Consider the following 60,178-nt stretch of genomic DNA (forward strand, 5'->3'; position numbering starts at 1 on the left):
ATGACACTCATCAACACTACGAGATAGGAAATTAATAGCAAAATTAAGGGCCAGCCTGAGATTGAAAATCTTGTCAAGTCTTAAACCATGAAAAATTTAATAACACAAGTAATCCAAAATAGGACAAAAAACTAGAACAGTAGAAAATGTACCGTTATCAAAATATATCCTCCACAAGTTGTACAGTAAATAATGAGTCTGAGTATCTTGTACAAATAGTATCTTTTTATTAATCTTATGAAGAAAACACCAAACTGAAAATTAAATATATTTAATATCTTAAAAATATAAAAAAACAATAAATAGAAAATTAAATATTTGATGAAATAAACCTTTTGGAAATATAATCTCAATATCGAAACAGTCATTGCTGGAAGAATTAACACAATCTAGCGTGAATGTCCATGTCAACTAACCAATGATGCTACTACGTATTTTTTAGATGCAAGTGCAAAACATGATCAAATTCCACTCGAGCCAAATGCCGAGAAATTTGTCTAGTGCATTCATTACTAATATATTTGTTCATTTGTACTTGTATATTCTCTCGGGACTCCAAACGTACACAAACACTTTTGTACTTACAAGCTAATGAACAAGAATTTCCACACTTGAAGATGTGGACATAAATGCAGCTGCAGCAACTAATTCTAACAAAAATGCTGCAGACATTGTTTCCTAAACTTAACATCGATGATTGAAGTCTTTGAGCCATTTAAAAGAGGCAAAAATACGCGATTGAGGTAGATAATATCAATGTCTATAGACTAGTTATGTATACAGGTTGGAAGTGCCAAAATTCCTATGTTTACCATCAGCTATATTGCTCAGTTGGAAGCCTTGACCAGAAAGTTGGTTGATGAGCAGAGATTCAAATTGGCATGCCAAGCTTTTACCTGGGACAAGAAAATAAAGGAATGATGCATCATGCATTCCTTCCTTTAATCGATGTCTTCGGACCCGTCCCTCGAGATCATCAGTCTATCAACAATTCATCCCAACAAGAGATCAAGTAAATTGACAACCATTCATAAAAAAATAAAAAGTGTATGAAATCATGATAGCAAGCAAACTAAGCCAGTAATTTGCAACATTACATTTTTTTGATAAATAACAACTTCCTATTATTGTGCTAAAAGGGATGGAAAATAACAACATGAATCAAATTTCTCAATACTGGGATTGTGTTCCCAATTTTTGTTTGCTTCCTTTTGCCCGTAACAGAATGGGCCTCCTTGAATCTAGGTTTCGTTCCTTTTGACTAGGGTATTGGCCTAGCCCCCCCACCACATGGTCTTCGTTCTTTTGATCAGTTTTTGTTTATTAATAAATTTGGGTTTGGGATTGCAGGGGATCTATAGAGTTAGGGTGACGACCTAGTTGGGATGCTGGCTCTTTATTGATGCTGTCCTCTCCCTTTTTTTTAAAAAAAAAGGATATTTGTTCATCTGTCTTTTCATATGATCTTTCACGCGAGATACTCATGGAAGAGAATCATATCTCATCATATGAAGTACAAATATGAGCTAATTCGCACCGGAATTGCTAGGTTCAGCTATGAACAATATATTAAATACTGCTTTAGGCTAAAAATAGTTACTATTAACCATTAGTTATCCTAACTTGAATCAATTCTGTTATCCAACAAATAAATTGGCCAAGTATTCAGAACATTTTTTTAAGTTGTTCTTACTCCATAAGAAACAAGAAAGAAAAATGATAGATAGTCAGAATTAATGATAGAATTAGAATCAAAATAAGTTGGTGTTATTAATGATTCCCAGATGAATTAGGGATATCTACCCCTTTGTTTTATTCAAGAACCAACTTTAAATATAGCTCAATTTTGTCTATACGGACAGTGTCAAGTTTTTTTTCTCGCATTCTAGTATCACTCCTACATAGGAAGAAGTAAAATAAATTAGGAAAAAGATTGCTTCAGATTATGAAAACATACTATAAGTTGAGATTTACCTCTCCTACATAGAGTTTCTTATCTGGTCTGAACATCACATAGACGCTTGAAGAACCTACAACCGATGGAGGTGGTAGCTCCCTTGTACCAATTATGAGACATTTTATCTCAGTAAGCTCCAATGCAATCTTTTTGCATTTTAGGTCCTTTATATGATCCTGGCAAATCACAGTGACAGCTCTCTCAACTTCCTCGCGTAAAACTTCCATTTGATTAGCTCCTGATAGGAACCTTTTTGAATGAAGATGTGTTCCATTCAAATTATTAACATTGATGCAGGTAGAAAACTTTTCTTCATTTGGGAAATTTTCTGCAAAAAGCATTTCCTTAGCATAAACCAACTGATAAAGATATTCAGCTCTTCTAACAATATGCTCAGGAATTCCTTCCCTCTTAGCCGTTTCAAAAGCAAGACTTTCTTTACAAACTCCATCTGTCAACTTCCATGTAGGCATTATTTGTCCATCAATGGATGTTGTGCCCATTGCTTTGTGCACAGTGTTTTTTTTGTTTAGGGGCAAAGTAAATATTCCATGCAAGTGAGTGGATACAATACCCAGACACCCAATTCCATCAAGGGTTTCAATGATGCTACCAGCAATGCAAGTCCCTTTTGCAGTTTCTGTTCCTCGGCATATTTCATCAACAAGTACAAGGCTCCTGTTGGTTGTTCCGCCAATGATGGATCGAAGTTCTGACATTTCAACCTGAAACAGATACTAAGATGGATCAAATGTTCAAGATACTTATAAAAATTGTAATTCCATCAAGCAAAAGACAACTATTTAATTTTATGGATAATTTCATAAAGCCACAGGAAACTAGTCTAAACAGGTACCAGCCAAAAAAATGTGACAAGAAACAGAGAGAAGGAAAGAAAAACTAATTGTATTGCACTCCAAGTATTAAGCCACAATTCAAACAATATATGGGCATATAATCTCTATACAAAATGCACAAAACAAAATGTAAGGGTCCCTAGGATTATAATCTCCCCTTCCACAAGCTTTCATGCAACCCTCCCCTCAACATTGCCTACTAGGCAGTTAGTCATCATTTTCTTGCTCTCTCCGGACCATTATCAGGTACAAATTTTCCAAGTAGTAATAATAAAGGTGTTGAGACTTTCCCTCTTGTCCATTGCAGTGTGTGGGGACCTGCCTTTATTTATGGTTTAATTCTTACATTGATGATTGCTCTCATGTGACATGGATATTTCTTATCAAGGATAAAACTGAGGTAGTGCAACTTTTTCAATACTTCTACCATATGACTCAAATTTAGTTCGACAAATCAATAAAACAGTTGCAATTTAGCAACATAAGAGAATATGTAAGTCAGAATTTATCTGTTTCTCAAAATACATGGTGTCATTCATTACTAGCACGTGTGAATTCTCCACAATAAAATGCCATTGCATAAAGAAAGAAACCCCATCTCTTGGAAGTTACAGAACAATTCTCTTTCAAATGTCGGTTCCTAAATTCCATTGGGTAGAAGCTTTAGCTATTGCATACTTAACATTTAACTAGCAAGCAGATTACCTTACTCACTCGTGTACTTGATTGAGTTTGAGTTATTTTCGATGATCTCATTCTTTCCTTTAGTCCCAATTTTGAACAATCTCTAGTGCCATGTGTTAGGGTGTAATCAACATTATATAATATCTTACTATGGATGAACATAAGAGGAAAGCATGAGCCAATAGCAAACCTGAAAGGAACTCTTTTTATCAGCTGGACTATCATATGACTTCATATGAAGCGTGATGGAGTCAAAATAAGGAATTAGGGCTGATTCTGCAGGAACCATGAGTCCACATATCCCAAGTAGTGCAGCAGCACAAATTGACCTAAGAAAACTTGATTTCCCACCACCATTCGGTCCTGTCAACAGAAATAATGATTGCATATCAACATCATTACGCACAACACCTTCTGCTATGTGGAACCAATATGGCAATAAACCACTTATCTTCATCCCATGGGTTTTGTCCAATGACTTCACATCCTGAAACAAAAATTTAACATGTAGCCATCACATGATGAATCTAAACAAGTTATCGATAAAGAATAACCATATATTAGGTGATAAACTAAAACACATTACACATCTAAGCTCAAAACCAATGTTGCCATAAAAACTCAGTTTCAAAACTACCTCCTCATATATTCATATGTTTCAGACCCTTTAGTACAAATATACATCCCCAAAGAAATGTATATTGTTCAAATTAAAAATAAATTAATTAATTAAAGAGTAGAACAACCCAGCTAAAGGAATGATTTCCCCAAATCCCAAGCATAATGCCCATAGGCAAAAATAACAATACCTACCAGTCACAACTACCCATATAACCATTATCTTTCATCCATTCCAAGAAAATAACAAACTCTTTCAATTACATGGAATGTCATAGTAAATGACATTCCCCATGTATGCACATGCACCCCTTCCACCTACAAATGCTTGGATTTGGGCCTGCAAGTGTAAACTTTCTAAATTGTGGTCCTTGTGATTCTAGTTAATGTATTAGAGTTTAATGTTAAGGGTCTATCTCTATCAAAGATGCATTAAAGGATAAGAATTGAGTTCAAGTCAATAATGAGAACATGAGAGCATTTGAGAAGAATGGAACATGAGAGGTTACTGAAAGATTGGGCAACAAAAGGTCAATCATGTGTAGATGGCTATACACTATAAAATATTGGACTGATGGTACACTAATTTGCTATATTGAAATAATAAACAATATCCATCAATCAAAAATATGAACAACATTATCAAGTTGTTACATACTACCTCAAACCCATGGGATTCTACAAGCGTGGGAAAGACCCATCTCCTTCTTCTCCCTTCACTGCAAGACATCAGTGAACAAAATTAGTAGCAAGACTGCAAAAGAACATATATGATTTTGTCATTTCAGTAAGAAAACTTTTATATGACATTTTACAACCCTAAATTTCAAAACACAGTAGAATTCTGCAAAATTCTCTTTGAAGCATCGGAGAATGATTATTTTGTGGCATATTTCACTTATTCACATAAACAAATAATAGTTTCAATTAAATCTGACCGCCATTGTAGAGAAGATTTATCATTTGACAATTTGATATTTTAGTTTTTGTTGAGATATATTATTCAAATTAAATTCAGTTTTGAATTTGTAATCTTTGATTCTTTCCTAGTTTCATTAGATAGCTTATCCTAACACCTAAACTTTGGGGACTGATTTTGTTGTTGTACTGTCCAGAGTCCACAAAATACATGTGACACCCTACATGACACTCTATGACACATGTCAACCCTCCATATCATTCCTACAACAGGAGCGCGACACTCGGTCCTTAGCTGCTGGGCTCCCTAACTGACATGTTATCTCTAACTTATTAATATTTGAATATATTTGAAATCTTTATCTATTGGCAGGTAGTTAATTATTTACAAAACCACACATTATCTACAAGGTACAATTATCTTCTAGCTTTTATCTATAAGCTACAATTTATCTCTAACATTATTTACAAGCTACTGGCTATTATCTATAAACTGGAAATTATCTGGAAAGATTATAACAGTTCCTACAAACAAGGACTGTAACATCCCAATTTTTCGTAAATAAATTTAAAAAGCTTTTTAGTAAAAAAATAAATAAATAAATAAATATAGAGCAAATAATAGGCTGAGTACCCTAGGTATAAATAGTTATATTAAGTCAGCTGCCTCCTTTTGGCCTCATTTTCGTTTTTCCCCTTCTCCTCTCAAAACCCTTTCTTTTTCCCGCAGCCCACCAAACCAGTCTCAGAAAAATGACGATCTTGAACCCATTCACCGTTGGATCGTCGTGAAATTTGAGTATCATGTTCGCAACAGAATTCCGAGCATTCTCACCGTTGGGAATTTCGATATCATGTCTGAACTGAGAGAAACACCCTTCGCATTGTAGCCTTTTTCTTTCCCGCAGAAACCCAGAGCTGTCTTGGTAAAACTATGATCCCGGTTTCGTTAACCGTTGGATTATTGTGAAATTTGGATATGTTGTTCGAAATTCAATTCCGCACGCTTCCACCGTTGGGATTTGCGAGATAATATTCGTGGAGGGAGAAAAAGGAATCGCATGAAGACAGTATAAGTGGAGGTTTCAATCTCTTCTCCGTCTCTCTGACGTTTGGGAATTCTATCGGAGCAGTCGGAGGAATAACTGAAAGAATTTCAGGGAACCGCTAAAGATGTTTCTATCCCTGGCTGAAGACACGTGAGTCCGCTCAGAGGTAAGGGATGAGTTATTCACAGTTGGGGATTAGTGAGAACATGTGTAGGGATCCTTAGAGGATTAAATTGGGGTTTTATTTTGAGATGTTTATTAAATTGCAATTTTTTCCTTTATGATTATAAATAAAATATTGATGTCCTAATGAAAATTGCTTGATAAATTGTGTTCTTGATATTTGTATATTTCGACCTATGATTTTGATATAATTGTGTAATATTAGTTAAGGGGTTTTAGTCCTAATGTTGTAATAGTGTTTTATATAAATTGTTATATTGAGGATATGAAATGATGATTCAAATTGTGAGTATGTGATGAATTGTAGAAGAATATGTTGCTTTGAGATTATAATATTGTTATTGAGATTGAGTATAAGTGTAAAGTTGAACATGTGTTAATTTGTGAGATACGTGTAAACATGTGATGGTGGATTGTCACACTATGAGAAGTGAAATTGTGAATGAGTTCTAGTTGTGGATAAGTGTGTAGTTAACACTTGATGTGAAATTACTTGCGTTGTAAGCTATGAATTGTACAATAACCCGACCAGTGTTATCTTGAGAAAAGCGTTGATGCGCAGTGTTAAAGAGAAAATGTAGGTTTCCTATTTAGGAGCCAGTGTTAAATCATAGTGTGATTGTGTTGAACGTGTTTAAAACACGAGTGTAAGGTCGTGGGTATTGTATAATTCATGAGCAGTGTCTGCATGCAAAAAAAAAATTATTTTAGGGGTTGGACCTGAATCAGGAGGGAGAGGCCCTGACGGACTCTTCAGAGTGTAGGCCTTGGGGGTCACCGGGTTTGAGTGCTCCTTTAAGCCTATGCTGATCTCATATGGTTGGAGCATTCTCGCAAAACATCGTGACCCTGACTGGTCTCCCTATGATCTTACTTAGTGAGAGTGACCTGACAAACCCATTGTGTGGTGTGTCTTGTTATGTACTCCTAAGCGCCCCAGGGTGGTTTTTCACTGACATGGTACCACATTGCATATAAGATTGAGTCTTAGCATAACTATTGCATATGCTTGCTAATTGATGTGTTATTATATCTTGATCGAAGTGTGGGATTCTTGTGTAATGTGATTGATAATTGAAAAGTGAATTTTGAATGATGAAGTGGTGAAGTTACGTGAGCTATGTTTAAGCAAGTGGTATCTCATTTATATAATATGTATATTTAATTGTCTTGTTTCTCTATTAGCTAGGAATGTGATAACTCACTCCCTGTGTGTTGTTGTGTTTGGATCCTGTGATGATCTTGAACTTGTGTTCGGGGGAGCAGATGAATAGGTGGATGACTATGAAGAACCTCATGCTAGAGGACACGGGAACACCACGCTCTGATAAGATGTGACATTAGGATATAGGTTTTATATTAATTGTATGAGACTTATATGATTTTCTTTGAGTCGAGATGACTTTATTATTTATTTGGACAAATTTGAATATGATGTAGAAGAAAGTGAATGTGAGCCTTTTATCCATTTGAAAAGCTTGTATTTAAAAATGTTTTAAAAATACTTTTAATTAATATTTGAATTTTTATTCCTTTATTAATATATATGTGAGGGGTAGAGGGTGTCACATTTAGTGGTATCAGAGCAGGTCGAACCTTTCGGCCAGTGTGTTTTGTGCTTATCATATTCTGGTGTGCACTCTGTGTGGTTACTTATGAGTACTTTTGTTGAGCATGCTTGAATTTTTATTTGTATTTTCTCCTACATGATTAAATAAGACTTAATAATAATGCTTGTATGTGCCTTGCATCCTTAATGTTTGCTATACCATAAATTCACTGTTGAGTCATGAGTTATGAGACTGGCCATCTCTATAATTTGCGAAGTGCGGTTGGACATTATGGCAAGCCATTGGGTGATGCAAGTAGTCTTGATATTGATTGATAATGTGCTAACGAACCTCTATCATCCTGTGTGTATGTTGTTAGTTAGCTTATTTCTCCTTTGATGCGTGGATTAGTGTTGCAAGAACCTTTTGGACCATATATATATCTTGGATGAGTGTGTCTTTCTTGATGTGTAAACGCATGACTACTTAACTCCCTTATTTTGTGTGTAGTCGTGAATGTAGTTATTGAAGCTTGTGATTCCTCAATACATCCTTATTAATTGTTTAATTCTTACTTCTTAAATGTACGTTATATACTTGTTATAGGAACCTTATAATTCTAAGTATATATAGTTGTAGTATGGTGTTCTTCCTTAATTGCATAGGTAGTATGGTTGTTTGTGATTTCTTGTTTTTAGTGATGCTAATACTCTATAGTTGGATGACTCATATCAAGTTATATTTCATAAGGAATACTCTTTTGATCGTACCTTCTAATTTTAGTGCAACCTATTTTTTTTTTGTGTTGCGTGCTTAAGTCAAATAAATTGATTTCACTTGAAAGCCTAAGTATAATTAATTCTTTGTGTTATGAGACTACATCAAACAATTGGATTACTGATGTTTCTATCACAATCAAGTGATTGTTAATGTCTTCATATGAGTGTACATTGTGGTCATGTTTTTGTTGCTAGAATTCATTGAAATATTGTTGTTGATTCCGAATAAGTGATCATTTTTTTATTCAAAATTATTATCTCCTAATCAATCGAGTGTTCATCTTGTTATTAGTTGCTCATCTTCCAATCATGTCTAGATAAACTATTTGATAATCTTTCTTGTTGTTACTTCTATTACGAATAAAGAGAGACTTCGTCCTTGACAATCACGTTAAGATGTTTGAGAGGAAACACTTGAGTATGCATTATCCTTGTTACCCATAGACGAAAGTCAAACTTAGTAAGTCATGTATTTGTGTTCCTTGAGGATATGCTTAGTTACCACCTAAGTGCAAGATTGAGAATCTTATAAGTGTAGTACCCATAGAAACTTGTAATCGTAGTTCGTGAGAAATATCTAGTATAGAGTTGTTTGAGAACATAGGGTAGTTGGAAAAGTTATGAAGTATAGCTAAGAGGTTTAATGTGGAACCTTAAGAAGAGTGTAAGGTAGTTAGTAAGACATTAATTGTTAAGCATAGAAGGATTCAAGAGTGAGTGTTCTTGCGTAAGGTAGGTGACCTAAAAGATTATTGATGATAGTTGTATGATTAGCGAGATAAATCTTAATTCTTTTTACCTTAATTTGGAAAAGTTTGTGGATGCTTCAAGGAATACCTTAGTACCTATTGTGGCCTCTATGTGTACCTGGTCATGACCACTATGTGTTCGTGGAATGTGTGACAGGATCTCCTACCCTGAGTGTTGTGGTTTCAATGAATAGTGTTTAGTATGTTTCCAGTTAAGTTGAATTATGGGGTATACCTTAAGGTTGTTATAGACCCTTGGGAATCATGTTCGTACTAAGAATTTCGTATGCATTTTAGTTAGATGATGTTGACCCTTAGAGTATGTTATTTTTTAGGTGAGAGATAGCTTTAAATCCTTCTTGGGTAGAAGTTGTTTTGAGATTGAATGAAACCTAAGATTAAGATAAAATTTCCTTAACCAGTAGTCGAACCAAAAGTTATTTTAGCATTCCTTGAATTAACCTTAATTCTAGTTGGAGATGACTCAAGTAAGTTTAAGTTTTCGGATGAGATCCTTGTAAGGAGTAAGTCATAAGTCCATAGAAAAGTCGGTCACTGTAAACCGTTGAGTGATATCTTGGCCGCGTAGATCCTTATTGGAGTAGTAAAATAATTGAAATAATTTTAAGTTTAGAGGAGTGCTTGTAGAAGGACAAATAGTGATAAATGTTTCTTGACAACTTAAGACTTATGAAAAGATTTATCCTATATGTGATTTAGAATAGGTAACCATGGTGTTCACCATAATATTTGGGAGACATTACCGTTAGTTTAATACATTGTGAGGATCTTTGGAGTTGAATCCGGAATAAAAGAGATGGATAAAATTCTCAAGAATCTTGTTGTGAGTTTATTTTTAAACGTTAGAACTAGATTAGTAGTTAGAGCTTGAATAGGAAACCGATGATATGACTAGTGTCCTAGTTATAGAGTTAGATATTGTAAACAACAATCAAAACCTCAAGTTCAAGTGCAAAGTTATAGGGTGACATGAGTATATATGTGTGAAGATTACCTCAAGGTGAACAAACTTACAGAAGTAGGGAGTAATCTGTATTACTTATCTAATTAGCACCCAGTTAGTATCAAGTAGACAACCTTAGAGTTGAATCGTTACAATTCTTGAACCTAAGTGAGAGTTATGAGTCAAGTATACGAAAGTGAGAAAGATCATGTTGAAGGAAGAGGCTTAGACTCAAGGGTAGGCAAATCATGTATTCTCGATAGTCAATGTGAACTAGGATTGGTAGAGTGTGAGAGTCTCGAAACTCATTATCTTTCTTGAACCGTCCGATGTTCGAAAAAGAGTCGACCATGTGATCAGTCACGTCTCCTTGTGTTTGTTTGTTCTTTTCAATTTGTCATTAGTGTCTCCTATGATATTATTCTACTCCAAATAGTATGTCATTCACATTCTATTATAGTTGAGATGTCACTCTCGTGAGAAGACTTACTTATGTAATACTATCATTGAGTAAACGAGGATCATCGGATTTAATAGTTAAGTGCAGAGGAGTCTTGTGATCGGAGTAACAGAAAAAGAGTTTCAACTAGACACACAACTTGATATTGAAAATCATATGCGTGATATCTTTTTCTCGATCTTTCGGCAAGTTTCGGGGACGAAACTTCTTTTAAGAGGGGTGGAATTGTAACATCCCAATTTTTCGTAAATAAATTTAAAAAGCTTTTTAGTAAAAAAATAAATAAATAAATAAATATAGAGCAAATAATAGGCTGAGTACCCTAGGTATAAATAGTTATATTAAGTCAGCTGCCTCCTTTTGGCCTCATTTTCGTTTTTCCCCTTCTCCTCTCAAAACCCTTTCTTTTTCCCGCAGCCCACCAAACCAGTCTCAGAAAAATGACGATCTTGAACCCGTTCACCGTTGGATCGTCGTGAAATTTGAGTATCATGTTCGCAACAGAATTCCGAGCATTCTCACCGTTGGGAATTTCGATATCATGTCTGAACTGAGAGAAACACCCTTCGCATTGTAGCCTTTTTCTTTCCCGCAGAAACCCAGAGCTGTCTTGGTAAAACTATGATCCCGGTTTCGTTAACCGTTGGATTATTGTGAAATTTGGATATGTTGTTCGAAATTCAATTCCGCACGCTTCCACCGTTGGGATTTGCGAGATAATATTCGTGGAGGGAGAAAAAGGAATCGCATGAAGACAGTATAAGTGGAGGTTTCAATCTCTTCTCCGTCTCTCTGACGTTTGGGAATTCTATCGGAGCAGTCGGAGGAATAACTGAAAGAATTTCAGGGAACCGCTAAAGATGTTTCTATCCCTGGCTGAAGACACGTGAGTCCGCTCAGAGGTAAGGGATGAGTTATTCACAGTTGGGGATTAGTGAGAACATGTGTAGGGATCCTTAGAGGATTAAATTGGGGTTTTATTTTGAGATGTTTATTAAATTGCAATTTTTTCCTTTATGATTATAAATAAAATATTGATGTCCTAATGAAAATTGCTTGATAAATTGTGTTCTTGATATTTGTATATTTCGACCTATGATTTTGATATAATTGTGTAATATTAGTTAAGGGGTTTTAGTCCTAATGTTGTAATAGTGTTTTATATAAATTGTTATATTGAGGATATGAAATGATGATTCAAATTGTGAGTATGTGATGAATTGTAGAAGAATATGTTGCTTTGAGATTATAATATTGTTATTGAGATTGAGTATAAGTGTAAAGTTGAACATGTGTTAATTTGTGAGATACGTGTAAACATGTGATGGTGGATTGTCACACTATGAGAAGTGAAATTGTGAATGAGTTCTAGTTGTGGATAAGTGTGTAGTTAACACTTGATGTGAAATTACTTGCGTTGTAAGCTATGAATTGTACAATAACCCGACCAGTGTTATCTTGAGAAAAGCGTTGATGCGCAGTGTTAAAGAGAAAATGTAGGTTTCCTATTTAGGAGCCAGTGTTAAATCATAGTGTGATTGTGTTGAACGTGTTTAAAACACGAGTGTAAGGTCGTGGGTATTGTATAATTCATGAGCAGTGTCTGCATGCAAAAAAAAAATTATTTTAGGGGTTGGACCTGAATCAGGAGGGAGAGGCCCTGACGGACTCTTCGGAGTGTAGGCCTTGGGGGTCACCGGGTTTGAGTGCTCCTTTAAGCCTATGCTGATCTCATATGGTTGGAGCATTCTCGCAAAACATCGTGACCCTGACTGGTCTCCCTATGATCTTACTTAGTGAGAGTGACCTGACAAACCCATTGTGTGGTGTGTCTTGTTATGTACTCCTAAGCGCCCCAGGGTGGTTTTTCACTGACATGGTACCACATTGCATATAAGATTGAGTCTTAGCATAACTATTGCATATGCTTGCTAATTGATGTGTTATTATATCTTGATCGAAGTGTGGGATTCTTGTGTAATGTGATTGATAATTGAAAAGTGAATTTTGAATGATGAAGTGGTGAAGTTACGTGAGCTATGTTTAAGCAAGTGGTATCTCATTTATATAATATGTATATTTAATTGTCTTGTTTCTCTATTAGCTAGGAATGTGATAACTCACTCCCTGTGTGTTGTTGTGTTTGGATCCTGTGATGATCTTGAACTTGTGTTCGGGGGAGCAGATGAATAGGTGGATGACTATGAAGAACCTCATGCTAGAGGACACGGGAACACCACGCTCTGATAAGATGTGACATTAGGATATAGGTTCTATATTAATTGTATGAGACTTATATGATTTTCTTTGAGTCGAGATGACTTTATTATTTATTTGGACAAATTTGAATATGATGTAGAAGAAAGTGAATGTGAGCCTTTTATCCATTTGAAAAGCTTGTATTTAAAAATGTTTTAAAAATACTTTTAATTAATATTTGAATTTTTATTCCTTTATTAATATATATGTGAGGGGTAGAGGGTGTCACAAGGACCTGCAACTACGCTTCACTCCTATAAATACCAGGTTTCATCGAACCCTCAACACATTCCCACACACTAGCCACGAGCAACAAGCTTGTGCACATCTCTCTCTATACCATTCACTCGAGCATATATTTAAGCATATACTTCTTGTTGTGATACATTCCATAATTAGCACAGATTTTATTCTGTAATTAGTACAGATTTGATTTTTTTATTTGTATAGATTTTGTTCCATTTTATTTCTTTCCTTAATTAGGTCGTTGGCAACTTATAAATAAGTCTTGTATTCACTCTTTGAAAGACAGAATTACAATAATATTCAGATTATTATCTTTCAAGTTGGTATCAGCGCCTCCGATCCAAGGGGCTCTGCTTCTGCATTCTTCCAGGCAGCCTTCATTGCTGCAATTGATATTGTTTCAGTGCCCAATCACTACATATACCACTGGTCGCCGTTTGACGCCATCCTCCGCCGTCAACCACCTTCTGCCGTAGTCATTGGAATGTCTACGAGCATTTATGGACCCCTTCAGTGAGACATCTAGCTCTTGTTCCCTAATCATGGCTGGTAAGAATTCTAGCTTCCTATCCTTTAATGCTTCTGGTACTAAAAATATCTGACTCTGGTGCTACTGATCATATGACACCTCACTCTTCTTATTTTTCATCCTACACCTTTTTAACTGGTAACCAACACATCATTGTTGTTAATGGTTCTCATACTCCAATTACCGGTTGTGGTAACATTCAAATTCAATCTTCCCTTCATTTGAACAATGTGCCCCATGTTCCCAAACTATCTAATAACCTCTTGTCTATTCATAGAATCTCCCAAGACTTAAATTGTGTTGTGACATTTTCCCACTCCCATTGTGTTTTCCAGGATTTTGCAGCATGAGGACAATAAAGAGTGTACCCGACAAAAGGCTCTCACTTTCAATCATCAGACAAGTTCAAAACCTTGGTCATTTTCCCAAATATGGCTTCAACACAAGCATCTGGGTCATCCTTCGTTTAGTGTCCTTAAGTCTTTATTTCCTTTCTTGTTTACAAAAAGGTCACATGAGTCTTTTCATTGTGATGTTTGTGAGTTTGCTACACCATCGAACAACTTTTCGTCCCAGTACTAATAAAAGTTTTAAACCTTTTGATCTTGTTCATTCGAATTTGTGGGGACCTGCACCTATCAGTAATATTTCTGGTCCAAAGTGGTTTGTTTCTTTTATTGATGACTACACCCGGGTTACCTAGATATTTCTCATGAAAGACAAATCCGAAGTTTTCCAATTGTTTGTAAACTTTAACCGTATAATTCAAACACAATTTGGGAGCCCGATTAAAAGATTGTGTTCTGATAATGAGAGAGAGTATGTGAATCAAAACCTTTCCAATTTCCTCAAAGATAATGGTGTTGTTCATCAGTTAACTTGTGTGGACACCCCTCAACAAAATGGGATTGCAGAAAGGAAAAATTGACATGAACCAACATCATCACCAATTCAACATAAGGAGGACATACGCTTTGGGAACCAATACAAGCGAAGAAAAATACCCGACCTGGTCCAACAACAACTTCAATCATCCAAACTGGAGGTAAGAACCCATACTCTTGAGGACACCTTAGATGCCTCTTGTGAATCTAACCTAGATGATTTGTCAATTGCCTTAAGAAAAGGAAAAAGATCTTGTGCCAAATATCTGATATACCAATTTGTGTCAACTAAAAATCTTTCTCTACAGCACTAGAGTTTTATTTCAGCTATTGATTCTATCAGAATCCCTACATCAGTACAAGAAGCCTTAAAGGATGAGAACTGGGTTCAAGCCATGAATGAAGAATGGGTGCATTGGAAAGAAATGAGATTTTGGAGATTGTAGAGAGACCGAAAGACAAAAAGGCAGTGGGTTGTAGGTGGATATATACAATTAAATGTCAGGCTGATGGCACATTGAACTGGTATAAGGCGAGGTTGGTTGCAAAGGGATACACCCAAACCTATGGGATCGATTATGAGGAGACATTCGCTCCAATGGCAAAAATGAATACGGTTAGGATCATCATCTCCTTAGCAACGCACTTTGGTTGGGAGATGCATCAATTTGATGTTAAAAATGTCTTCTTACATGAAAGCTTGGAAGATGTGTACATGGAGATTCCACCTGGATATGGTGCCACTAATGGAGGAAATAAAGTTTGTAGACTAAAGAAGGCCCTATATGGTCTCAAGCAGTCTCCTCGTGCTTGGTTTGGTAGGTTCGCTCAAGCTATGGTATCTTTGGGGTACAAGCAAAGCCAAGGTGACCATACTCTCTTTATAAAACACTCCCAAGATGGTAAACTTACTTTGCTCTTGGTCTATGTCGATGATATAATTATTGCAGGCGATGATGAGCTTGAAAAACAAACCTTGAGGGAGAGGTTAGTTGCCCAATTTGAGATGAAGGATCTCAGGAAGTTAAAGTACTTCCTCGGTTGCATACTCTAGGCAGGGTATCTTCATTTCTTAGAGAAAATATATACTTGATCTCCTTAAAGAAGTTGGCAAGTTGGGTTGTAAAACCACTAGAGCATCCATAGAGCAAAATCACAGGATTGGAAATGATGAAGAAAGCCCAAAGGTGAAGAAGACACAGTACCAGAGACTTGTGGGAAAACTTATCTACTTATCCCACACCAGGCCTAATATAGCCTATGCAGTTAGTGTGATTAGTCAATTCATGCATGAACCAAGAGAGAGACATTTACAAGCAGTAAATAGGATCATTTAGTACTTACAGTCTTCTCTAGGAAAGAGGTTGTTTAAAAAGGAGAAAAATTTATCCATGAAATTATATACTGATGCTGACTATGCAGGATCAATTGTTGATAGGAGATCTACCACAGGATACTACATGTTCTTGGGTGGAAATTTAGTAACGTGGAGGAGTAAGAAGCAAAATGTGGTTGCAAGATCAAGTGCAAAAGCAGAATTCAGAGCTATGGCTCAAGGTGTTTGTGAGTTGTTATGGATGAAGATCATACTTGACGACCTCAAAATAAAATATGAAGCTCCTATGAGACTGGTTTGTGATAATAAGTCTGCCATCAGCATTGCACACAATCCAGTTCAACATGATCGAACAAAGCACAGAGATTGATCGACATTTCATTAAGGAGAAATTGGACAGTGGTCTTATAGCCACCGAATACATCCCTTCAAAGCTTCAGTTGGTAGATATGTTCACCAAGGGGCTTCCCACGGAGCAGCTTCAAGACCTTACTTGCAAGCTGGAGATGATAGATATACATTCACCAGCTTGAGGGGGAGTATTGTGATACATTCCATAATTAGAACAGATTTTATTTTGTAATTAGTACAAATTTGATTTTTTTGTATTTGTATAGATTTTGTTCCATTTTATTTCTTTCCTTAATTAGGTCACTGGCAGCTTATAAATAAGTCTTGTATTCACTCTTTGAAAGACAGAATTACAATAATATTCAGATTAATATCTTTCAAGTCTTGTTTTATCTCCTAACTCATATACTTGAGCGTCGGAGTCCTTTATATTGCAGGTTCCCTCTCCCGTCCTCTCGAAAAAGGTCACTCTCAAAGCCGACGTGTGAAGTCCAGGAGCTCACTTTCTTTTTTTGGTCAGCAAAAATAATATATATTGATATATGAAGAAGTACTAGAGGTACTATAGATACAAGAGTATGTAAGTAAGGCTAGTAAATCCTCATATCAGACTGAGTACAGACTGATAGGAGATTACTAGCCTACTAGAAAGCGACTGAAATTACAGAACCACAGCTGGTGTCACCCTAGTTTACTGAAAACCAGCTGGAAGATTGCTAGACCAAAAGTTGAAATGTATTGTAAAGTTTTCCTCCATTGCTCTGAACCATGTCCATGCCAAAAATAGTGCATCTTCCAGCAGCTTACTGCCATTGAATGGGGCATTCATAAAAATAACCTTATTCCTATGCTGCCAGATGGACCAATTTAGAGCAACCCACCAACACTTCCACCTATTGTATTTCTTCCCACCTTTCATCCCAATGTTGTGCTGCAAAAAATGGTGCCTAGGATTTATAGGGTAAGCCCCCGAAGTCCCTATCCATGATAGGGATTCCCACCAAAGATGCTGTATTTTGCTGCAGTCAAAAAAGAGATGAGATGCAGTTTCCTCCTTAATACTGCAGAAAGGACAGAGGCTGTCACTTATATCTATTTGCCTTCTCCGTAGATTAGACTTAGTCGGCAATCGATCTCGAATTAACCTCCACGCAAAGATTGAAGCTTTAGTCGGTATCTTCAGCTTCCATAAGTCCTTGAATATATCATCCATGCTTCCCACATCTGAATTCCCTTGCAGCAATCTATAGGCACTCCTAGAAGAATAATAACCATTGGACTCATGTTTCCATGTCCAGCTGTCTGCTTCGTGTTGCTGTAGTGTGATGTGAGATATGTCTTCTAAGAAACCAACAGCCGATGCTACCTCGTTGTCAAATAGGGGCCTTCTCCACGAAAGATTCCATTCCCAGGCTGAATGTGTGAAGGTCCCCATTTGCAGAATTAACTTTTGTTGCTGGCGGGATATCTGATATAACCTGAGATATTTCAGCATTAGTGGTTGCCCACTGCCAGTCCAGCAGTCCTCCCATAAACGGATTTTGTCCCCACACCCCACCCTCCATATTGTTCCCTCTTGAAGTATATTATTGAACTGTTGGTCATGGGTCACTGCCAACAAATCCTGTCACCACACTGACTCGTTGCTGACTCTTTTAGCATCCACCAATGATCTCCATCCACCATACTTAGAAGCAAGTATTCTGGCCCACAGCTCCTTGTGTTGATGAAACAAATCCCATCTCCACTTTCCAAGAAGAGCTTTGTTGAAGGTCCTTATGTCTTTTATGCCCAGGCCCCAATTTTGTTTTGGGAGGCAAACAGTTTCCCATTTAACCCAAGCTATTTTCTTTTGCTTCCAGGAGCTCACTTTGGCCACATTCACCCTGACATGTCCTAACTCCGGATTTTGGTAAATCCAGTTGTCCATGTGTATATTGTACTATTGGGAAAAATCCAAGTCTCACATTGGCTAGAGATAGTGCCAAGCTATAGTATATAAGTGGAAGACAACCCTCACCCAATGAGCTAGCTTTTGGAGTTAAGTTAGGCCCAAAGCCACATTCTAAGATGTATAAATCATGTAATGCAATATACAATTCTCATTATTCTGATTCAGGCTTTAAATCAATCATAAAAGCAATGTTCAACCAAAGTGCACTAGAAAAAAAATGCCCTTTAAAAGATATCTAATCAAATTAATATCCAATCAACAAATTGAAGTCAGAGATAATAACATGTAGCTTCAACAAATCCATAAAAGCTAGTAAAAAAATATCAATGCACCACAAGGTAATACCATTGCCTTTTATCCACAAAAATAAAGCAGGATCAACCACAGACAGAAGTTTACAAACCTTGCATGAGCAAATAAAGCTTTGGCAATAACAAGCAACATGGAAGAAAAGACAAGAATGTTTATACTGTATTGCAACTCAGCAGCGAGTCCCCTTAAAATTTCCAAAACTCTTTCTTTTGCCTTGGCATTTGCTTCATGGTACCTGAAACAAATAAATTTATCAACATATATGACTAAGAAAAGAGAAAGACAAAGTATTTGACAAATTAAAAAAAAAAAATTATAAGAACACATTAATAATAATAATAATAATAATAATAATAATAAAAAAAAACATAGGATTGCACAGGGTTTTTCTTAAAAGTAGAAAAAAAAAAAAAAAACACCTTGTTAATGCAGCCTCGACCTTTGGTGTGGTAAACCATTCCTCCCCTACCTTTCTACCTTTAGAATCTAAAGCATGCCTAAGCTGTTTAATTTGTTCCTCTCCAGGGCTACCAGCCCACAAATTCGGTGTAAAGCGTTTGCCTTTGAACCAAACTGCTTCTTGCTCCCGAGCATAAGATATTTCTCCCTTAGGACCTCCGAGAGGGGCTACAATAGCCTTTATTCTAGAAACAACAGGAACAAAATCTTCAGTGACCTGCAATAATGTTGGGACAACATTAATGAAGCATAAACAAGATTCTCTAAACATACTTTACTTGAAAACAACTGTAGGAAAGGTTGAGTTGCAGAGACCTACTGCTATATGTAAGGCCTCAGCTGCTTTTTCCACTGCAGTGAATACATCATCTATGTGGATTCTTTTTATTCGACCTTTCCATTTAGACTCCATATCCTCAAAAAATTCGTGAGGAATAAAAGAGAACGAGTTGATTTTCTGATCATTCTCATCATCCAGAGATACTATTTCACCAATCTTACTAGATGCGATCTCACATCCTGCAACCTAGAAACAAAATAACATTAGGCAAATCTACAATCCAATTAAATCAACAAAAAGAGAAATTATTGAAGCGTTATTATTTCAACAGTGCCTGGAATTTTAAGGGAACTCCAGAAAAATGTTTTTCAAAATAAATTAAATCGGAAGATTTAAAACTAACCATTAATGTAATTAAAAATCCAAGGAGAATAAAAATTCATTGTACAAAGTTAGAAAGCAACACATCATACATTTACATTTGTGTTAGAAATTTAGCATTTTGTTATAAGCAAAACTAATATATATTAATATAAAGGGAAAAGTACAAGTGGTACTGATATATGTTCAATGTGTCCATACTATCTGAAAACCTATGGAATCCTAATTCAAGCTTTATTGCAAGAATTAACTCTCCATAGGTGAGAATTAGTAAAGACACCTTCCATCAAAAACCTATAGGACAATCCCCCCCTGATTACAAAACCCAACTCTTATGTTGCTTGCCCATGAGTGAAATGGAATATCAAATCCTTTTTCCAAATTTTTGAGCCAACTGTATTTAGAAATAGCTGTAAATTAGCTAGTGTATATATAAGAAATGAGTACACAAGCCTAGACATTTTATTTCATTTGAACACTCTTTCATGATTTAACAGTCCCTAGAATGCATCAAGTATTATGTGTGCATGCAGAAGGACAATCCAAACTATTTGCAATTTACCATAACCAGGACAATAAGTGAAGCTTAGCACAATGAAGCAGTAGAGTTTTTAAGAACTCTGGCATGTAACATTTGCAATGAAAGGAACCGTAAAAGCAATGAAGAACAAAAAAAACCACAACTTCAGTACCTAACTGTGAAACATAAGAGGAAGTCTTCATAAATAGAAAGTTATGCAACAAGTAACGATAACATCTCAATTTATATCAAGAAGTTCCTTTCATTTCCTTACTAGCTCCCTCTAAATAAAAATGTATTCAATGTTCCAAATTCCAATGGAGATTCAATTCATTTACATTAAGAGCATTAGAAGTAGTTATAGAAATAAAGAATAAAAACATTTATTTAGGAAGGGATGGAGTAGTTTGGAGATTGGAAGAAAGGGAGTGTAGCTTAAGAAACATAGTGTCTAGCTTAACAATTACTTCGTAACTTGTCCTCAATACACATTTAGAAGGGAGTGAAACTATCCCTCCTTTTTATCTGAACAGAATGAAAAAAAAAAAAAAAATCCAACTTTTGGCACTCACCAAGGTTTCAAAGTCAATTTCTAACCCAGTTGCCACCCATGTGGGCTCGATTAAATGTTTCAATATTTCATTGAGCTCAGAGGTACTATACATCTGCAAAATTTCATCCAGTACATTCTTTATTCTACAAAATTCCATATGATTGACCTCCCTCCATTCAAGTAGCTTTACAAGCTGCACAAATACAGTGAATAATCAGACAGGAAAATACAAGTGCATAAGAAAACAACAAAATGGTTAATATAAAATAAGTGTAAAAAGCTAAATATAAAACATACTGGAAATAACTAATTTCCATTCTCTCTGTATGTTTTTTAAAAAAAATACTTAACAAGAAATAGGATAATATGCATAAGTTTCATTTAAAGCTCATTCACAATTCAAAAAAGTAATTTAATAATAACCTTTGCTGACGAAACACATGTAAATTCTGGAATTGAACACGTTACACTGCTCATAAGTTTGCATGTTGCTGTCAAACAAAAGCAGATTAAAATGAGTCCAAAATTAAGTATAAAATGTCATAATGATGGTAATATTATACTAATGTACAGTCCACAGGTGAGATAAAATTTGCATTGCAATGGAAAAAAATTAAGAGACACATCAAAATTATAACTAATGAAAATTACCTTGAATTTTGGATGCAATCTCATATGAAGGAGGATTCAAAAGAAGTTCCCTTATGTACCTGAGAAGCACAATGACATAAATTAAGTATCCAATTTAGAATCAATAACTACAACACTACTTTGAACTACATTTAATTCTTGAAACAAAAAGAAAAAGAAAAAAACAGAATGGGAGAAATAAAAAATTTAAATTGAAAATAGAAAATTGACAATTATAGTACAATTGAGACAATGAGTTATAGAACTACAAAATATAAATAAGTTAAAAGTTAAAACTCAATACAACAAGACAGTATACCCACATCCAACAAGGCCAACTTCCGGAGTCAAATGGAACACAAAAGCTTTTGGTTGCAAAATAAAAAGGAAAAGAAAAACAAATAAACCATGCGGCCCAAGAAAGTGTGAAATGCAAAATGCATCGATAGGGAAAAGAAAATTCTAAAGAGATAATAATTAAAAAGCATAGAGACGGGCTTTAACTAAAATATGCATGATGATATAAAATGAAAAGGATAAACATATAAATGTGAAATATTTAAAGGGTGAGTTGGTCAAATAATTATCAGTCGTTTCTAAACACAAGGCATAACCAAAAAAGAAAAAAGAGTTATAAGGTTGTTGGTTTGGTGATTGAAGGAAGAAGAAGGAAGAGAAAGGTCGTGAGTTTGAATCTCTTCTACTAACAAAAATTAACAAACTAACAACTAACATTGGCCAATAAAAAAAAAATCTATTACTCACAATACTGGTAATCCATTGCAATTTGATGGAAGTAAAACCTTCAACAAAGAAGGTATTCCTTCTGTTGGAATGGCACCTAAAAATGCAAAAGGAGCTGATTTAGGAAAAAGAAAATAATCGGTGGATCAGGCATTCATCAGTATTCAGTATTAATACACCAACCAATTTGAGTAGATGTTCCAAGAGTTAATGGTCGAGCCCTATGTCCTGAAGACACAGTTGTGTTCCGAAAGGTAACCTCATCATCAATACTATAAAGTTCCTTTACCTATGTTCCAAAGTGAAATAACAGTAACAATTTTAAATGAGTCATATGTTTATATACAGTATATTTAAAATGAAAAATGCAAAAGCTATATATAATTATTTTAAATCATACCTTGGCCAAAAGATCGGAGACAGGGTTGCCATCAAACCAATCAAAATGTCTAGAACTACATTCTCCCCATAATAGCCCTCCCTCACCAAATTCTCCCCAGTTGCAGGTTCCTAGAAAAACAATATTCAAATACATAATAAAGATGAAGAAAGCAAAAAATAAAGGCTAATAAATACCCGAATTTTCTGTTTGCTCATTGATAAATTTTTTATTTGTACTGAGTCCCTAATAAAACAACAATTTTGGTTTTAGTCCTTGATACTTTTTTTAGTCAATGATAATTAGCGAGTTTTGTGTTTATTCCTTGATAAATTTTTTTCATTTTTTATTCTTTTTTAAAGGGACTAATAACAAATGGAAAAAAAATTACCAGGGAACAAACACAAAATTCGCTAATTATCAAGGACTAAAAAAAGTGTCAAGGACCAAAAACAATTTTTTTGTTTTATCAGGGAGTAAAAACGAAGAAAAAAATTATTAGAGAACAAAAACAAAATTCAGGTATTTATTAGGAATCACAAACATATTTTAGCCAAAAATAAATATCTAACAATGATCTTTGTATATACTCTTTTACACAGACACAATTTTTCTTATAAACAACTATGTAAACAACATGGTGGGAATCCAAGACAGCACTTCCTGCAGCACTCACTCTACAGTACCTCTCTTGGTGTCAAATCACAGAGATGGCTCACTTGGTAGGTGTCCCTAACATGGTGTGTATGGAATCATAGAAACAGATGGTCTTTTCAAACGACAGCTTCAACGCCAACAAGCTGCTGGAGGACGCTATATTTTTCTGCTGGACTTGGCTGAAGAATCTTGAAAAAGGATTTGACACACCTTCACTTTTGGTCAAGCAATATCAGAGAAGGTTTTTTGTAATTAGGGGAAACTAGACTTACATGCTGGGATGATCTATGTAACCTATACAGTCAGAGTTTTGGTGCATTAACTCATGCTGAACAGTTTTGTATTAGGGAACCAAACTGTCAATAGAATTCATAGGCAGATTATTTGACATTATTTGTGCAGACTTGTTGGCCCTTTAAACCAGCATATCTTGCATGATTGTATAGTCGTACTATGTAATTATATCCTTAATTAGTTAGCCCAACTGTAAGTTACCTTTAATAGTTTCTTTAGCAAACTTCAAGGCTAGAAATCAAATTGTATCATATTATTTAAATGAGAATTCTCCAGAGGAGAAGCACAGTTTTCATCTCATTTTCTAGGAGTTTAACATGGTATCAATCTAGGTTTTGATCCCAACCTAGTTTTTTTTTTCGCTGTGCTCTTAGTTTCCGAGTTCCCAGTCCTAGTCTCTTGCGCGGTATTGTTCACGTCGCGATACTGTTCACGTCAAAGTATTGTTCGCGTGCAGTACTGTTCACATTGATCTTGGTTCTGTTCTTGATTTCTCCAATTTCTTGTTTTTTCTCCTCCTGTGATTTTTTCTCAGCATCATGTCTACTGAAAAATATGATGTCCTCTTTGTTCGTCTTAATGGAAAGAACTACTCCACCTGGGCAATCCAATTCCAGATCTTTGTCAAAGGCAAGGAGCTTGGGGATCATGTTGATGGAATTGATTCTGCTCCTGACAAAACTATGCACAAAGAGGCACACGCCAAATGGGAGGTCAAAGATGCACAGGACATGACTTGGATCATAGGCTCTGTTGAGCCTAATATCGTCCTCAATCTTAGACCTTTCACCACGGCAGCAAAGATGTGAGACTATCTGAAGAAAATTTATAACCAAAACAACAATACTCGCAGGTTCCAGCTTGAACATGAAATTGTCATTTTCAACAGGATAGTCTCTCAACTTTTGATTTTTATTCTCATTTCATGAATCTTTAGGCTAAATATATTGACATTGTCTATAAGGATTTGTCAACTGAAGGACAAACTGCAGTCTAAAACGTTCATGACACCACAAAACGAGATCAATTTCTTATGAAATTAAGATCTGATTTTGAGGGCATTCGAACCAACCTAATGAATAGAGCTAATGTCCCCACCCTGGATGAATGCCTAAATGAACTGCTTCGTGAAGAACAACGTCTCCTCACTTAAACAAACATGGAACAGCAAAAATCTGCCTCCCTTCTTGTGGCATATGCAGTACAAGGCAAACCTCAAGGACAAGACATGAGTACTATCCAATGCTTCTGCTGCAAAGGTCATGGATGCTTCCCACTATCCTAAAAAGTTCTGCAATTACTACAAAAGAGAAGGTCACATCATAAAAAAATGTCAAATCAGACCACCACGGAGAAATACAACAGCCTTCACTGCCATTGTTGGCTCTTCTACTACTCCTGTTTCTGGGGATCAAAATCTGCATGTTTTTGTGCCAACTCTAACCCCTGAAATGGTTCAACAAATGATCGTTTCAACATTTTCTGCTTTGGGTCTTTCAGGTAAAGCTTTTTTACTCAGCTCTCCTTGGTATTTTGACTCTGGCGCATCCAATCATATGACCAACAATGTTGTTGCCCTTACCAATGTTACAAATTACTCTGGTAATTTGCAAATACACATTGTAGATAGAAAACAATTTACCTATCACAGCAATTGGTAATATTTCCTCATCTCTTACCAATGTTTATGTTTCCCCTGATCTCACCAGTAACATTATTTCAGTTGGTCAATTACTTGACAATGATTGCAGAGTTGAATTTTTAAAATCTGGTTGTCTTGTGCAGGATCAACACTCAAGGAAGATGATCGCGAAGGGACCTAAAGTTGGACGTCTTTTTCCTCTTTATTCATCGTTGTCACCATGTTCTTTTCTGTCTTTTATTTCTTGTAATTCTGCAACTGTTAATTTCCAATAATGGCATAAGCGTCTTGGTCACCCAAATTCCAATGTAGTTCACAACTTGATGAAATTCAGAGTTCTTGGCAATAAACATTCCCCATCTTTTAATGTTGTTCAATTTGATTGCAATTCTTGTAAACTTGGTAAAAGTAAAATTTTACCATTTCCAATTCATCAATCAAATGTAAATCAGCCTTTTGACATAATTCACAGTAATTTATGGGGAATCGCACCTATAATATCTCATGCACATTACAAGTATTTTATCACTTTTATTGAGAACTATAGTCGTTTTACATGGGTCTATTTTTTGCGTTCTAGAGCTGAAGCATTCTCTGCATTCAAATTCTTTCATGCTTATGTTCAAACTCAGTTTTCATCAAAAATTAAAACTTTGCGTTCTAACAATGGACGGAATACACATCTCATTTGTTTCAAGAATTCTTGCAGGAAAATGGTATATTATCTGAAAGGCCGTGTCTTTCCACACCCCAACAAAACGGCGTAGTTGAAAGAAAAAATCGTCATCTTCTTTATGTTGTTTGTACCTTAATGTTGGACTCCTTTGTGCCCTCCCGTTTTTGGTGTGAAGCTCTTTCAACTGTTGTCCACCTTATTAATCGATTGTCTTCTCAAGTCTTAAACAATGATTCCCCTTTCTTAAGGTTATTAAGTGGTAAGCCATCCAATTATTCCACTCTCCGCACCTGGTTGTGTCTGATATGTTCATATTTAGCCATCAGAACACACCAAACTCACAGCTCAATCTGTTAAATGTGTTTTTCTTGGTTACTCAGCCCATCAAAAAGGTTTTATATGCTATGATCCTCATTTACATAGGATTCGGGTTTCTAGAAATGTCATCTTTCAAGAAGATACATATTTTTTTGCTACTAAGCTAGACACTCACTCTTTTACATCCAAATTTGTTTTGCCATTGTTTCCTATCAGTTTTGCAGAAGAACAAGCTCATCCTCCTTTCATGGTTTACCAAAGACGTCTAATTGTTCCACCAATTCAGCCTTCAATCCTTCCAAGGACCCTTCCCGATCATTCTCTAGCTACTGATCCAGCGCTTCAACTAGAACCATCCCGTTTACGTCGCAGTACTCACATTCGTCAACCACCGAAAAAGTATGATTTTTCTGAACCTTTATCTTTGACAGCAACTTTAGCATCTATTCCTATTCCTTCTTCATATAAACAAGCAATGGAGCATAAATGTTGGCAGGATGGTATAAAAACTGAACTTCTTGCACTAGAGGAAAATCAGACATGGGACATTGTTCCATCTCCTTTATCGGTTAAACCTGTTGGCAGTAAATCTGTATTCACTATAAAGTTGCGTTCAGATGGATCAATAGATCAATACAAGGCTAGATTGGTTGTTCTTGGAAATAAGCAACAATTTGGCCATTCAAAGATGACTACTGTGAGGACTATTATTGCCATTGTTGAAAATTTACCAGCTAGATGTCAAAAATGCCTTCCTTCATAGTAACCTCAACGAAGAAGTTTACATCAAACTTCCTACTGATATGCCCTCACCATTACCTAATATTGTTTGCAAGCTAAAAGGTTCTTTATATGGATTAAAACAGGCACCAAGAGTGTGGTTTGAAAAGTTTAGCACAACACTACTTGGCTGTTCTTTCATCCAAAGTAGTTATGATCCATCTCTCTTTCTACAAAGGACCTCAAAAGGAATTGTGATCCTCCTTGTTTATGTGGATGACATTATCGTCCCTGTCTCAGATCAAGAGGCTATCACTACAATCAAACAATTGATGCATACAACTTTTCACATGAAAAATCTTGGACAACTCACTTATTTTTTGGGATTAGAAATACAATTCCAACAAAAAGACATCTTTGTCAGTCAGCACAAATATACTCGGGATCTAATTCAGTAGCTGGTCTCACCACTGCAACTACAATTGACACTCCCATAGAAGTTAATGTAAGTTAAGACGGGATGAAGGTGAACTCCTACAAGACCCACCTTTATATAGAAAGTTGGTTGAAAGTCTCATCTACCTAACTATCACAAGACCTGAGATCTCTTTTGTTGTCCACATAGTCAGCAAATTCATGCAAAATCCTAGACACCTGCATCTTAAAGTAGTACAACGAATAATTAAACATTTGTTGGCCACTCTTAGTTGTGGTCTCTTCTTTCCTACAAGTGCAACAATACAACTTCAAGCATACAATGATGCTGATTGGGCTAGATGTCCCAACACAAGGAAGTCTACTACTGACTAGTGTATGTTCTTAGGAGATGCCCGTATCTCCTGGAAATGCAAGAAACAGGAATCGGTCTCTAAATCCTCTACTGAAGCAGAATATCGGTCCATATCAGCTGCATGCTCTGAGATTATTTTGTTATGGAGCATTCTTTCAAAACTAGGTTATTCACAAGCAACACCAACTCTGTTGTATGCTGATAATACAAGTGTCATACAGATTGTACCAATGTTGTTAATGGCGAATGGCGGTTCATAGCGGAAAGTCAAAAATCCGCCATAGTAGCGGAAAGTCAAAAATCCGCCATAGTAGCGGAAAATGGCGGACGTTATGACGGACAAAAAAATAATAAAAATATACGTATAAATATAAATAAAATTAAAAAAAATAATGGATTGCATTCAAATAACAGGAAAACAAAAAAAAAACAAAAAATGGGTGTCAAAAATAAAAAAGGGTGTCAAATAGAAAAAGGAAAAAAAAAGCTACCCTCATCAAAAAACGGGTGTCAAACGGAAAAAAGAAAAAGCCCTCAGCCCAAGGAAAAAAGGAAACAGACAATTCTCAAATGCCTAGACTTTCTTCCTTCTTTGTTTAAGAGGCCAGTTTGTCGTCGCCCTCGCGCACCAGAGCACTGTCGTCGACGTGCGTCATGTGACGGTCGCGTGCGTCGTGCGTTGGTCGTCGGTCGTAGGTCTCTCACGTGCGTCGTCTGCTGGTCTGCTGATCTGCTGCCGTCGTGCTCGAGAACGTCGTCTGCGGTTGTCGTGGGAGTCGCCCGCGCCCGCGCCACCGTTCGTCGCGCTAGAGACTGCTGCTGGTCACGCCGGAGGAGAAACTCGGGTATGGTTGGCTCGGGTCAGCCCAACCCCTGTCGCGAATGTTTTTTAAAATAAAAAATCCGTTATTCCGCCATTCACGCGATTCCGCCATGACCGCCATGGCTATGGCGGCCGCCATAGCGCCGCCATAAGCAACTCGCAACGCCACCACTATTTGGTGGCATTTTTCCAAAATTCCATGACGCCATTCCACCATGGCACCGCCATGGCAGCTTTTTAATAAGACTGGATTGCACCAAATCCTATATACCATGAAAGGACAAAGCACATAGAGGTCGATTGCCATTCAATCAGGGAAGCTTATGACCGCAGAATTATCACTTTGCCTCATGTCTCAACATTTGTTCAACTAGCCGATGTCCTCACCAAATCTTTGACACGTCAACGGCATAATTTCCTAGTCAGCAAATTGATGCTCGTAGATTCACCAGCATCAATTTGAAGGGAGATGTCAATAGAATTGATAGGCAGATTATTTGGCATTATTTGTGCAGACTTGTTGGTCCTTTAAACCAACATATCTTACATGATTGTATAGTTGTAACTATGTAATTATATCCTTAATTAGTTAGCCCAGCTGTAGCTTACCATTTATAGTTTTTTAGCAAACTTTAAGACTAGAAATCAGATTGTATCATATTATTTAAATGAGAATTCTCCAGAGGAGAAGTACAGTTTTCATCCCATTTTCTCTTAGTTTAACACAAACCTCCGCATGGGAGGCTGGTGCTTGTACATATAACAATACCCCTTATATTGCTTTCTGCTTTCATATTAATATATAATTCTATTTTTGCGGATAAAAAAAAACTATGTAAACAACACAAATCATAATCACAATGATCATAATTAAAAGTTTTTTTATATATACAAAATAAATATTATTACAAACAAGGGAGGAAATATTTTGTTACAATCTTGTTACAGCAAGGAACACAAAAATTTAATAGTGTGATCTTTGACATGTCTTCCATATAAAGTCAGTCACCTTTTGCACCAAGTTAGGCCCAAATTTTTTCATCAAAGAAATAGAAAAGAATGAGAAAGTACAAACCACAAGAATTCCGCCTCAAGGATGTATGCAAAAATAAGTAATGATATTGGCAAGTACGAAGCTTCGTAACAACTGCTTCTTCTGTCAAGCAATCTTCAGAAGAATATGTCTTCATGGTCTCTAGTACCATATTAATGCAATAACCCCTCGCAGAATGAGATATTCCTGCAATAAAAAGACATCGTTCAAACTTATAATTCCAATGCAATAAAAGATTTAATGTTACGAGAATTGCAAAGAAAATTCAAACAGTGTTATTACACTATAATACATGACAGCTCATGATAGTTATTATTGGCTCCCACCACCTTTCCATTGACATATTCAAATCAGAAATTTTTCCAGGTTGCAACATGGGTCTGTAATAGTTGTCCTACTTTAATAAACATTCCTCTATTACACCAACCCAAACTATGATTTGAACAAAGGTTTTAGAAAGAAATCCTCCTCGTCAGTTTTCTAAAATATACATAATTTACATAATATAGCCTTAAGCTATCCCAATCATAGAAGATAGAAAGAAAATGGTGGGGAAATTACTCCTAAACTACAGTAGCAGTAGCAATCATTTTATATTCTTTACAGTTAATCACATTAAATGCTAATTCCTAGGACCAAGATTCTCCCCAACATTCCCATCAATCTGCTAGATAGATAAAAAAATTCCCAGCTTGCCAGCTAAGAATTCAAAACCCAAGACTTGATAAGGAAATGGTGAGTATATGTGCTTCCTAGCGTCCTGTTTGAATCTTGAAAAGAGAATTTTATTGAATCAAATCAATTAAGAGAATTTACAATATACAACAACAACAACAACGCCTTATCCCACTAGGTGGGGTCGGCTACATGGATCAACTTCCGCCATAATGTTCTATCAAGTACCATACTTCTATCCAAATCATTAAGTTCGAGATCCTTTTTGATAACCTCTCTTATAGTCTTTTTGGGTCTTCCTCTGCCTCGAATTGTTTGTCTTCTCTCCATCTGGTCTACTCTCCTCACTACAGAGTCTACCGGTCTTCTCTCTACATGCCCAAACCACCTAAGTCTATTTTCCACCATCTTCTCTACAATAGGCGCTACTCCAACCCTCGCTCTAATAGCTTCGTTTCTAATTTTATCCTGTCGAGTCTTACCACACATCCACCGCAACATCCTCATCTCCGCTACACCTACTTTATTCTCATGTTGGCTCTTGACCGCCCAACATTCTGTTCCGTACAAAATCGCCGGTCTTACCGCAGTCCGATAAAACTTTCCCTTTAGCTTGATCGGTACCTTTGCATCACATAACACCCCCGATGCTTTTCTCCATTTCATCCATCCTGCTTGAATGCGATGATTCACATCCCCTTCAATTTCCCCATCATCCTGTATTACAGACCCAAGATATTTAAACCGTGTGACTTGAGGGATAATATGGTCTCCTATTTTCACCTCTGAGTTAGAAACCCTCCTTCTTTTGTTGAACTTACATTCCATATACTCCGATTTGCTTCTGCTTAGGCGAAAGTCATGTGTTTCTAGAGCTCGTCTCCAAGTTTCCAACCTCTCATTCAACTCCTCCCTCGACTCTCCAAGAGAATTTACAATATATATTAAATTATTAATATAGACTAATCCCTATCATTACTTACCTAGTCATAATAAAAGGTAATTAAGAAATGAAATTGTACACAGAAATAAAGAAATGACAACTCTCAACAAAGGTTACTGTTAGAATATTAAGATTCTGACGAATAGTATAACTATAAATAGGTAAGAAAAAAATAACATCAATACCTACTACAGGCATTGGTTCTGGAAAGTTAAGATCGTGATCAACTGCAGCAAGTCCATATACATAAGGATTTCCAGGATGAGCGTGCCTGAATGTTAAAACATGTAACCAATCACATTGAAAAAAAATATTGAGATAAAAATTATATTGAAAAGAAGAAATTTCATTTCCAGGAGCTCCATACCCTATAAAGGTGATGTAAACTGTAAATATGGTTATCATGAAATACACTCAAACTATTATGCACAAGCATGACAATAGTTGGTTCAACTGGTATGGATCAAAATAGAACAAATAAACCAAAATAAAAGTTTAAGTTCATTAAAATTTACAAGTGATAATTTCAAGAGAAATTTCAATAGCTGAAAACACTAAGAAACAAGAACATTATGCAAGGTAGATCAAAACAGTAAAAGAGGTCTAGAAAAGAAAAATTCTTCATCCACACATTTCCTTTTTCTTTTTCCTTTTTCTTGAATTTGGGGCTCGGCCAAACTCAACTCCAAAAGTTGAGGAATCACATCACAAGGATGATTCCCACAAGACATAAATTAATTTTTTATTTTCTTAATAAAGAAGACATAAAGTTAAAAAACAAGAACTCATTTTTCCATTAACAATCATGTAAATGTTGCAAATACATACATATTTTATTACTGAAATATATTAATAAACACCAACAGCAGAAACAGAGCAGTAAAATATTAAGACAACAGAAAATGAGAGCCTGAGCTCTTACAAGTGCGCCCACCAGAGCCTAAGCTCCTAAGAGAAAAAATTATTCTGTCAAATGACTAACCAAAAATGACTCTCCCAATAACTAAGCTGCCTCCTCTAAGAAAATTGCCAGCTCAGCACCCACACTAATTAAGTCTCCCCTCTTCCCTCCTCCTTTTCCTTACGAGTATAGACTTTCCAGACCTTGGGCTTCCCATTGTTTTAGCCCAATAACTGATCCATATACTGTTCCACCTCACTAATTAAATGAGGTTCATTATTCCATACTCTACCATCTATCTTAATATAATTGCCCACATAAACCAAATATATCAAAATATTAATAGAATTAGAAGTAGCAGAGAGAAAGTTGTAGAAAGTGTGAGGAAAATCAAAGAAAGTGAAAGAAGAATTCAGAATGAGAACTGAAACTATAGATCTGAAAATGTAATTTTGTTATTTCAGAAAATAGATCTCATCCGTAAAAAACCTAAATATATATAGTTATTACATAGATTAGCTAACTGGTTACAGCTAAGCAATAACTATAGACAGATCTAAATTCTAAAGTAACTGTACCTAACTGTAAAAACCTAAATATAATAGGTCAAGTTCCGCAAGCTTTGTTCTAGCATGAAGAATGGGATTATGAGCCAGTGACACAGTACTGAGATTGTCACATAGGATAGTAGTTGTAATGAATTCAACCCCAAGTTCTGTGAGAAGAGACTGCAGACATAATATTTTTTTCCGCTGTATGTGTCAAACTCAAATGCTCTCCCTCCTTGCTCCATTGGGTCACCAAAGTTTGCTTCTTAGACCACCGAGACCAAAAGAATTTGCAAAACAAATATGTGAAGATCCCAAAATCGGGGTCAAATGCCCAATCAACATCAGTAGGCCTGAAGAACAAGGGGCTTGAAACAGCAGACCATGATTAGGTGTACCCTTGAGTCAGCCAATATGTTATTATCGTAATTATAACAGCCAAGATCCACCAAAATAATAATAATAATAATAATAACAACAACCAAATTGAAAACGCAAGATCGAAAAAAAAATGAAAATGCAAGAAAAATCAGAGAAAGTGAAAGAAGAATTCTGAGAAAGAGAACCAAATGTAGAGATCTGAAAATATGATTTTGTTATTTCATAAAACTGATCCCATTCATACAAAACACGACTACATATAGTGAGGTAGATAAGCTGACTCAATCACAGCTAAGCAATTTTGCAGACATCTGAATTCTGACCCAAAAACGTATCCACAAATCATCAACTTTCAATTTGCAAATAAAACAAACTTTAGCAAAAAGGCAGGCATAGAGATAGGGTATAGAGATTGTTGTACTTACCCAGATATAAAGCGGCGTTTTCTTGATCGAACTTGAGTTGGGCCCTGAACTTCCTCCACAATGCACTGTTGAGACAACAAAATTAATTAGTGGCATGTATTCATAAACCTGTAAGATGTAAGATGGTAAGCCTCATAACATTCTTTTTTTTTGTATATAAAAAAAAAAAAAAAAGACATTCTACAAACAGATAGACCAACCAAAAGATGAGATAAGTTCAGTCACATGGTAATGAAAATTTAAATAAAATGAAAAAGTGGTAGAACAATATTTAATTGTTGCACTCACCACTGAAAAACCATTTTGTGTCAAATCATCTAAAGTCTGTCGAAGATTCTATAACCAAAGAAGAAAGACATTGTTAAATATGTAAGAAATTCATTCACAATTGTCAATATAAAATTAAATTTTACGAGAAAATAATGCAAAAGAGTAAATATCAATACCACAACAGGACAACCAGCTCTTGGAATGCTATCCGATCGCAGACCACCGAAGGGATTTAGACCAGCATATTCAACGAGCACACAAGCATCTATTCCCCAAGCTTCGTAGAAATCCCCAACCTAAGAAATAATTTGAAAATAAATAGATATATGATACGAAAGAAAGTTTAATTCATGGAGGGTAGAAATAGAATGTTAGTGAACCAGCAAAAGTGAAAACAGAAATTTTATCAAGAAAAATTCAAGCTCCCTTCAAACTAAATTTACAAGAGCATCAATTTTTGAATGAATGGCATAACTATTACTTACTCTGCAGAGCAATACTTGACGTGGAAATTTTGACTTGAACTGCAACATTTCGTAGTTGAGTGTTCCTTCCTTCAGACTACACAAATGAAAATTGACTCTTCCATCAACTTTCTCACAATAATATCATTGCTCAAAATAGAGAATAAGGGAGTTCAGGTATGTAAGAGCCAGTTTCTGGAACAATAGCCAGTGTAAATGGCTAGGAATAAAGGATTATCAATTTTTTTTTTTTAACTGCAAAGATAATATATATATATATATATATATATTAATCAAATAATAGTACCAGGGGTACTACATGATAAGAAGGAGATAATGTCTCCAGGAACATGAGTCCAAAAATACAGAACACAAATGCCCTACAAGAAACCCCCATAACCCTTAACCCAGCAGACCACAAACTAAGTAAAGGCCATATAGGCATGGCTGAGGACCATTGATGAAAAGGGGCATTGAAGTCCTTTTCCCACCCCCTCAGCCAGGACCAAGTGAGGAAGTTAGTGTTATCCACCAACTTAGAAATGTGGAAAGGCTGATTATGAAAGATCACATCATTTCTGAGCTTCCATATGGACCTTGTAGCTGCTATCCACCAAATTCTCCTTCTTGTATTCGAAGCCTTTGAACCTGCTATGGAAGAGTGCTGAAGGAAATGATCCATGGGCCTGCAGTGAAGAGCTCTAGCCTCCTTAACCCAGGTGTTAAATTCCCACCACAAAGACAGAACTTTTTGACAAGTGAAAAACAGATGAGAAGCAGATTCATAATTGCTTTGACAGAAGGGACATAAATCATTGGCAAGATCAACTTGTCTCCTAGATAAGTTCTCCTTAGTAGGAAGCCTGTCCCAAAGCAATCTCCACGCGAAGGTTAAGGCTCTAGGAGGAATTTTGGTATCCCACAGCTGGCAGAAACCAAGCTGATGATCTTCAGAAGACTGCTCAGCTTTAATGCAAAGATAAGCAGATTTAGAAGAAAATATCCCATTAGAAGCAGCTCCCCACACCCAGCTATCCTTAACCAAAACATTTAAATTGATGCCAGCAGTCTGGTCAATAAAATCTGAGGCCATCCCCATTTCATTGTCAAACAGATTGCGCCTCCAAGAGAATTTCCATTCCCACCCCGATTCACAGGAAGAGCCCATCTCTGCTACTGTATGCTGTTTTTGCAAGGAAATACGATATAGCTCTGGATATTTATCTTTAAGAGCTATCCCCCCATCCATCCAATAATCCTCCCAGAACAGAATTTGATCACCTCTTCTCAGCCTCCAAATAAACTGCTTAGAAACCTCAGCCATACACCCATGCTGGTTAATGGATCTCAAGTCAGACCACCAATGAGAGAAGTTAGGCTTTGGTGGCCCCCCTTCCAAGCCTCTCCAGCCTCTGTATTTAGAATTCAGAATACGGCTCCATAGCTGATCACTTTGCTGGAACATCAGCCATTTCCATTTAATTAAAAGAGCATTGTTGAGAGCCTTGATATCTTTAATACCCAAACCCCCCCTTTCTCTAGATGAACATACATGATTCCAAGCTAACCAAGCAATCTTCTTTCCTTCAGAATTGCCACCCCAAAGAAAGTGTTTTTGGGTAGCATTTAATCTATTGATCACTGCTGAGGGAGCCCTGTAAAAGGACAAGTAAAACAAGGGTAATGCTGTTAAAACAGCATTGATAAGGGTGATTCTTCCAGCCATAGAGATGCTCCTTTGATTCCACTTGTTCAACCTAGCCTCAAACTTTTTTATGATAGGCTTCCATACCATCTTTCTTCTCGGATTAATGCCTATAGGCAACCCAAGGTAGCAAAAGGGGAATTGGAGCATGGCACAATTAAGATAGTCAGCAGCAGAACAACACCATTCTTCAGATTGTCCAATTGCTTCAAAGTGGCTCTTGGCAAAGTTAATTCTCAAGCCTGAAACCATCTCGTAGCTTCTAAGAATGGCCTTCACAGCTTTGACATTATCCATAGAAGCTTCTCCAAAAAAGATAGTATCATCAGCAAATTGGAGGATGTTCACTGGGATCTTATGCTTCCCCACCAAGAAGTTTTGAAAGCAGTTTTTGATTGAAGCTTCCCTCATCATTCCTGTCAAGCCTTCAGCCACCAAGACAAACAATAAGGGGGCCAAAGGGTCCCCTTGTCTCAAGCCTCTTTGAGGCTTAAATTCAGAAGTAGGGCTTCCATTGACTAGGATAGATATAGAGGCTGATGTGAGGCACCCCTTAATCCAACCAATCCATCTATCATGGAACCCCATTCTTCCCATCATATAAAACAGAAATTCCAGGACACTGAGTCGTAAGCTTTTTCGAAGTCCACTTTAAACACCATGCAAGGCCTCTTAGACCTCCTAGCCTCCTCAACCACCTCATTGGCAATTAAAACACCATGGAGCAGCTATCTACCCTTCACAAATGCTGTTTGCCTTTCATCAATGAGGTGGATAGTTTAGCAATGATTTTATAGACACATCCAATGAGAGAGATGGGTCTGAAATCATTGAAGGATTGAGGGTCCTTAATCTTAGGGATAAGAGCAATGAAAGATGAGTTGAGCCCCTTGGGGAAAGAAGCATTCACATGGAATTCTGCTATAAATCTTAGGAATTCAGGCTTCAATTCCTTCCAAAAGTGCTTAATAAATCTGAAGTTAAAGCCATCTGACCCTGGGCTTTTGTCATTGCCACAGGCCCACACAGCACACCTTATCTCTTTCTCTTTAAAAGGTTCAATCATAATTTCTCTCTGAGTAGAAGTCAGACTTTTAAATGCAACCCCATCCAGGTTAGGTCTGCTCAAGTGAGGCTCATTGAACCTGTTCTGAAAATGGTGGAGGATTTCAGCCTTGATAATGTTAGGATTTTCCACCCAGGTGTCACCAATCTGCATCCCCCTCAAAGCATTTCTCCTCCTCCTCAAATTAATAACTCTATGAAAATAGGCTGTGTTGCTGTCCCCCTCTTTGATCCATCTGCATCTTGATTTTTGCCTCACAATAGACTCATGCATAGTAGCTTTTTCCCAAAGGTCAGCTTGGGTTTTCTTGAGCTCCTTGACTTGTTGTTCAGAAGGTTGAGCTGGCATAGAATTCTCCAAGGCATTTAGTTTCTGTTGAAGCTGTTTGACTTTGCTGCACAGGTCTCCTATGTTGTCTTTACTCCAGATTTTCAGCCTCTGTTTAAGATGCTGAAGCTTGCATTTTAAAGCATAACCACCCCACCCCATAGGCTGATAATCTAACCAACATTCCCTCACTACCTTCTGAAATTGCTTGTTCATTAGCCATCCATCATAAACCTTAAAAGGTTTAGGGCCCCAATCACTGCATTTAGAATGCATGATAATAGGACAGTGATCAGAATAATTCCTCTCAAGGTTAAATTGGGAGCTATCAGGCCATTTGGACAACCATCCATCAGAGACACACACTCTGTCCAGTTTGCTTTTGCAGGAACCATTAGGCCTAACCCAAGTAAAGGGTTTACCCACACAAGGAATATCATCAACCTCCATTGCAGCAAGCCAATCATTGAAATCAGATATTAGGCCATTATCTGAATTGTTGCGATTGCTTCCCAATCTTTCAGGGGATTCCTAACACAATTGAAATCCCCTACCAGACACCAACATTCATCCTGAATTTGAGATTTCCTTCTACTCAAGCTCTGCCACAACTGTATTTTACCTTCACTATCACAAGGAGCATAGATATTGACCACAATCACTCTCTGCATCTCAGCCAACCAAGTCCCACCCAGCATGATAAATCCCTTTTCAGAGATTTTGAAATCAACCTGAAAGTTGTTATTATCCCAAATACACAGCAGCCCCCCTGCAGTATTCTCAGCAGGTTGCCATTCCCATGCAACATCTGGATGGCCCCACAAAACCTGACAATCTGCCTTAGAAAGAGAATCCCTTTTTGTTTCTTGCAAACACAGAACATCCACTTTATGCTTCCCAACCAATTTCCTGATAGAGGCCCATTTAATGCCTCTACCCAGCCCTCTAATATTGTAGGAGAGGATATTCATCTACGAGTTTTCCTCTCTCCCAACTCCATAGCTTCATTTTTGTCCCTGGCCTCCATATCTGCAAAGCTTTGGATAAAATCAGAGTGACATTTGTCTACTTCCAGGCCCATATGTGTCCCCAAGTCCCATAATTGTTGGGCCTCTTCCAACACCTGATTGTTGCAAACAATTATACTTTTTAATTTCCCATCTGCTTCCAATTGTTCATGGGTCTTACTCTGGTTCTAAGTATCAGTGGTGATGGGCATGTCTTTGACTCCTTCTAGCACTTGAGATTCTTCTGCCACGGGTTCAAGCTGGGGGGCTTTGGGATGAGAAACTCTATGTCTTCTGTAGACTTTAGAGTATTTTTCAGGCTTGTCAATGGGGGTTTGGGCTACAAAAGTGTGGCCTTCCTTGTTACTCCCTTCATTTTTCCACGATGGGCCCGAGCTATCACTTGGCCCAATACCTGATTGGGTCTGCAGGGGGTGCAAGTGTGTGTGGGGTTTCATTAGCATTGTATCTTGCACGTATACCCCGTAAGGGGGCTGATCTCCAAACACCTTTACTCCACCATTCAAAATTTTTGCCTTTAGAATGATTCCCCTTCTTTCGAGAGTCAGCTTGAGACCTGTGCTCAATTGACTCTTTAGGTAAGGCAATCCCTACTTTCGTTTCTGCTTCTCTGATTCCAGGGTCAACGTTTGCCGTAAAAGGGCCCTGGGTTCCTTCCTTTCTGATCACTGTCTCATCTCTGTGATCTTCATCAAAATGGGTTTTACCCATCAGTCTGTGTTCATCGCAGTGACCATTGGATTCGCCTTCTACCTGGTGGTTTCGAGGGGATTCCGGGTTCGGCGGTGGGAGCTCCAGCGAGTATGAGGAAGCACCGTCGATGTCATCGTCGTCTTCTCTGGCGATACCTCCGTCCTCCGACGTGACCTCATCTGACCAGACGTCGGACAGAGAGTTGGTCTTCTGGTTCACCGCTTCACCACTCCATGTCTCCTCCACAAACCAGACCTGGTAGTCAAGCTCACCTGCGCGAACGGTGATCTCCTTTAATATCGACGGCGGGAGAGGAGTTCGGACGAGTAGACGGGCTCGGTCCAGTCTGCGTCGATCCTCAGTATCGTCATCTAGTTCGATAACGTCGCCGATGAAGGAAGCGACTTTCCTGAAGTGGTCCGCGCACCACACCTCTATCGGGAATCCCCATACTTGCAGCCAAACGACCCTGTTATGTGGCCTACATCCCGGCCTCCACCTCTCCAGAGAATAGAACAATGAACTACCATTGTTCTTCTCCGTTTGGATGATGTGATGCGCCTTTTCCTCCGACAACCCCATAAAGAGGATCATATCATCACCGAGGAATTTGGTGCAGATATTATATCCTAAATCCCATGCTACTCGATCCTCTATACTCTCCACCGCCATAACCTTCTTCAACCTCCATCCTTACACCAGTAGCCCCTGTCTTTAATAGGTGTGATCGAAATGGTGTGTGTTGTCGCCTCACCTCTCATGTTGACACCTGGAGCAGCTCCCTTGGCCGTCGCTTCAGCGTATGTTCTCCGGGGTGGTGTAGTGGTTTCTACTCGAGGTTTGTATAACTCCTCATTTGGCTTCCCCCTGAGGCTACCTTTTTGTTTCAGCTGTTGAGTCCTTGTTGTTCTTGCAAACCGAGGCAAGTTAACAAACAGCTTATAATCATTAATGAATATGTTGTCCAGCTTCACCTCCAGTTCTCTAGCGTCCGAGACTCCCTTAAACCGCACAAATCCATACCTTCTACCCTCTTTATTACAGCGTTTGGCGATGAAGACTTCCCGCACGTCACCCCAACGTTTGAAATGTTTCCAGAGCAGCTCTTCATTTGCTTCTTCCGGGAAGTGGGTGAAGTAATAAGAAGTAATATCTCCCTTATTCCTCCAGTCGAAGTGATGATGAGTTGAGTTATCCCATGCCTCGCGAATGGGTGTTTGTCTCTCCTCTACTGATGCCTTCTTGTTTTCCTTAACTACCTTTCTTCTGACCACCGTAGACCATTCCCCTTCATCTTTACGTAGACTATTCCCACCAACCTCCTTGTAGTGTTTACGAACCTCGGTTAAGGTTCTGTCACTCCCCCTCGTTTTTTCAGTGTCACTCCATCTCCCTCTCCATCTCACTCTACCATTCTGTCTGTCTCTCTCTGTGTCTCTCCCTCTCTCTCTCACTCTCCCTCTCTCCCTGTCTCTCTCTGTATCTCTCCCTCTCTCATTTTTTCATTTTTTACACCATAAAGGATTATCAATTATGTATGTCATAAATTGCATTCTTGTTGACATTGGTCCATTAGTTGTGAGTAGTGAGCTTGTATCTGAACAGAAAATAACTTATCTGTGTTGCAACTTATGCAAGGGGAAATAAAACCTTTTTATGAGAATAGAATAAAAGTGCAGAGTAAAACATGCCAACAGTTTGAATGTAAACATGTGCCCTGTGAAGTCCAAATAAATTTGTAGGCAAATGTTTTAAACAGGAAACCACAATTAATGTTTTTATATTTTTTGGTTACAAGAATTAAAAAAAACACAAAGTAATAATCTCAAATTCTTTAGAGCTCACCTTCCATTTTTCAAATTGGAATCCAGGCCAAGCAAATTAGAAAAATCAAGCCTTTCAATTAACTGGACAGTTGAAAACTTTCTGCACATTTGCAACCTCTGCCATTATTTGGAAAGGAAACAAGAATGAGAATGAAAAGTTCTCTAGAGATCCCATGGTTTATACTTTATAATCAAAACAAAAAATTCAAGAATAGTTAATTTTGCAATTTAACTAGATGCAAAAAAGTAGATGAACCTACCTCCTTCCACCACAGTATGTGAGGAAGGTCTTTATCATCTAAAACGTTATTTGGTATTTTGGGCTTCTTGGTGGCCCTACTACTCCCCCTTGAAACCTTCTTATCCGTATAACTCGACACATTCTTTACACATCCATTTATTCTGTTCATCAACAAGTTTCACATTTTAGATGTCATACCACAAGAATAGTTGCTTGCATCATTAGCATTTCACGTGTCAAGAAAATATTACATCAAACAACTAAGAGCATTTTTTTTAATTTAGAATGGCAATTTCACATTCAAACTATTTCAACACACATGTGACAGTCATATCTTCACTCCATAATCATTATTCTTTAATATTGAATGAGTTAGTAAGTTTCTAAGCAGATGCAATAATACAACTGCTTGAATTTTGTCACAATAACAGACAAGGACTTTATGATTCTTACAGTGTCTTTGTTGCAGATTAGTTAGTTGAAAATTGGTTAGTTAGTTAGGTTGTTAGGAATGCTTGTTAGTCATTAAATACCTCTCTAATAAGCTCTTTAATCAGTATCATGAATTACTTCTATGGAACTCCCCTTTTGTTATTTGATCTTTATGATGTGAGGCCACATCAAATGGGCGTCACTTGCATCACCCATCAAGATTCTAATATGGTATCAGACCTTCTCTCATGTAGAGAGCATTGATTTCATTGTTGCCAAAGAGGAAGACATCGAAGCTGTAGTTGAGGATCCAACTACTATGAAGGCACATTTTGAAGAAACAAAGATCCTGATTGGTAGTCATGAGGTAAAGCTTCAGTTATACAAGGATGCAACAGATGTGCTGCAGCAATAAATTGAAGAAAAAGAAAGCAAGGGACAAACAGATGTGCTTGCAGCAACAAATTAAAGAAGACAGAAGCAAGGGTCAAGACAGTGAAGAAACGCAAGCTATAATTGTCCCTAGAACCATTATCTTTGGGAATATTGACTGGATCCAGATTAAAGCATTAACAGATTAGAGCCATGAGTTGTGAGGTGAGAGAAAAACAAGATGATCTGAAAGCAGCTCTGCAGAGAAAGGGTCCTGATCCCAATGAGTTGGATCATTGGTGCCAAGAAAGTTTTTTTGCAATTAACAGCAAACCGAATCTCTTCCTTCACAGAACACAATGAAGTAGCGGGTAGGCTCCTTAATGTCTGCATTCAAGAAGCAAAAGTAGACTGAACCATATGGGTAACAAAAAATACTAAGAAGCTATGTTTTTTTCAAATTGAAGTTCAACTTTTGGCATGCTTAGTTCCACAACACTTGCTATCAGATCTCAAGTTTAACCAAGCCATGATTCAACCTCATACCATCATCACATTTGATAGATACATGTATGAAAAATTAGTAGTGCACTCCATAGGTATTTGCCACGATTTTCCATCACATGCATTTGCATGTGCACTGGGAGAATAAGGTGTTCGATAAAAGTCCTGTGATATTGTTGCCTATGAATTTAGTTAAACAGTGTGGTTTCTGGATGGGTTGTCCAACTGGGGAAGTGATTTTAGACCCAAAAGTTGCAATGCAAATGGGCAATGAAGGACAGGCAGGAACTTGCTGAAGGCCAACCCGATGATACAGATTTTGACAGATTGTGCATGGTACTTTTTGTTGGCATTGCAGCTGAAGCTCTTGATTGCCATGGAACATTGGCTGATCACAAACCAAGAAGAGTTGTTTTACTCTTCTTTTTTTGCCTGCCAATGCTACTGCATAGACCATCTGTTACCAGGATAATTGACAAAACTCTGAAAACAGCAAAGCCTTCACTTTTCTCACAGCGTAAGTTCCTTGTTCAACCTGGTTATGGTCCACTGGGATGGGGTTACAGGATATTAGTTAGTTGAAAATTGGTTAGTTAGTTAGGTTGTTACGAATGCTTGTTAGAGGTTAAATACCTCTCTAATAAGCTCTTTAAACAGAGCTCAAAGTCTCTCTTATTTATATGTTTTCATACAAATCAATATCATGAATTACTTCTATGGAACTCCTCTCCTGTTCTTTGAACTTTATGATGAGTGGCCTCATCAAATGGGTGTCACTTGCATCACCCATCAAGATTTTGATGGTCACTAAACTAAAATTTATAAAAGACTATTTGCCTCAGTTTTTAACATTCAAATGAAGCTGTGGCCTCATCAAATGGGTGTCACTCCTGAGGTTTTGCGAAATTACACAAACACCCCCGAGAAAGAAAAAAAAACAATAGGCTGTGCTTTAACCGAATGCTAGATAGATTTGCAAAAGATTCATAACTAATGCCAGATATATCAGAATAAAAGGTTATTAGCATCACCTCTCTCAATAAAGCCAGAGACCATCATTTTTACAAATTTCCAAGTCCAAAGTATAGCACAAAAAGATTGCTTTATGAAATAAACAATGAAAAAAAAAAGCATTAAAGATGAATGATATTCATTACTCGTAAAATGTTTCTACTTTCTACAGGTACTGTTACTAAATAATATAGTATAATACTAAATACAATGTTTCTACTTATGAAACAAAGAGAGAGGGAGAGAGGGAGAGTTACCTAAGGAAACGAGAGGGAGCGAATGAAGTGAAAATGGGAAATAGAGAAGGAGTGTAGTGCGCGAGGGAACAGCAACGAGGGAAGAAAACGGCGACGTTTCTTGTGGCTACCCTGTACATTGCGTTGAATGGGAACGAGAGAGAGAGAGGAAGCAAACTAGCAAAATGAGTTCCCGCCACAGTCCACACACGAGGAGGGAAGGACTCTGTATCTGACACGCTGAGAGTGAAAGTCCGAAACGATATTTAGAACACGATCGTGTCCGAGTCTGTCTCGTTCTCTTGTCTTCCGTCTCTCGTGTCTTCTAACCTCTAAGTACATTGATTGATTTTTTGAAATTATTATTATTATTATTTAAAATAGTCTAATTTTAAAATTCTATTTCTAGTTCTTGAATAAAATTTGGGAATATTTATTGGCACTATCACATGTTTATTAATATTTTTTAAAATGGAATTTTCATCAAAACATGATTATTTTAGTAAAATACACAACGGAATCATGTTTATGTTGTGTAAAAGAAGTATGCAAATCAATTATATAATGAAAATATAATTTTCTTATGTACTTTTATAATGAAATTGTGTTTTTTGTTAAATAATTTTTTTCGTCCTTTTATGTAATTAAATTGTATTTTTGTTAGTCAATTTTTTCACTCCTATAGTAAGCAACGAAAATGAGATTATGTTGAATTATTAAACAATAGAATTGTATTTTTGTTGTTTTTTTATCGTTTTCTATTAAAAAGAAACACAACTTTGTTGCCTTTCACATGAACTTGCGTCGTCCCTCCCCACCACAATGTCATTCCCATTCCCTTTCCTAGTTGAATCTTATCCATTTCCATTCAATCACCATTGTCATTCCTAGTTGTGTCGCCCCTCCCACAACAATGTCACAAAGCCTCATGTTCCTCACACCCAAAATACCCAAAAATGCAAAATCCAATTTCACCTTCCTTAATCTGTGATATCCAAATCCACACCTCTACCTTGCCTACAATGGTGACTCCAACTGCACTAGAATGGTTAAAGCTCTTGCAAAATTGGCCTCCAAGGTGAGGATTTCAGGAGAGTGGCAATAATGGCAGCAAAGGAATGGTGAAGGACACGGTGGAAGGGTTTAGGGAAAGTGGAGACATGAAGGGGAAGGGTTTCCAGAGAGGGGCAACACGATCGTGCCAAAATGGTTGAGGAGGGGTCGTTGCTTGGTTAGGGAAATGCTTGTAAAAGGGCAAATCATTACAAGTATTTTGATGAGTTCATAATATGCTTAGAAAGGATGTCTCTAAACTACATTGAAAGATAAGTCTCAAAAGATTAAATGAAGTCTCATGAGATGATGATTTAAAACTTCCCTTGAAGAGCACAATCTAAAGAAGTTGGAAATGACATCAAGAAAGCCTCGCTCTGAAGAAATAGCATAGGCAATAATGAAGATAATATTAGAATAATGCATTAAAGTTTAACCAAATTCTAGACCTTGAATGACTCTGAGAATAAAACATCAGAATGATGTATAGAAATGAACCATAGTTAAGATTTTGAAGGACTATAAGAACAAACCATCAAAATGATGAATGAAGCAACATCACATAGAATGAGGTTTCATCAAAAGATTTGTTGACAACAATAAAAGATGCAAAAAATTGAAGCTAAGGCAAGTCCTTGAAAGATTTTGATAATAAAACGCCAAAACAGTGTCATGAAGACTATTCAAAAGCCTTTAACCAAAGAAAGATTAAACAAGACATCAAAAACAACCTACATAAGCTATCAATGTTGACACTGTGATGTGGAAGTCGTTTCAACAACAACGCTTCAATTTGGGAGCGAACTTGAGTGTGCGACGATGACTCTCCAATTTGGGATCGAACAAAAGCGCACGACACCAATGCACGAATATGACACGACAAGCGAAACTTCTTTCGATCTCTGTCAATGAAGAAGGAGACTCTGTTGATGGAGGCAATAGGGTTGAGCATAAAACCTTGCCGGAAGTGTGACTAGAGTGTGTCGCCGTCAACAAGGAGGTGTGTGATGGTGTCGACAAGGAACAGACGAATCAAATTCAAGGGATCTCTTATTTAGAATATATATATATATATATAGTAGTCCCACACTTATCCCATGGAAACAAATATTCTATGGCTACAAAAGCTTTTGCACCATGGGAGACATTTGAGCTCTCCCACATAGACAAATCCTACTTTATATATAGTACATTTGTCCCTATTTATAAGACATAGTTAATAAAAAAATTTGTCCCCTATTAGAAGATTTCATTTTTGGCTAAATTCATGATTTTGGCCCTCCTAGATCTTGATTGTAACATTTGGTTCCTCTAGTTTTATAAATTAGTAATTTTGATTCTCCTAATAGATTATTAACAAATATTTTTTTATTATTTGAGTTATTAAGTTAACTATAAATTAATCAAAATTATTCATTATTAAAAGATTGAATAAAAATATTTAAATCTTAATTTTCCACAACATTATGTTTCTTCTCTTCTACGCAAATACCTTTTCTATCCTCATTGTTGCACGCAACTCCATAGACAATAATACCACATTAGGGTTAATAGTCTTTTATTAAAGTTTTTTAATGATTAATAATTTTATTCTATTTATAATTAATTTAATATCTTTACTAATCATAATTATTAGTTAGTAATCTATCCGGGGACCAAAATCCCAAATTTTTAAAACTAGGGACCAAAACATTGGATTTGAAAAACTAGGAAAACCAAAATTGCAATTAAGCCTTCATTTTATCTCTCTTGTATATTAATTAATCTGTGACTAAAATACTTTGAATTGTCTCTTTTTGTGACACCTCGTCTTTCGTAATATAAATTAAAAATGTTTTATTTAAAAATAAATAGAGTTTTAGAAAAATAATGAGGTTTTTGTAATTAAATAAATAAGAATAAATAGTTTTATTAATTAAAATAATTATTTTATGATAAATAAAATAAATAGGTGTTTTTATAAAATAAAAATGATATTTTATTAATTCATTTGATAGAAAGTAAAATAGAGTTCATTTTTATAAAATAAAAAAAATAATAGACTCAGAGTACCATACTTATAAATAGAGACATATTAAGTTAGTTTTTACATTTATGATATGTTTCTATGCTCTATCTTCCTCCCAAATTCGTTTTCCATTCTTTCTCTCCTAAAACCCTCTATTTTCTCTTATACTCTCAAATATGTCTCAGTAAAATTATGATTTCAAACTCGTTAATCGTTGGATCATCCTGAAATTTGAAGAGCACCTTTGGAACTCATTTTCTCACATTCCCGCCGTTGGGGTTTTCTAAATAATGTCTTTTGAGGGAAAAATGCCCCCCACACGGAGAGAGTAAAATTGAGACTCTAATTCATTATTCTTCTCTCTAACGCTTGGAAATCCTAGTAGATCAACCATAGGAAAAGCTTGAGGAATCTTAGGGAACCACTAGAGGCACCTCTATCACTGTCGAACTACACACGTGAGCCTACTTAGAGATAAGGAATGAGTTTATTGCAATTGGAGTTAGAATGAACATGTGTAGGGATCCTTAGAGGATTAAATTAGGGTTTATTTTGGGATGTTTAGTGTATTGTAATTCTGTCTTTATGATTATAATCATGAGATTGTTATGTTTGATGGGCCAATTGATGTCATAATCCAAATTGGTTGATAAAATTGAGTGTTCTTATTTTTTTGAACCTATGATTTTGATATGATTATGTAAAATTGTTTGAGGGGTTTTACTCCCCATGTTGTGAGAAGTATTTTTTGTATAATTCGTTTGTGTTTTGGACAAGATTTATGAGATTACCATGAGAATTAAATTGTTGAAAATGTTTTTTGTCATGTTTTGGTCTCATAAGCTTATTACGTGTTGATGATTATATGTATATCAATTGTTAAAATAAATTAGAAATTAATAGTTCAAATAAGAAAATTAAATTGAAGGAAATTAATATATTAAGATTCAACGATAAATACTTTCAATGCATTTTTAGTTTAATTATTTATTAACTCTTTTTAATTGAAAATAATATAGTTCGATTTAATATGTACATGTTTTGTGCCATGTAAATATTAATATTGTGTGATGTTTATATGATTCATGAGATGTGATAACATGTTTCATTGAGATTATAACATTGTGATTGAAAATAAATATAAATGTTTGATTAATACTTGATGTGATATTACTTGTGTTGTGACTTATGAATTGTGAATTATACAATAATTCGACTGGTGTTTACTTTGAGAAAAATGTTTATGTGCGATGTGTTAAAAGGAAAGTGTAGGATTCCAAGTTAAGAACCTGAGGTGTTAAATTATAGTGCAATGTGTTAAACATGTGTGAGGTCATGGGTATTGTATAATTCTAAGCATGTGTTAATTTGTGAGATACACGTGAACATGTGTGATGGTGGATTATGATGTTGTGAAATGTTAAATTGTGGACATCGAATATGGTTGTGAATAAGTATTTGGTTAATACTTGATTTGATATTACTTATGTTATGAATTGTGAATTATACAATAACTCGACTGATGCTTACCTTAAGAAAAATGTTTGTGTGAGGTGTTAAAAAGAAAGTGTATGGTTCCAAGCTAGAAATCTGAGGTGTTAAATTGTAGCGCAATATGTTAGACGTGTTTGAAAAGAGGTGTGAGGTCTTGGGTATTATATAATTCATGAGCAGTGTCTGCATGCAAAAATTGTTTTAGGGATTGGACTTGAATCAGGAAGGTGAAGTCCTAATAGATTCTTCAGAGTCTAGGTCTTTGGGGTAAATACACTCGATTTGAGTGTTCCTTTAAGCCTATATAGATCCCATATGGTTGTAACATTCTTGCAAAATAGAGTAACCCTGTGATGCAAGCTCCATTGGAGCTTGTAGGCCTAGGATCTTCTTCATCAATGGATTCCTTTGCTTCTTGGAAGATGAATGGCAGCGGAATGGATAAAGGGAGAGAGAGAGGAGACGCCACTTCAAGGAGAAGATGAGTCTAGAAGAAGCTCACCACCATAGGAGGCCATGGATAAGAGCTTGGAGGAAGAAGGAGATGAATGAAGGGAGAGGGAGAGAAGAGCACGAAATTTTGTGCTCTAAATGAGCTTTGAAATCTGAAGTTTAATATTCAAATCATCAAAGTTGAAAAAAATGCACACACATGACCTCTATTTATAGCCTAAGTGTCACACAAAATTGGAGGGAAATTCAAATTTCACTTGAATTTGAAATTGAATTTGTGGAGCCAAACTTTGGAGCCAAAATTTCACTAATTATGATTAGTGAATTTTAGTTATGGTTCAGCCCACTAATACAAGATCAATTCCAAGATACTCCACTAAGTGTGCTTAGGTGTCATGAGGCATGAAAAGCATGAAGGACATGCACAAAGTGTGACTATATGATGTGGCAATGGGGTGTAGTAAGCAAATGCTCACCTCCCCCTCTAAAATTTAATTGGATTGGGCTTCTACCAATTCAATTAAATTTATTTCCAACCACACACATCAATATCCACTTAGTGCATGTGAAATTACAAAACTACCCCTAATACAAAAACTAGTCTAGGTGCCCTAAAATACAAGGGCTGAAAAATCCTATATTTCTAGGGTACCCTACCTACATTATGGAGCCCTAAATACAAGGCCCAAAAATAATGAAACCTTAATCTAATATTTACAAAGATAAGTGGGCTCGTACTTAGCCCATGGGCCCGAAATCTACCCTAAGGCTCATAAGAACCCTAGGGCCTTCTCTTGCATATCTGGCCCAATCTACTTGCAGTTTTCTATCCAATGCCCTTGCGGGGTAGGATTGCATCATTCCCTCCCCCTTGAAAAGGATTTGACCTCAAATCCTGAGGTTCTTGAAACTCTGGGCTTTTTCCCTCAACACCAGTAAAAAGAACAAAAACATATGTATTAGTGGTGTTTAGTATGTTGAAGTAAGGTAAGGTCTGAAAACTCATTTCCTGGGCATCTTCACATGAAGGAACATGGTTCCTCACCAACTCAATGAGTGGTGCTACAAGTATAGAAAAATATGGGGCAAACCTTTTGTAAAAGTTTGTTAAGTCTTGGAAGCCCCAAATTTTTCTTACACTTGGTGGAGCGGGCCACTCAGGAATGACCTTTATTCTCTTTGGGTTCATGGGAACCCCTTGATCACAATTTAAAAAATTAAGAAAAGTAAAGCAATAGAACATACCTTTTTCTATATTTTCATGTTGATTATTCCTACCAAAAAGTATGACAAACCTAAGGTGTCCCATATGAGTGCCAAAGTTTGTATTGAAACAAAAAATAAGAACAAACCTACCTAATGAGTCCCTATGTACACAAATCATGAAGATGTTGGGTGCACGAGTGATTTTACAAAAGAGTGTTGCACCACCCAAAGCATTCATCACACCACCTATTTTAGGGATTTGGTGCCTAATAATACCTATTTTGCGCACCAACAAAGCACAAGGATTTAATCTCTTGCGAACCAAACCCTCATCCAACAACTCCTTTACTTGAGGAATAAACTCAAGCCTAAGAGATGTGGCAATGCTAACAAGTGTCTTTTTACAAAGGAGAAAATGTGGAGGTTGCCTAAGAAGGGAAATTTCTTTAATATTTGTCTTTATTTCAAAATGTCTTTCCTTCTTAGCTAACCTCTTGGAGGAGACACTTACCTCCTTACACTCCTCCTTAACCATTAAAGGTTGTCCTTCTTCTTGGGGATAGATTTCTTCACTAGATTCTCCCCCCTTTGCTTCTTCACTTTCCCTAGAGGAAGGTGAAGTAGTAGCCTCATCTTGGCTACTATAAATGTCTTGGCCCCTCATAATCATGGTTTTCTTGGTGGGGCATTGAGAAGTAATGTGTCCTCTTCCAAGACATTTAAAGCACTTCATGGAGCTAGTCTTCTCTTGCATACTAGCCTTAAGGGGTTGTTTTTCTATTGTCTTCCCCTTATCATCTTTGGGCTTAGAAGGTCTCACCCCTAAGATTCCTTGACCTTGGTCTTTCTTTGGATAAGAGTGAGAGCCATAAGATTTTGAAGTAGACTTCCTTTTAAGTTGTTGCTCTACACTTATTTCCCAATCTAAATTAGCCTCTACATTGTCCTTCCCATCGAAGTATGGGAGTTTAATGTTAACCTCTTGAGGCTTTCTTTCATTTTCTCTCCTATGGGAGTGAGGTCTAAGATGTGACCTATGCCTTCCTTCATAATAGTCACGAAGTTCTTCACTTAGGCTCTTGCAAGAGTTATGACTATTATAGGAGACATGTTTTTCTCTTTCCATTTCTTTCATTATTTTTCTTCTTTCTTCCTCTCTTATTTTCTTTCTTTCATATTGACTTATTTCTTCCACTCTTTTTTTACCTTTTTCTTTTCTTTCTTGTTTTTCTTTCCACAACTTAAGGGATCTCAACTCATCTAATATCTTATACAAGGGGTCCTTAGGAGTAGAACCCTCACCATTAACACTAGATGAAGAATGAAGACTCATGTTGATTCCTAAGTTATGGTTCTTTCTTGTTGAGGGTTTGAAAACAAAAGGTAAAATAAACTATGGTTGAAACTAGCCAAAATAAACACTAAAAGAGGTGTGAAAGATAAGGTAAAAACTAATTGGTAAAAGGCAAGCTATCTAGACGGTTCGACAATGGAGGGTAAAGGAAATAAGCTATGAAAATAAGCAAGAAATTAAAGTGCAAGAAATGCAAACTAGGAGGATCCTAGGAGTGTTTGGATGACCTCATTTAAGGTTCCCAACAAAACACTCACTATCCTAAGGGGAAATTGCCTAAAATTATTACACACAAATGGAAGTAGGGTGACCTAGCGGAGGCTCCCAACTTACTTCCAATGAAAGGCCTTTTTGTTACAAAATTTGAAAGCAAAGCAAATTGCCAATTACAAACTTACAAAGAAAAAAAAAGTCCTCAATTGTGGTGGCTATTCTCTCTTTAGTGTTTCACTCAATTTGAAGTGCTTCTTAGTCCAATAGCTCTTAAGGTGGTTGGCCCCTTTCTTCTTGACTCAAATTCTTCAAGATATGGCACCAATCCTCCTTTCCAATTCCCTATATGGCAACTCACAAACAAGGAAACAAAGAGACAAGCAATAACCAAAGACCAAAAAAAAAATGAAATGAAAGCTAAACCAATAGAGTTTTAACAAGACAAATTTCCATGGATTATTCAACAGTTAAAGCAATGAAAAGCACAAAAAAGCAAGCTAGGACTCAAAGAGAAACCTAGAATGGCTCTAGAGTAGAGTAGAAAAACTCTAAAAAACAAAGACTCAAGAAACCTCTAATTTTGGCACTTGCTTTCACAATAATTTTCAATTGAAATTTCAGAACTAGGATTGGTATAAAATAGGCACCAATTATAGAACAAATTTTGAACCAAAACAACAAGCACACTTTCCTTTCACTTTTTTTTTTTCCTGGACACTGATTTTTCTGCCAACTTGTGAGATTTTTCTTATTTTTTACTTTAATCCAAATCGCTTGGTTCTTTTTTTATAATTTTGGTCCAGATGTCTAGAAAATTCAGTAAAAGTTTCAGCTCAAAAAAAGTAGTGACCAATTCCCAGTAATTTATACAAGTTCGTATGTTCAAGCTGCCAGCACCAGCGATTTCAACCTAGAAATCAAGAGTAGTGTTTATGTTGCTTAAGGCTTGGATAGTTACAATTTGTGTTTGCATATGCTCAATTATCTTGAATAACACAATTCAAGAGAGCTTAAGACTTATTTGATTCACAAATCCAGCCACAACTCAGCACCACAACTCAACTTCATCATAGGCATCATGTAGGAATCTTAGAAAACAAAAAAGAGTTCAACAACAAGACTACTTCTAGGAATTGATTTAGAACATGTTATGAACTAAATAACATGCATGAATTAGACTCAAAATTCAAAAGATAGGCTAAGAATGACAAGAATACATGAACAAATGTATCTAGAATTCAATCAACAAAATAAAAATTCAACACAAACTTAGAACATAATGTGACAATTACTATGACTAAACATGACTCTAAGACAACATGGATTAAGTGATTTACACTTAGATTTTTGTGTTTTTTTTTCTAATCAATATTTTGGAAGAAAATTTAGATCTAAGGTTCAGCACATGAATATTATGAATGAAAAATGATAGAACCTAAAATCAACACAAAAACAAGATTCAAGTGTAGATCTACAAAATTTGAACCATAGAAATGCAAGAACAAGTGTAGATCTAAGATTTAATCGGTTTATTTTTTTTGAATCTACTCTAAACAGCACCAAACCACAAGACAATGGAGGATATACATGGAGAATAAGATGAAGAACAATGAATTAAAGAGAATTCACCGAACAAAAAGATAGAGGAAGCAAAAGAACATCACCTAGATGAAGATGCTCTTGATACCACATGATGCAAGCTCCATTGGAGCTTGTAGGCCTAGGATCTTCTTCATCAATGGATTCCTTTGCTTCTTGGAAGATGAATGGCAGCGGAATGGATAAAGGGAGAGAGAGAGGAGACGCCACTTCAAGGAGAAGATGAGTCTAGAAGAAGCTCACCACCATAGGAGGCCATGGATAAGAGCTTGGAGGAAGAAGGAGATGAATGAAGGGAGAGGGAGAGAAGAGCACGAAATTTTGTGCTCTAAATGAGCTTTGAAATCTGAAGTTTAATATTCAAATCATCAAAGTTGAAAAAAATGCACACACATGACCTCTATTTATAGCCTAAGTGTCACACAAAATTGGAGGGAAATTCAAATTTCACTTGAATTTGAAATTGAATTTGTGGAGCCAAACTTTGGAGCCAAAATTTCACTAATTATGATTAGTGAATTTTAGTTATGGTTCAGCCCACTAATACAAGATCAATTCCAAGATACTCCACTAAGTGTGCTTAGGTGTCATGAGGCATGAAAAGCATGAAGGACATGCACAAAGTGTGACTATATGATGTGGCAATGGGGTGTAGTAAGCAAATGCTCACCTCCCCCTCTAAAATTTAATTGGATTGGGCTTCTACCAATTCAATTAAATTTATTTCCAACCACACACATCAATATCCACTTAGTGCATGTGAAATTACAAAACTACCCCTAATACAAAAACTAGTCTAGGTGCCCTAAAATACAAGGGCTGAAAAATCCTATATTTCTAGGGTACCCTACCTACATTATGGAGCCCTAAATACAAGGCCCAAAAATAATGAAACCTTAATCTAATATTTACAAAGATAAGTGGGCTCGTACTTAGCCCATGGGCCCGAAATCTACCCTAAGGCTCATAAGAACCCTAGGGCCTTCTCTTGCATCTCTGGCCCAATCTACTTGGAGTTTTCTATCCAATGCCCTTGCGGGGTAGGATTGCATCACCCTGACTAGTTATCTTATGATTTCACTTAGTGAGAGTGACTTGACATACCCATTGTGCGATGTGTCTTGTTATGTACTCCTAAGCGCCCTGGTGTTATTTTTCACTGACATGATACCACATTGAATATAGGATTGAGTTTTAGTGTATCTGTTGCATAATACTTGTGTAATGATCGTTGTGACTTATTACGTGATGATGGGTAATGAATTGTGTTGTGAGTGTGAGATGTTGTATTGTACTTGAGATGTATTGTTCTAAACATGTGATTAATATGAATGTGTGTAATGTAATTTTGTGATTAAATCTTTGGGGACAAGTGATGTTACACAATGAGTGGTAAAATGATGTGAATTATGCTAAGTTGAGCTTGTTATACTTATATTATATGTGTGCGTGTGTGTGGACGCGCGAGCACTTTCATTTATCTCTACCTGTTTAGGAATGTGATAACCCACTTTCTGTGTGATGTTTATGTTTGAATCCTATGATGATCTCAAACCTTGTGTTTGTGAGAGTAGATGATTAGGTGGATGACTTTAAAAAACCTCGTGCTTAAGGATGTTGGAACATAATACTCTGATAGGATGTGACATTAGGGCATGTATTTCTATATTAATTGCATGAAGTTTTGGACATATAGTTTTTATCATTTTTGTTTTACATGTTGAGTCTTTAGTTCATTATCTAGAGTTTTGGACGAATTTGTTTTGAGCGAAAAATATTTTCACCCTTAATTGATAAGTTTTTAATTTGGTGATTAACACGAATATGAATATTTTACAACTGTGAACTCCTTTATGTTTATTGAATAAAATCATTTTATATAATTTCGCATTTTATGTATTTTATTATATAAATATGTATATTGGGGTAGAGAGTGTGACACTTTCCCTCTTCTATTGGGATTGCAAAAGATGAATAGGTTCTCATTAATAAAGTTAATGACAAATTTGAAAAAAATATTATAATTATAAACATATATAATAAGAATAACTAAATTAACTAATTTTCTTAATAAGCATAAATTAGTCAACTATATCTTATAATTAGGGACAAATGGAGTACAAAGCTTTTGAACTAGTAAACTGAACACACAGTTTTGTATCAACTACTTTAAGGCCAAGACTACGCTGAAGAAGTTTGTAAAATGGCTCATGGTGAACAATTTTTATTAACCATTGGTCCATACATTTGCAATCTACATTATCCACATTGGCTTTATTCCTCCCCAATCGTTTCCTAGCAATTGATCATCATTCGCTGTTGTCGGAGACCATTTCCAATGACGATTGTTTTTTCTTAATAATCTTTCATCACCATCATTGCCTTTTCCTCTACGCAACAGTCCTTTGTCATTGACTGCCATAGTCTCTTTCATAAATTACTGAAAGGTGAAAGCAACATAAACATCAAAATTGATACATATGACTGAAGGCAATTGTACATGAGTTGAAGGTTTGTGTTAACAACAATAAATATGAGTTGCTTCCAACCTTTAACACTCATTGAAGGTTTCATTTTTTTAACAACTATGTATATGATCAGTCATATCCCTAAGAAAATCACAAAAAAAAAAATCAATTTTTTTTTATCACAAATCCGTCAAATTGCTCAAACTGAAACTTTTCCTTCTAATGGAATTGTGAATGTGCAAGGCCTCTATAGTATTTGAAAGAGGAACACGATTGGGTGGAGGAGAGCAATCTCATGAGTAGCCTATAATTGCATATGTTATATAAAGGTTTTAATGATGCCAAAGATTGAAGCAATTCAAAGTTTACAACAAGTTCAAGTCAAGATCAAGAGATCAAGAGAAAAGATTCATGTTAGTCCATTATTTATTAAAAGAATCTCTTAATGGTTGAAAAGGTTTGGCCTTAAATGTGGAAGCAAAGCTTCATAATGAATCAACATTGATTCAAAGGTGTTTTGATGATAACAATGATGACAACAAAAGATGATGACAAAAAGCTCAAGAGAATCAAAGAACATCCATCTCAAGAAAATCTAGAACAAGTCAAAGAGTTCAATAATCAAGAAGAATTCAAGACTCAAGAAGAAAGCCTACAAACAAGAATCAAGATTCAAGATCTCAAGAATCAAGATCAAGATTCAAGACTCAAGATTCAAGAATAAAGAAAAGACTCAATCAAGATAAGTATTAAAAAGTTTTTCAAAACTTTGAATAACACATGAGTTTTTGACAAAACCTTTACCAAAAAGTTTTTACTCTCTGGTAATCGATTACCATATTGTTGTAATCGATTACCAGTAGCAAAATGAGTTTGAAAATGTTTTCAAACTGAATTTACAACGTTCCAAATATTTTCAAAAGACTGTAATCGATTACCAATGCCCTTGAACGTTGAAATTCAAATTTAAATGTGAAGAGTCACATTGTTTCATTCAAAAGCTTTGTGTAATCGATTACACATATTTGGTAATCGATTACCAGTGTTTGTTTCTGAAAAATCTAAAGATGTAACTCTTCAAAAAGGTTTTGACTCTTTCAAATGGGTTTTAAGTTTTTCTAAAAGATATAACTCTTATGAATGGCTTTCTTGACCAGACATGAAGAGTCTATAAAAGCAAGGCTTTGTTTAGCATTTTGTAATTAATTTATTCCAAGTCTTTCTAACAATCTCTTACATTCCTTTACAAGCCCTGAATCTCTTTGAACTTCTTCTTCTTCTTTGTACCAAAAGTTTTCTGAAGTTTTCTGGTTTTTCCAAACCTTGAAAACTTGTGTTATTCATCCTTTTCATTCTCTTCTCCCTTTGCCAAAAAGAATTCGCCAAGGACTAACCGCCTGAATTCTTTTTGTGTCTCTCTTCTCTCTTTTCCAAAAGAAGGAAGGACTAACCGTCTGAATTCTTTTGTGTCTCCCTTCTCCCTTGTCAAAGAATTCAAAACGACACAGTCTGAGAATTCTTTTGATTCTTCCCATTCCCTAATACAAAAGCGTTCAAAGGTTTAACCGCCTGAGAATTCTTTTGTATCCCCATTCACAAAGTATCAAAGGTGTAAAAGCCTGAGATCTTTGTCTTAACACATTGGAGGGTACATCCTTTGTGGCACAAGTAGAGGGTACATCTACTTGGGTTTGACTGAGAACAAGAGAGGGTACATCTCTTGTGGATCAGTTCTAGTGGAGGGTACATCCACTAGGTTCAAAGAGAACAAGGAAGGGTACATCCCTTGTGGATCTTTGCTTTTAAAAGGTTTTTTACAAGGTTGAAAGAAATCTCAAGGACCGCAGGTTGCTTGGGGACTAGAGGTAGGCACAGGTTTGTGCTGAACCAGTATAAAAATCCTTGAGTGTTTGTTTCCTTCTTCCCTACTCTTTTATTTTCCGCTGTGCTTTTAATTTACGCTTTTACTTTTTGTTAAGTTTCTCTTCTACTCCTCTTTCTCTTAACAATTTAGTAAAAACCTTAAAAGAGTAATTTTTAATTAGTAAAGGTTTAGGAATAATTAATTCAACCCCCCCTTCTTAATTATTCTGAGGCCACTCGATCCAACATTAAAAAATAGCTTAATTCTCAAAATCTTTTATAAAAAGTTTTACGTGTTTTACACTTTTTGAAAAATAATATATTTCTCTGGTAATCGATTAGCAGAAGCCAAAATTGATTTTACAAGCTGTTTCAGAAAGTTTGAATTTAAATTTTAAAGTTGTAATCAATTGGTCAAACAAATCTTCAGAAAATCTTCAGAGTTTTTCAGAACCTTATTGTCTTATCCTCTCAAAAACAAATCATTGGTCAAACACTTGTAAATCAATTAAAGATTCTTCTAAGAATTTCATCTTGTATCTTCTTCTCTAAAAGAGAGAAAAACATTTGTACTTTCTTTAATTGAGATCACGAGATCACGAGACTGTTTTGTCTCTTGAATTGTGAGTTTCCTGAACACAAGGGAAAGGGATCCCTCAGGTGTTCAAAAGTTGTAAAAAAGATTTTTATAAAGTTAGTGAAAATCTCAAGTGGATTGCTTGAGGAGTGGACGCAGACATATAAAGTGATCGAACCAGTATAAACTGAGTTTGCAAATTCTCTCTTCCCTTATCTCATTTACATTGTTGCAATTTAATTTTGTCTTCTGCATTTAAAGAGCATCTATTAAATTGTTCATTGCTTCTTCTTCTGCACATTAAGTTTGCATATATCATTTAAAGGGAGAATTAAAATTTGTTAGGGGGAAATTTTGAAACTTAATTCACCCCCTTCTTAAGTTATTGAGGCCACTTGTTTAACAAGTGATATCAGAGCTTAATTCTTATATAAAGTTTAGAAACTTTAAGAATAGTTATGACCTCTTCAAACTTTCTATTTCCCGAAGGGAACTCTATTAATAGGTCTCCTATACTCAATGGTGTGGGTTATCATTACTGAAAAACGCGTATGCAAATCTTCATAGAGGCTATAGATTTAAACATCTGGAAAGCCATTGAAATTGGTCCTTACATCCCTGCCATGGTAGCAGGAAATGCAACTATAGAAAAATCCAAGGAACAATGGGATGAAGAAGAAAGGAAAATGGTACAATATAATTTAAAGGCCAATAATATAATTAAATCTGCATTAGGCATGGATGAATATTTTAGAGTATCAAACTCCAAGAATGCAAAAGAAATGTGGGACAGATTACAAGTAACCCATGAAGGAACAATTGATGTAAAGAGATCTAGAATAAATATCCTAACCCATGAATATGAATTGTTTAGAATGAATCAAAATAAAACCATACAGTATATGCAAAAGAGATTCACACATATAGTAAATCATCTTGCATCATTAGGAAAGGTATTTCCTAATGAAGATCTTATTAACAAAGTTTTGAGATGTTTAAGTAAGGAATGTCAACCAAAGGTAACTGCAATTACAGAATCAAGAGATTTTGCTAACATGTCTCTTGCAACTCTTTTTGGAAAGCTTCAGGAACACGAAATAGAACTCATGAGACTAAATCAACATGAAGAAAATGACAAGAAAAGAAAGGAAAAATCTGAGAGGAAAACCTTCAATGATAAGAAAGCAAAGAAAGCTTACATCACTTGGGAAGATAACGATATGGATTCATTTGGAGACTCAAAAAATGAAGTCGTGAATCTAAGTCTCATGGCCAGAAATTATGAAAGCGAAGAAGAGGTAACATCTTCTAACAATAACTTATCTATTTCCTTTGATAAACTTCAAGATGCTTCATTGATTTACATAAAAGAATCAGTCAAACTTGCAAAACTAGTTTCATTTTCTAAGATAACTATTTCAAACTTAGAAAAAGAAGTTTTGAAATGAAATGAAGAATTAGAAAATCTTAAAACCAATTGACACAAATCAATATTCTACCATAAAAGTAATACAAGATAGTAAGGAAGCATCTAACTCATGTAAATGTTGTAGCAAGTTTATAGAAGAAATCAAGGATTTGAAAAATTCTCTTGCCAAATTTACTATTGGCAAAAATAATTTAGATATTATACTAGGAAAGCAAAGATGTGTGTTTAATAAGGTTGGATCAGGATATAGACTTGACAAACAAGAAAAATTATATAAAAATTTCTTTGCATCTACTCAAAAGAATAGTTCTCCTTTCTTAACATGTTTTTACTGTGGAAAGAAAGGACATAGTGCATCTACATGCTATTTTAGGAAAAATACTAATAATATTAAAATGATATGGTTTCCAAAAGGATCTTTTATCAAAACTAACATTCAAGGACCCAAGAAAGTTTGAGTACCTAAGTCATAAACATGATTATATAAGATTCTTTGGAGAAAAGTTGGTACATTGATAGCGAATGCTCTAAACACATGACGAGAGATGCATCAAAGTTTACTCATATTTCTTCCAAGAATAGTGGACATGTGACTTATGGCGACAATAATAAAGGTAAAATTCTTGGAATTGAAAAAATAGATACGAATCCATCTACCTCCATTGAAAATGTTATACTTGTTGATGGTCTTAAGCATAGTCTACTAAGTGTTAGTCAATTATGTGATAAAGGTTATCTAGTATCATTTGACTCTCATAATTGTGTTATTAAAAATAAACATGATGGAAATATAAAACATATAGACTATAGAACAAATAATGTATACATGATAAATTTAGATAAAACATCAAATC

The 60,178-nt window shown here is 36.0% G+C and overlaps 1 protein-coding gene and 1 non-coding gene across 3 annotated transcripts; both read right to left on the reverse strand.

Annotated features, from left to right (window-relative positions):
- Positions 1–483: 483 nt before the first annotated feature.
- MSH1 (DNA mismatch repair protein) lies at positions 484–43,844 on the reverse strand. 2 transcript variants are annotated; one of them, NM_001251288.1, is given in 22 exon segments: positions 497–981; positions 1,975–2,682; positions 3,689–3,985; positions 4,778–4,835; positions 18,731–18,874; positions 19,059–19,315; positions 19,418–19,624; positions 20,852–21,025; positions 21,256–21,323; positions 21,484–21,542; positions 22,228–22,303; positions 22,390–22,495; positions 22,607–22,716; positions 29,581–29,745; positions 31,363–31,448; positions 33,433–33,497; positions 33,721–33,768; positions 33,879–33,998; positions 34,188–34,263; positions 40,831–40,928; positions 41,072–41,213; positions 43,629–43,844. In NM_001251288.1, coding segments are annotated over 22 exon segments (3,393 nt in total). In that variant the 5' UTR covers positions 43,748–43,844; the 3' UTR covers positions 497–771.
- Positions 43,845–48,156: 4,312 nt separating this feature from the next.
- On the reverse strand, positions 48,157–48,346 carry MIR10406B (microRNA MIR10406b). The gene has a single exon (NR_161708.1). It is a non-coding gene; the product is annotated as a microRNA MIR10406b (primary transcript).
- Positions 48,347–60,178: the final 11,832 nt, after the last annotated feature.

Source organism: Glycine max, chromosome 10 (genome assembly GCF_000004515.6).
Source record: "Glycine max cultivar Williams 82 chromosome 10, Glycine_max_v4.0, whole genome shotgun sequence".
Taxonomy (NCBI): domain Eukaryota; kingdom Viridiplantae; phylum Streptophyta; class Magnoliopsida; order Fabales; family Fabaceae; genus Glycine; species Glycine max.

Excerpts from the sequence above, each read along its gene's own strand:
- MSH1 (XM_026123975.2), bottom strand. Across the intron at positions 3,986-4,777 it reads TAGAATCCCATGGGTTTGAG|GATGTGAAGTCATTGGACAA; the intron begins GTAGTATGTAAC and ends TTTTTGTTTCAG. Across the intron at positions 982-1,974 it reads AGAAACTCTATGTAGGAGAG|ACTGATGATCTCGAGGGACG; the intron begins GTAAATCTCAAC and ends AATTGTTGATAG.